We start from the raw sequence: 66,665 nt of genomic DNA, 5'->3' as shown, positions 1-66,665 counted from the left end.
GCTCTCCTCCTCCACCACCTACCCCTTCTCTAGCTCCTTCTTCTCTTTTGTTCTTTATTTTATTTTGTGTAGTGGTTACCACAGTCATTTATTATTAGTAAAATTAGGAATATATATTTGGGACAAAATCCTCTCTTGGCAAGGCTGTGTAGAGAGAATATTTCAAAATTAAAACTCTTGTCTACCTTGACCAAGTAATGAAGATTGATGTCACCAATAGTAATGCATATTTATATTAAGTACCCCCGATAGGATGTGATGAGAAGGGCATTCCACCTCTGTAATCGTCAACCCAAAAATGTATAACCCCAGTCCAATTATGAGAAAATATCAGCAAACACCAACTAAAGAATATTCTACAATATATCTGACTAGTACTCTTCAAAAGAGTCAAGATTATGAAAGACAAGGAAAGACTGAGGAACTGTCATAAAATATAGGAGACTAAGAAATTGTGGTGACAAAATGCAGTGTAGGACCCAGGATTGCACTCTGGAACAGAAAAAGGATTCTAGTGAAAAGTCTGGTGTTCAGTTAATAGTATTATAACAATGTTAATCTCCTGATTTTTATCGTTATACTATGATTATGTTAGATGTTAGCATTACAGGAAAGTGAACATAGGGCAATAAGAGACTCTCTGTTATCTTTGCAATTCATTTGTAAATCTAAAATTATTCAAAATAAAACATTTAAAAATGTTGTCTGATTGCTAATGTTTTGGTTTTTTGTGGGTTTTGCAGTTGTTCGTGTTGTTTATTTGGTTGGTTTTTGAGACAGAGTCCCATTCTGTTGCCCAGGTTGGAGTGCAGTGGCATAATCACAGCCGACTGCAGCCTCCACCTCCCAGGCCCAATTGGTCCTCACCTCAGCCTCCTAAGTAACTGAGACCACAAGTGTGTGCCACCACTTTTTTGTTTTTCTTTGTATTTTTTTAGAGATAGGGTCTCACTATGTTGCCCAGTCTGGTCTTGAATTCCTGGGCTCAAGCAATCCTCTCACCTCAACCTCTCAAAGTGTTAGGATTATGGAGTGAGCCACTGTGCCTGGCTTGATTCCTAAAGTTGATGAGCTATAACCAATTTTGATGACTTTATTGACTAAATAGTATTTCTTCATTTTCACAATTCATCGTACTTATACAAAGGCTTTAATTTTAATCCAAAACACTGCCCCATCTATTATCACCATACTTCTCTTTAATAACTTAGATTTTTTTTATCTCTTTAAAATGTATAAAGTGCCTTTATATACACTCTCTCACCTAATCTTACAACAACTGTTTCAGGTGGACAAAGCAAGAATCCTCACTGCCACATTAAGGATGAGAAAAACAGTGAAAAAGACAGTTTAAGAGATTTACTTTATGGTATATGAGTTAGTGACAATCTTAAGGAGAACATGGTTTGGTGCAATTCAATAATACTTTTTTAAAAAAGAGCAAAGAATCTGAATAGACAGTTCATCAAGAAAGATATACTATACAAATGGACAAAAGCACACAAAAGATGCTTGACTTCATTAGTTGTCAGGGAAATTAAGATCAAAACCACAAGAACACATCACTTTACACCCACCAGGATAGCTAGAATTAAAATAAAAAAAAAACAATATTGGTGAAGAGGTGAAGAAATCAGAACCATCATACACTTTGGGTGAGAAGATAAAGAGAAAAGTCACTTTTGAAAATTGTCGGCAGTTCTTCAAATGATTAATTGTCAAGTTACCATAGGATCCAGCAATTCTACTTACTATATATTCGAGAAAAATGAAAACATATGTCTACAACAAAAACTTATCCATGAATGTTTCTATCAGCATTATTTATAATAGCCAAAAGTTGAAAATAATCCTAATGTCTGCCAAGAAAAGGATGAGTAGACAAATGTGTTATAGCCATATAACGAAATATTATTTGGCCATGAAAAGTAAAGAAGTACTGATAGGTGCTATAAATGGATAGATCTTGAAAACATTATGCTAAGTAAAAGAAACCTATCACAAAAGACCTCATACTATTTGATTCCACTCATATGATAGTCCAGAATAGGGGACTCGATAGAGAAAGGGTAGATTTGTGGTTGCTTAGGGCTAGGAAAAGGGTGTAGGAATTGCTAAAGAATATGGGAGTTTTTTGAGGTGATGAAAATGTCTAAAATTGACTGTGGTAATAGTAAAGACATGGAATCAACCTAGATGCCCATAAATGGTGGACTGCATAAAGAAAATGTGGTACATATACATCATGAAATACCACATAGCCGTAAAAAGGAATAAAATCATGTCCTTTGCAGCAACATGGATGCAGCTGGAGGCCATTATCCTAAATGAATTAATACAGGAACCAAAAACCAAATACCACATGTTCTCACTTGTAAGTGGGAGCTAAATATTGAGTACACATGGATACAAAGAAGGGAACAATAGACACCAAGATCTGTTTGAGGGTGGAGGGTGGGAGGAGGGTGAGGACTGAAAAACTACCTATCAAGTACTATGCTGATTACCTGGGTGACAAAATTATTTGTACACCAAACCCCCATGACATGCAATTTATCCTTGTAAAAACCCTGAACATGTACCCCTTGAACCTAAAATAAATGTTGGGAAAAAAAAATAAGATGACAAATGGGCAAAATCTACAAACACATAATTCATAAAAGAAACACGGATGCCTAATAAATACATGAGAATTTTTTAAATGTACTGTGGTGATGCTTAAACATATCTGTGGATGTACCAAAAACCATTGAATTGTATGCTTCAAATAGGTGAATTGTACGGTGTGTGAATTATATCTCAATAAAGTTGTTTTGAAAAATGAAAATTAAAACATTATTTTCCATAATGAGTCAAGTCAGAAATAAAAATAAGTGAATAACTCATGATGCTCAAATCTAATAGATGAAGTAATTAATAATTGTGTAAAAACTATGGTCTAGACATTCTAATTCTTAAACCATGAATTTTTTTTACATGTAAGATAAATCATCAGCTGAGTAGTCAGGCAATTATCCCCATTTTCAAAGCAGGAAAGCAACATATATGCTCCATAGAAGATCCATTTATGTTATTTTGTTTGTTTTTTGTTTTGTTTTGTTTTGTTTTTGAGACGGGGTCTCGCTCTGTCGCCAGGCTGGAGTGCAGTGGCACAATCTCGGCTCACTGCAACCTCCACCTCCTGGGTTCAAGCGATTCTCCTGCCTCAGCCTCCTGAGTAGCTGTGACTACAGGCATGCACCACCACACCCAGCTAATTTGTGTGTTTTTCGTAGAGACGGGGCTTCACTGTGTTGGCCAGAATGGTCTTGATATCGTCTCCATCTCCTGACCACGTGATCCGCCCACCTCGGCCTCCCAAAGTGCTGGGATTACAGCCTTGAGCCACCACGCCTGGCCCATTTCTGCAGTTCAACAATACCAGACCAAGACGAAAGAAAAGAGAGAAGGAAACATTAGCCATGTACTTAATGAAACACTACCTTCAGCACAATCCTGATACTTTCAAGGCTCTGTTCATCCTTGCTACAGGTAAGATGTCTCATTCTGAAAATTCTGGAAGTGTAAATAGTGAAGAGTAACCCATAAAAAAGGGGATGCCTTTACAGAATGTAAACTCTAGCTCAACACTTACACGTTGTGATGATCATATTTGAAAACACTTTGTGCCTGATCTTTGGTTGATGGCATTTGTTCATTTAATATGCAAGTGGAGGTAAAGAGTGAATCTCTTTCCAGCAGATAAACTACATATATATGTGCATACTTATATATAATCATATATAATTACATTTAAATATGTAACATGTTATATATAATATACATATACACATATAACAGTCCCCAACAGAAAAAAAGATGTAGTTTCAATATTCTCAATTCTAAAAGTACATACATATATTTTTTCTCGGTCTACAAAGTTTGAAATTCATATAAATTTTAGGATTCTGTAATTAAGACTAAGTTTGGGACTATCTATTGACTATCTAAATGGAGACACACAAAGGTTCTCTATGATGTAGATCTCTCCTAGTTGAGAAAAAGAGTGCTCCAAGTAGAAAAGTTGATATCATCATTTGATAGTACTTTCCAAGTTAAAGTAAAATAAAAAAACTGTAAACAGAAAATAGTTTTAATTTTTTTTTTTTTTTTTTTTTTTTTTTTAAGAGACGTAGTCTCTCACTCTTTCTCCCAGGCCGGACTGCAGTGGCGCTATCTCGGCTCACTGCAAGCTCCGCCTCCCGGGTTCACGTCATTCCTGCCTCAGCCTCCTGAGTAGCTGGGATTACAGGCGCCCACCACCGCGCCCGGCTAATTTTTTGTATTTTTAGTAGAGACGGGGTTTCACCGTGTTAGCCAAGATGGTCTCAATCTCCTGACCTCGTGATCCGCGCGCCTCGGCCTCCCAAAGTGCTGGGATTACAGAAGTGAGCCACCGCGCCCGGCCAGTTCTAAAAGTTTTAATTCCCTTTTTATGTTTCAGAAGTTTCTTTGATATTGTCAGTACCTTGAGATCAGTGTGAGCATAAGTTATCTCACATGGAAAAACAGTATGGGGTATATGAGATATCTTGCTACAAGCAATTATGTAGCCATATAAATAGATAATAAATGGTTATAAAAAGAAAAACAATATGGTATAGCTGAAAGAAGTTAAATTTAGGAAATTGGGCAAACCTGTATTCATTATGGCTCTGCCATCTACCCGATGTGCAACTTTGAACGAGTTGCTGAAACTCTCTGAGCCTCAAGCTTATCATCTCTCTATAGAGTTCTCTTTTAACTTGGAGGAGTTAGTTTTGTTGTCTTTGCTAAAGATTACTTCAGAGGCGCTCTAGCTCTTCTTCTGCAAAGTTAATCACATGAAAGGTGAAAAATCAACTTGTCTAAAGAATACAGGGGCCTCCTGGGAAGATTTTAACTGATATTCTTCAACATCTCCCTGGAATTCAGAATTAACACAATTCACAGACATAAACTAATATGTCCGTGAGAATTACCAGGGGCAAGAAATGATAGGAAGCCTCCTGAGACTGAATAAAAAGAGAAATAAAGCTGTTGGCCATAGTTAAAACAGGCATTTTTAACCTGGAGTTCTATAAATATAATTCAGATGGTCCATATATTTAAATAGGGAAACAACAGTGCATTTAACTGAAATGTAACATTTTTTCTATTGTGAATGTAGAAAATAAACAACAGCATCATTAATAGTATTGGTAACTGCCACTAATAGAAATCACAAATAATTTTCTCTATTTTACTTTTTTCAGATATCTCAAAATATTATTTACACTCATTACTTCAACTTGGAAATTATGCTCATTATTAGACATGCCACAAGATTTATGTCATCCATTATAGAGAAGCACCTATATCAGACAGTTGGGTATAGGTGCTTATTTTATATTACAGTATTTTGATCGGTGTATTTCAATAGAACTGGTTTCCTTGGTAATCCTATGTATTTTATTTTGTGCATTTAAAATCTATTTTGATATGGGATTCAGAGGCTTGTGCCAAAAGTGTCCATAGCACAAAAATGTTAAGGGTCCCTAGCTTAAGGTAAGTTCCAAAGCCTTGGGCAGCTGCTTTGGAAATGCTGGTGCTGATTTCTCTGGTCCCGTAACCCTGCTCAATTCCAGTGTTCTGTGAAATAATGCTGAGTGCCACCAGGTAGCTGAAAAGAAAGCCCTAGGGGAGGGCACAGGGCCATCCACCATAGATCCGAGAAGTTGCAAAGAACCTTTATGGGAAGAAAGACCTTTTTTTACACCAGATCCCCTATGGCAGCAAGAAATGTTTGTGTCTGCTCCTCACTTGGGAAGAGAAGTTGGACTGGCCATCCTATTAGACTAAATAAAACCCATGGTCTCTTTTTGGAGGGAAAACATTAAAGAAGCACAAAAAGAGAGTCACTGGACCTCATACCAGTATGGCAGTTGGGTGCTTAAGTAGCTACACATATAAACCAATGGAGCAAGTTATGTTTGCAAAGTATAAAAATATATCAAATTGCAGGCCAGGCACAGTGGCTCACACCTGTAATCCCAGCACTTTGGGAGGCCAAGGTGGGTGGATCACCTGAGATCAGGAGTTTGAGACCAGCCTGCCCAACATGGTGAAACCCCGCCTCTACTGAAAATACAAATATTAGCTGGATGTGGTGGTGCACGCCTGTAATCCCAGCTACTCGGGAGGCTGAGGCAGGATAATCACTTGAACCTGGGAGGTGGAGTTTGCAGTGAGCCGAGATCGCGCCATTGCACTCCAGCCTGGGCAACAGAGCAAGACTCCGTCTCAAAAAAATAATAATAATATGTGTGTGTGTGTATAAAATTGCAGTGGGACTAAACAAGGTGGGTAAATAGCCACCTAACACAGTGTCCAGAACAGAAAATGCTAAAGGTATTTTAGTACCTTCATCTTCCTAAATACCTCCCACCCTCCCGCCACCATTACAAATACACAAAGGTAGAGAGAAAGAGACAGTTTAAAACAGTGGTGGTCCTGTTTCAATTATTCTTTGCTATTAAAAATAAGCAAACTCAAATTAAAATTCCAAATAATAACAATTAGCTACATTTTACATATATTCAGAAAATAAGACAAAGAAACTGTTTCTTTCCTAAAGTCACACAGCAAGTTGAGGATCAGTCTAAGATCCCGTGTAGCCCACTGGCTCCTGCATTAACCCAGGAATACTTCATTTGTATCTGTGTGTTTAGCTGGGAAGTTGAAGGTTCATTTGCTTGGTGTATGTTTTATTTTGTTTGGTTTGGTTTGCACGAGAACGTGGCTTACCCATTCATGATTCTTTCCGATTTTACCTCTTTTACTGAAGGCACTAGAAGAAAGCCATCCTGTAGTTTCATAGGCAGACAAGGCAACAGATAAATCATTTCCACTTTAGGACACCCACACCCTCAGCCTATTGTCTTTGTGATTCAGAACTGTCAGGAGAGAGATTTCTAAAAAGCTGTTGAAATCTTCAGGTTCACACTACCATGTGTTGGTCTGCCAGGAATTTGGCCCTCCCAAGCTTCATGGCTTGATCTTGATCCTCCCTTTTGTTCCAGGCGCAGAGAACCTGATGATAAGCCCTCACTGATTGAAATAATGAGAGAGTAGACAGCAGTATGAAAGCTACTGTCAGGATTCTAAATATTTATAATTTAAAATGAAATTTATTAGAGTAAAGCTGTTCCTCTCTCCCTTCCTCACACCGCTGACCTGCCTGCTGAGTGTTTCTCCCTTCAAGTCTGCCCTTAATTCAATTCACTCAAATGATGTTTATCAATTATATATTGTGCTAGACATGGTATTATTCATTCTAGATAACAAATGAGGTGCAAAAGAGACACAGCCCCTGTCCTGGAGCTAACAGGCCAGTAAGGGAAATGGCCATTCTTAAAAATTACATATAAATACAAACACTACATAAATACAGCACACACAGCCAACTGTACTAATTGCAAAGAAAAGACCACAATTCAATGAGAGATAATAGTGGAAACCTGGTTCAAGATGGGAGATCAATGAAGGCTTTTCTGAGGAAGTATCATTTTATCTGAAAACTGAAGAATGATGGATGGAGTATATAGGACAGGGAGCAGAGAATATGTGGGAAGATTTCCAGTTAGAAAGAGAAGCTTATGTGAAGAACTGAACAAGAGAAATAATTTCCCAGATGGTACACAATGCAGCTTATTTCAATACAAATGTCTACACTCAGAATAAGGCAAAAAATCTGAATTCCTCGAAGTTGAACAGGCTGAAGTCAAGTCCTGGCATAGTCCCATCACCTATATGAGTAGAATCCTCTACTCCCCATGTGTTGAGTGGTTGCTGAGCTGCTGGAAATGTCCCAGAGAAAGAGAGATGCCATCGGTCTTGGATTGTTTAATATACTGTGTCACTTTTTATTAAAGAGTTTAAAACCGCATTGATTTATGATATTGTTTAGATGTTCTTGCAATTTATTATTTGATACTTGGTTTTCACAAGTTTATGCATAGTTTATTAACATATACACTTTTCATTTAGGATTTGCTGGAGTTCTCATGAACACTCTTTAGGCTACTGCAAAACCAAAAATTAAAGTGTGAGATGTACACATGTATTTTCATATCTAAGCATGTGAACCCACTCCTCTTGTACTATGCTGTAATGAACAATGGAAATAGTCATTTTTCAAAGTATCTGTATATTTATAAAATTTCAAATATCACTTAGTCCTAACACATCATGTTCTACTGTGGAAAATCATACCAGAGAGACCAAAAAATCCTGCTGCTTTGTTTTATAAATATTTATTACAATGTATGTATCCTGGCAGTCAGTTGCACTCTCTCTCCAAATTCTGCACAGAATCTTTTGGAAATTGGGCTTCATGAAAGAAATTGTATTTAACTGGTAGCTCTTAGTTCTCAAAAACAGGTTTATTCTGCCATGAGAACAATTCCAAAGGGGAGACAAGAATTCCTCCACCTATATGGTAGTTTTGAATTGCTTAGCATCTTATTTACACTTGACTATCTATAAGGATGATAGATTAGTTATGTTCCTGTTCAAGTTTACTCTCTTCCTATTTAAGACTAAAAGATATATCACAACTCATTTGTGTATTTCCATATTTTCACTTGTGTAAATCAGAGTAAGGAGTCAAAAACTTCATAAATACATAAAACTGCTCCTTACAGTCCTATATATTCCCCATTGCTCATGGGATAATATTTAGCACCTAGCATCCTCGGTGCTGAATGTGAGGGTCTTTACAACACAGCCACCTCCATGACAACATTATCTCTGCCACTTCCTCCTTTTCTCTTCATCTCTTTTACATGGCAGCTTTGCTTGACTGATTGCTGTTTCCAAAACAAGCCATGTTCTTCCAAGATTTATATCGTTCCCTCTATCTGTTTTACTTGCAAAACCCTATTTATTTTTTAGTTCTCACATCCATATTGTTTTATATGCTAATGTTCTTGGCCTAAGGCAAAAAGTGTCTCTGCCTTATGTTTTATAATACTTTTATAACCACTATTATATCACATATTTGTTTTTATATAATCATTCACTTATATTTATGTTTTCCCAACTAGATTCTTAATTTTCTCAAGAAGTTAACAGACCAATTATATATATTGCTTTAGATTCATGCCTTCTACAAAGCCTACCACAATATTTGGTATACAATAAGCCCTCAAGAAATGTCTACTGAATTAAGTTAAACATGATTCTAGAGGCCTGTGCAATAGATTGTTGGCATCATCCAGGTTCTCACAATTTCATTGCATATTCTTCAAATCAACATTTAGAATGACAATTAGATTACAGAGCATAATTTTCCCCAATGGTTGGGGCATTTTAATCAGTCTTGCCCGTTTTTTTTTCTTGTGATGTCATTGGGGTGCCTTGAACATGCAGTCAAATTCCACACACAGAGCAGTCCTTTGTTCTTATCAACATCTCACAGCCTGTGAAGCTCTCAGTGTGCCTCTGTCCTTTGCCACAAACATGAGGTTCACATTCCCTCTCATGGCTATAGTCCTGGAAATTGCCATGATTGTTTTATTTGGATTATTTGTTGAGTATGAAACGGACCAGACTGTTCTCGAGCAGCTCAACATCACCACGCCAACAGACATGGGCACATTCTTTGAGTTATATCCTCGTGAGTAGGCAATTTACTACTTACTATACATTTTTCGGTTCTTCGGTTTCTCAGAATGTAAAACAATTGAATACTATAAACCCTTGAGCTCTTTGTAGAGTTATATGATGGTTATGAGTGCTAAGGATATTACATGTTTGTGATGTGACATCTGGTCTTCTTCTCTGTGATTAAGGTGCTTGGTTAGAACTTTTTCCTATTAAAATATCAAAACAAGAAGCTGAAAATTAAAATAATTGATGCCTTTTGTATTGCTTATCTACTGCTAAATGACCTTTTTCCTTCAGTTGGTCACTAGTTCTGCAAAGAAAATTATCACGCTTCCTTTGCATTCCCCACTGAAAGGGCCAAAGGTAACTTTGGAGGAGAGAGAGTTCTAGGAATGGAGTTATAAGAAGGGAACCCTAGATTTCATGTGAGGACCCTAAGGAATAAGAAGGGGTATTTAGTATGATGTAGGAAGTTAATGGAGTTTTAATCAAAAAGGTGTACTCAGAGTTTTACAATATTCTGAAAGGAAGTCGGTTTGTTACTTTGAGATGAAAAGAAATGTGTGAATACTTAACATATTTTAAAAACAAAATCCTTCCTTGGGAATGATGATTGAGCAAAGAGAGAAATTTAATTTCAAGTTTGGAAGGGTAGGCTGTAAAATAGTTAATATAACAATGATAACTACCATTTACTGAGTCCTTATTATAAACCAACACATCCATTACCTCATTAGCCAGGAAGGAAGACAGTAGTATGTCACTATTATATAGACTATTTGCTTTTCTTAAGTAAGGTTCAAATAATCTAAAAAATTTAAAAATTATTTAAAATAGTATAATGTTTATTATACTTCATAGCATATGTCTAAGCTTTTTAAAAAACAATTTGACACTCTTTTTTTTATTCCAATATTTTTTGAGGGAATTAATATGATGGGGGTATTCCCACATAGAAATAATGGCCTAGAGTTGCTAAGTGACATAGGAAAAATATAAAATTGAAAGTTAAGGACAGAGTTAGGGTAATAAGACAGAGAAAACTAGACTCCAAGTCTAGCTGTCTTTACACTGCATAGATGTCTGAGAGGGTTCTTGATTAAATAAGTTTTATAGTTTGCAAGTTAGAGAAAGAAACAGAAAAAATTCTGTTCAACTATGTATGCTTTTGTACATTTCATTCATTCATCCATTTATTCATTTAGTATATATTTTATTAAGCACTAAGCATGTGCTACAGCAAATTTATTCAAAAATAAAACAAATATGATTCTTTTATTCTAAGACTCCACTATCTGATACACTTGTAAACAAAGAGATGCAATACAATGTTAAAAATGCCAAAAATATGATCTAAGATTAATATGATTTAAATAAAGTTATCTTAAGACTTTAAGAGCTTAATAATTGTATCATTCAAGCTGAACTTTCTAAGTTCCAGCATCAAAGCTTCTAGGTAAAATTTCAATTCACAATTTGAGATCAACACCAGGTTGAAGGAAAGTCACTAAACATGGTCATTTTTCAGTAGCCTAACTATAGATGTATAATTTTTGGACATCTAGTGTGCAGCATAATGATGATAGTTAACAATACCATATGGATACTTGTAATTTGCTGAGCGGATATTGCTTCAATTTAATCTGATCACCCCTCGCCCCACCCCCCCGACACACACAGGTATACACACACACACACACACAGGTGTACACACACAATAATAACAATGTAGAGGTAATGAATGTGTTAACTAGCCTGATTGTAGTGATCATTTCACAAAGTATATGCATATCAAAATGTCAAGTTGTATACCTCAAATGTATATAATTGTATATGTCAATTATAGCTCAATAAATCTGTTTAAAAATATAGTTTAGTAGTCACATCGCTCTTCTACACTACTTGTAAAAACATGAAAATTTATTGATTTTATGATTCATGAAGAAAATATTTATTAAGCTACCAATTCTCGTAAGCAGTCTTCAACTCTCTCAAGCTTGTAGGCACTAGGCAGTGAATAAAACAAACAAAATGGGATTCCATTGTGTATATATGCCACATTTTTTTTTATCTATTCATCCACTGATGGATACTTAGGTTGATTACGTATCTTGGCTATTGTGAATCGTGCTGCAATAAACATAAGAGTGCAGATATCTCTTTCTCTTCAATATACTGATTTCATTTTCTTTGGAAATGTCCCTAGTAGTGAGATTGCTGGTTCATGTGATAGTTATATTATCAGTTTTTTGAGAAACGTCCTTATTGTTTACATTATAATTTATATTCCCACCAACAGTGTGTAAGAATTTCCTTTTCTCTGCATGGAGGTAGAGAGTAGAATGATGATTACTAGATATTGGGAAAGGTGTTGGAACAGGGAAAGTGATGAAGAAAGTTTGGTTAATGGCTACAAATATACAGTTAGATAAAAGGAAAAAGTTCTAGTGTTTGTCGTACAGTAAGGTGACTGTAGTTAGCAACAATATATTGTATATTTTGAGATAACTAGAAGAGAAGATTTGAAATGTTTCCTATACAAAGAAATGATAAATGTTCAAGGTGATGGATATCCTGAATAACATGATTTGCTTATTACAATTCATATGCATTTATCGAAATACCATCCACATGTATCCCATAAATGTGTATAAATATTATGTATCAATTTTAAACAGAAAAGAAAATGAAAAAAAGACAAAATGGGCAAAGTCCATGTCCTCAGGAAGTTTACATTCCACAGGGAAAGGCAGACAAGGAGATGTGTGACCAGACACATCTGAATGTCTAAATGTATACCATATATTTAGATGGTTAAAAAAAAAATGTCATGGCTGTAAACGAAGCAAGATTAGAGACATAAATACATTTGGACAAGAGATGTTTTTTCAGCCTCTCTCCACCAGGGTTATGTGAGAGAACAAAATCCTAATGACTCAAGGCATCCATTGCGTGCAATTAATTAACTTGTCTCCTATGCACCTAGAATGCCACAAAGTGAAATTTTACATGAAAGGTAGCCTTCATTCACTCAAAATGCTGTCCATAACCCCATCTATTCACAATTAAAAGTTCTCTCTTCAGGAAAGGTGGGTCTCAAGACTCAAAATTCTGGAAAATTCTCATCTTCCAGTTCAGTTATATTATTCCTGCTTAAAATTGTTTGTAGAATAGACTGAGAAAGTACATGACTGAGGTGTTATATACATATATATGCTATATGGATTTCCCTACATTTCAAATAATTGACTTACAGAAAGTTTATGTAATGGTATAAGTTAATGGAGAACAGATAGTTAATATTCATTAATTGAAAACAACGTTCAAGTCAAATGAGTAAACATTTTGGGTGCCTACCTAGTTCCATGCCCAGTGCCAGTGCAGGGATTCAAGCAAAGAAAAGGCTCGGTTCCTCCCCAGGAAGTTCACAGTACATTATGATAGTTCTCAATTGTAGTGTGGTAAAAGATTTGAGTATTTCAAAAATAAATGAAATTGTATATTAATCTACATTTTAAGTAAACTACAGAAAATACAAATTTATTCTCATCACTTGTATTCTGTCGTGCTTTTTTAAACAGTAGAGAAGGGAATTAGGTTACAGAACCCTTGGATTTGCACACAACCCTAAGCACAATCATGAAACTATGTTATGTACCTGAATATCATGTTTCATGCCATGAATAACCCCTGAGATACTCACTTGATAAACTAGCTATACTCCATGGTTTTTGGCTTCCATAGCACCTATCAAAGTGCTGGTCACCCTATTGAGTCAAATAATTTAACAAGCACTGAAGTTTGACTGTGTCTGTCAGCTAATCCTTGCTAACATGTAGACGGACTAGAGAAAATTAAGGTTAAAGAGAAGGCTCTGTGGGGACTGCTTACATTTTATTAGAGATTCCACAGATGCTAGGTATTTAATATCTAGGGGACATTAAAATCATATTAATGATTTTTTTATACTCTGTGGCATTAAAAATCCGTTAGTTTATCTTGTACTTTGATTGGCTCATTTACTCATGTGTCACACTGTAATACTGTTACATTGTCCATTTGAAAAATATTGATTCACTGACTTATACAGGTCTTCCAAATGTTGACATATTTCCATATATAACGTAAAAAAGAATATTCGTTAATATCATCAACAGACTCTCTAGAAAAGCCTTGCCAAGTATCAGGAAGTTGATAAGCTTGTGATAGCAGACACAAATTTTCTGAAATTCTAATTGTTTAAAAACTGAGAATATATCATAGCTATAAATACTGTCAGTTCTTTAAATTGAGATGATAGCCTCATTTCATGCATTTTTCAGAAAATATTTGCCAGACACTCAAGTCTGAGAAGCAACAATGTATGTGTCAGTCTTTCTTTCAAGCAACAATGGAATCTTATTAAAATGGTTCTTGTTCAATTAGCAACTCAATCAATCACAGAAGTGCTTTTTTTCTGAGATACCATCACATTTCAGTAGTGCTTTACATATATTTGTATTTCACCAGGCTGATTCATACGTATTAAAAAGACATGTCATACACAAAAGGCAAATACGATCCTAGAATTGTCATGAAAATAGTTTTAACTTCTCAGACTCCCTGAAAGTCAGTCTGCAGGACACCCAGATATCTGTGGATCACAGTTTGGGAACCACTGAAGATAGAGGTGAACTGGCAAAGGTTCTACACATCACTCGAAATCATTTCATGACTTAACACCAAAAGATTCAGCAAATCTTCATGTTACAAACAAAGGTAGCTGATTTGTACTGTGTAAACAATTCCTAGGAAATGGTTTGCTGCTGCATTGTTACCTGGAATTGTCATGATAACTGAATTAATATACTGTCTGTAATATATGACCTAACAATAAGATACTAGTCTCTAGCAGAACCGATGTGATGCCTTTGAATTGGACAGTTTTGCCTACTTAAAAGGTCTGCAAGCCATGGGCACAAATAGAACTAAGACCTTGGATTTGAAATATCATTCCCCACTCAGGGACTCATTGGAGAAATTGCTGGTTCCAGGTTGGGGCAAAGAAAGCACAAGGTAACCCAAGTGCTTAAAGACTAACAGGGCCATGTAAAAAGGACACAGGATCCTGCTTGAATGGGGCATCAACAGGCCAAATTAGGAATACATGGAGTGTTAAAATAATAATGACATAATGGTAATAGAAATTCAAATAAGGAAAAAGGGATTCAATAAGCCCATAGAAATATTGCATAAAAGAGAAAAAGAGGAGAAGGAGGAAGCTCTTCTTTATAGAAGAATACTAATTAATATAAAGGAGAATAGAGATAGAAAATTACAATTTTGAAATCACCAATGTAATAATTCATTTCAACAATGTTCATCATGGAAGCTAAAATCATTGGGTGAAAAGTTATTGGATAACATGGCATTCACATGTTCTGAAAGAGTCACCCAGAGATTACTTGATATTTACAGGGTCAAAGTTACATTTATAGTGGAGAGGTCTGGCAACACCAGTTTTAACCAAGTGGTCAAACCTACCATTATCAGTAATAGGAAAAACAAATTATGTGCTTCCTCGTGTGATCTAGTGGGAAGTACACAATACTATCTGTATAATATTCTTGCCAAAAATATTTAGTCTGATTCTAATCATGGTGAAACAATCAAACAAATCCAAATTGTAGGGCATTCTACATAAAAAATGAAATAATACCAGCAATGAAAAGCATGTAAGAGAACTGCTCTAAATCAAAGGCGTCTAAAGACACATGACAAAGAAAATGTATGAAACTTGAGTGAATAATTAATCCAGAAATTTTATAAAAAGACAGTCTGGGGATAGTTGGAGTAATCTGAATATAATTCTATGTTAGATCATATTATTATACCGATGTTGGCATTTCTTGGATGTGATGCTGATATTATGGTATTTAGAATTGTATGGTATTTTACTTAGGAGATGTACACACACACACAAACACAGAAAGCAAGTGTGAAAATATTAATAACTGATAAATCTGAGTGAATAGTATGTGTTTATTGTATTCTCTTTTCTAAATATTTGAAATATGTAACAATAATATATTTAGAGGGAGGAAGGAAGATACTGCCCTAAGGATACTATTCTCTCAAAAAAGATGAGTTTAGAATACAACCCCATTGGTTCAAAAGATTGCCAAAAAGTTATATGTATAGCAAACTACCTTGCCAGCCTTGAGCCACTAAAAAGCTGGCCCTCACCAGTAATCTATTTATTTGTGAATAACTCAGGCAGTTCCTAAAAAGCTACAGGTGGCAGACTTTCTGTTGAGTTCTCTGAGACAAGCCACCTAATGACTCCTATCTTCAGACTTGCATTCACTTTCTCCTGGAAAAGTGTCTAACTGGCAGTGTTCCATCAAGTCTATTTGAATAACTGACAAATGAGCACACAGAGCAACAAAACAGACAAACGAAATAAAACAAGAGGGATATGCACAACATGGGTAACACTCAGAGAATGATTCTTAAAAGGTATCTAGAAGATTTTCAGGTAAAGGAGTTTAGGGCTGGGCTCATACCTGTGAGAGGTGACAGCCTGCTGGCAGTCCTCACAGCCCTCGCTCGCTCTCGGCGCCTCCTCTGCCTAGGCTCCCACTTTGGCGGCACTTGAGGAGCCCTTCAGCCCACCGGGGCACTGTGGGAACCTCTTTCTGGGCTGGCCAAGGCCGGAGCCCACTCCCTCAGCTTGCAGGGAGGTGTGGAGGGAGAGGCGCGAGCGGGAACCGGGGCTGCGTGGGGCTCTTGCGGGCCAGCTGGAGTTCTGGGTGGGCATGGGCTTGGCGGGCCCCGCACTCGGAGCAGCCGGACGGCCCTGCCGGCCTCGGGCAATGAGGGACTTAGCACCAGGGCCAGCGGCTGCGGAGGGTGTACTGGGTCCCCCAGCAGTGCCAGCCCACCGGCGCTGCGCTCGATTTCTCACGGGGCCTTAGCTGCCTTCCCGCGGGGCAGGGCTCGGGACCTGCAGCCCGCCATGCCTGAGCCCCCCACCCCCTCCACGGGCTCCTGTGCGCCCGAGCCTCCCCGACGAACGCCACCCCCTGCTCCACGGCGCCCAGTCTCATCGACCACCCAAGGGCTGAGGAGTGCGGGTGCACAGCACCGAGACTGGCAGGCAGCTCCACCTGCATGCCTGGTGCGGGATCCACTGGGTGAAGCCAGCTGAGCTCCTGAGTCTGGTGGGGCCTTGGAGAACCTTTATGTCTAGCTCAGGGATTGTAAATACACCAACCGGCACTCCGTATCTAGCTCAAGGTTTGTAAACACACCAATCAGCACCTGTGTCTAGCTCAGGGTTTGTGAGTGCACCAATGGACACTCTGTATCTAGCTGCTCTGGTGGCGCCTTTGGAGAACCTTTATGTCTAGCTCAGGGATTGTAAATACACCAATCGGCACTCTGTATCTAGCTCAAGGTTTGTAAACACACCAATCAGCACCCTGTGTTTAGCTCAGGGTTTGTGAGTGCAGCCATCCACACCCTGTATCTAGCTGCTCTGGTGGGGCCTTGGAGAACCTTTATGTGGATACTCTGTATCTAACTAATCTGATGGGGATGTGGAGAACCTTTGTATCTAGCTCAGGGATTGTAAATGCACCAATCAGCGCCCTGTCAAAACAGACCACTTGGCTCTACCAATCATTAGGATGTGGGTGGGGCCAGAGAAGAGAATAAATGCAGGCGGCCGGAGCCAGCAGTGGCAACCCGCTTGGGCCCCCTTCCACAATGTGGAAGCTTTGTTCTTTTGCTTTTTGCAATAAGTCTTGCTACTGCTCACTGTTTGGGTCCACACTGCTTTTATGAGCTGGAACACTCACCGCGAAGGTCTGCAGCTTCACTCCTGAAGCCAGCGAGACCACGAGCCCACCGGGGGAAACGAACAACTCCAGACGCACCACCTTAAGAGCTGTAATACTCACCGCGAAGGTCTGCAGCTTCACTCCTGAGCCAGCGAGACCACGAACCCACCAGAAGGAAGAAACTCCAAACGCATCGGAACATCAGCAGAAACAAACTCCAGAGGCGCCACCTTAAGAGCTGTAACACTCACCGCGAGGGTCCGCGGCTTCATTATTGAAGTCAGTGAGACCAAGAACCCACCAATTCCGGACACACCTGCACTTTGGGAGGCTGAAGCAAGAAGATCACCGGGGCCCAGGAGTTTGAGATCAGCATGGAAAACATAGTGAGACCCTGTCGCTACAAAACAGAAAATAAAAAATTAGCTGAGTGTGGTAGTGTGCACCTGTAATCCCAGCTAATCAGGAGGAGGAGGCAGGAGCAGGTCAAGGCTGTAGTGAGTTATGTTCATGCCACTGCACTCCAGCCTGGGCAACAGAGCAAGACCCTGTCTCTCTCTCTCTCTCTCTCTCTCTCTCTGTGTGTGTGTGTGTGTGTGTGTCTCACACACACACACAAAGTGTTGGGTGTGAGGTGGAGCAGACATCATTCCAAGCAGCTGGCATATATACATATCTATATAGGAAATAGAGGAAAAGGAGAGTTTTGTTTCATTTTGTTTCTTTTGTGTGGTAGAGAGTGTTAGAATAATCAGTTACATTTTAACATGTTGAGTTATTAAGTGATATGGTTTGGCTGTGTCCCCAACCAAATCTCATCTTGAATTGTAGTTCCCATAATTTCCACGTCGTGGGAGGGACCCAGTGGGAGGTAATTGAATCATGAGGGCAAGTCTTTCCTGTGCTGTTCTTGTGATAGGAAGTCTCACAAGATCTGATGGTTTTATAAAGGGGAGTTCTCCTGCACCAGCTCTCTCAACTGCCACTATGTAAGACATGAGTTTGCTCCTCATTCGCCTTCCACCACGATTGTGAGGCCTCCCCAGCCATGTGGAACTGTGAGTCAATTAAACCTTTCCTTTATGAATTATGCAGTCTCAGGTATGTTTTCATTAGCAGTGTGAGAACAGATTAATGCAGTAAATTGGTACAGGTAGAGTGGGATGCTGCTGTGAAGATACCCGAAAATGTGAAAGCAACTTTGGAACTGGGTAACAAGCAGAGGTTGAAACAGTTTGGAGGGCTCAGAGGAAGACACGAAGGTGTGGGAAAGTTTGGAAGTTCTTGAGACTTGTTAGATGGCTTAGACCAAAATGGTGATAGTGAGATGGGGAACTTGTTGGGAACTGGAGTAAAGGTCACTCTTGCTATACAAAGAGGCTGGCATAGTTTTGCCCCTCCCCTGAAGATCTGCAGAACTTTGAACTTGAGAGAGATGATTTAGGGTATCCGGCAGAAGAAATTTCTTAGCAGCAAAGCATTCGAGAGGTGACAGAGCATAAAAGTTTAGAAAATTTTTGGCCTGATGATGCAGTAGAAAACAAAAACCCATTTCTTGGGGAGAAATTTAAGACAGCTGCAGAAATTTGCCTAAGTAACCAGGAGCCAAATGTTCCCTCATCACCAAGACAATGTGGAAAATGTCTCCAGGGCATGTCAGAGACCCTCATGGCCATCCCTCCCATTACAGGCCAGGAGGCCTAAGAGGGAAAAATGGCTTCATGGGCCAGGCCCAGGGCTTCCCTGCTCTATGCAACCTCACGACATGGTGCTCTGTATCCCAGCTGCTTTAGCTCCAGTCATGGCTAAAAGGGGTCAATGTACAGCTCTGGCTGTTTCTTCAGCGGGTGCAAGCCCCAAGTCCTGGCAGTTTACATGTGGTATTGGGACTGTGGGAGCACAGAAGTCAAGAATTGAGGTTTGGGAACTTCTGCCTACATTTCACAGGATGTATGGAAGTGCCTGGATATCCAGACAGAAACTTGCTGCAGGGGAAGAGCCGTCATGGAGAACCTCTGCTAGGGCAGTGCAGAAGGGAAATGTGGGGTGCAAGCCCAAACACAGAGTCACTACTAAAGCACTGTGTAGTGGAGCTGAGAAGAGGGCCACCATCCTCCAGACCCCAGAATGGTAGATCCACTGACAGCTTGCACCGTGCCCCTGGAAAAGCCACAGACACTCAACTCTAGCTGTGAAAGTAGCCTGGAAAGGGGGCTGTACCCTGAAAAGCCACAGAGGCAGAGCTGCCCAAGGCCATGGGAGCCCACCTCTTACATCAGTGTGACCTGGATGTGAGACATGGAAGCAAAGGAGTTCATTTTGGAAATTTAAGATTTAAGGACTGCCCATTGGATTTCAGGCTTGCATGGGGCCTGTAGCCACTTTGTTTTTGCCAATTTCTCCCATTTGGAATGGGAGTATTTACCCAATGCCTATAACCCCACTGTGTCTAGGAAGTAACTAATTTGTATTTCATTTTACAGACTCACAGGTGGAAGGGACTTGCCTTGTCTCAGATGAAACTGTGGACTTTTGAGTTAATTCTGTAATGAGTTAAGACTTTGGGGGACGGTTGGGAAGGCATGATTGGTTTTGAAATGCAAGAACATGAGGTTTTGGAGGGGCTGGAGCGAAATGAGATGGTTTGTCTGTGTTCCCACTCAAATCTCATCTTGAATTGTAGTTCTCATAATTCCCATGTGTTGTGGGAGGGAACCAGTGGGAGGTAATTGAAACATGGGGGCCAGTCTTTCCTGTGCTGTTCCCATGATAGTGAATAAGTCTCTTGAGAGCTGATGGTTTTATAAAGGGGAGTTGTCCTACACAAGCTCTGTTGCCTGCCGCCATGTAAGACATGACTTTGCTCCTCCTTTGCCTTTCACCATGATTGTGAGGCCTCCCCAGCCTTGTGGAACTGTGAGCCAATTAAACCTTTTTCCTCTACAGACTACCCAGTCCTGGGTATGTCTTTATTAGAACTGTGAGAACAGAGTAACACATTAGGGCTTGCAAGATATCCTATTGCAAGATATAAAAGTAGAATAGAACAAAATTAACAACATAAATTAAACTCTACTAATGAATGAGATGATGCTGAGGATGCTGCTGCTGCTGATGGTGGTGGTGATGGTGATGATGATGGTGAAATTGTATCCTGTCAGGTTCTGGTTACCAACCTCAAATCCAAATTTATTTTTAGCAGAAAAGTAGAACAAATTTTAAATTATAATAAAACCACTGATTATAATGATGCTTAATTTGTCATAGGCACTGTGTGAACTTATCGTGTATTTATTTTCTAATCCTCAAAACTACCCTTGGAATACACATGTTAAGAAGAAATACCTATGGTAAAGTTGAGGTTTAAAAAGATTAAGCAATTTGCCCAAGGTCAAATGTTTAGTAAATGAAAGAGCTTAGTCAGATTCCAACCCAGATTGTCTGCCTCCAAAACCTGTGTTTTAACCACTACATTCTATAGGCAGCATTGTTTATCAGGTAGGAATTTAGGCCACATTTGTCTACATGGATTGATTGTCTCCAACAGATTTGCCAAAATATTTCTTGGTCTTCACTAACATTAGTCAACTTTTAAAGGGTGAGAATATATTCTTTGTGGGAAAATGAGTTCACTCAGTGAAAACATCAGATGAGTGATCTTATATCCCTGTATTCTAAACAAAAATTGTAGAATTCAAAGCAATTGCTGATGTTTTCCAAGATAAGGCACTGTGAGCTTAAAATATATAAAGATATATACAGACAAACACATATTTACACATAGAGATAAAATTGTTTTTTACACAACTGATAATATGGGGGGTTTTATGCATGTCATCAACTAATAGCAAAGAAACAGGTTTGGCTATTTGAAAACGGCTAAATATTGTGGTCTCCCTGAAGATTGATCCTTCATGTGATAGTCCTTAATATACACAAATATCAAAACATAAAAGTGTGTTAGATGTTAGATGTACACCACAGTTTACATGTTTATTCTGGATATATTTCACATGCACTCTGTACCAGATACTGGAGACATGAGGAGGTAAATAAAACACATGCCCTCATGGAGCCTATGAAGTATTAGTCCCATTTTACAGATGAGGAAATCACTGGTTATCCAAAGACACACAGCTAGTAAACAATTAGAATGGAATATAAACTACTAGCTAGCATAGAGCTAACACAATGTCTTTGATCAGTGTGATGCCTCTCTAAATGTGAAAGATGCCAGGCACAGTGGCTCATGCCTGTAATCCCAGCACTTTGGGAGGCCGAGGCTGGTGGATCACCTGAGGTCAGGAGTTCGAGACCAACCTGGCCAACATGGTGAAACCCTGTCTGTACTGAAAATACAAAATTAACCAGGTGTGGTGGCACACGCCTGTAGTCCCAGCTACTCGGGAGGCTGAGACAGGAGAATCGCTTGAACCCAGGAGGCAGAGGCTGCAGTGAGCCGAGATTGAGCCACTGTACTCCAGCCTAGGCAAGACAGAGTGAGACTCCATCTCAAAATAAATAAATTAATTAATAAAAATAATAAGTAATAAATAAATAAATGTGAGAGACACAACTTATCACAGCCAGGAGGATGGGAACGCTAAGAACAGTGTAGGATTCTAATGCCTTGAGATTTCTTCGCTTTTATACTTTTCACTATTCTCTTTTATTTTCTGTTAACAACTTTCAGGAAAATGCTTGAAATAAAAACACTGAGTTGCTATGATTTCAGGGGGCAGCAAGGAATGGGAGAAGGGAGCAAGGAAAATGTAGGCACCTGGTTCCCTCCCCCCTGCTATCTTGGCCCAAAACAGAGTGCAAAATTTGCTGTGCTGCTGGGCAGAAATTTTTAAGTAAATCAAGCCAGCATTTTCTGTTTTGGTCTAAAACGTTTAAAGAAAATGAAAGTTTTACACTGCTTACTATGAATCCTTAAAAGCATAGTTGATTTAGATGAGGGTTTCTCCACAGCAGCACCCTTACCACTTTGAGCCCAATACTTCCTTGTGGGAAGCTGTCCTATTCACCACAGGAAGTTTGGCAGCATCCCTAGTCTGTACCCTCAGGACATCAGCGGCACCACTCTACCTCCTCAAGTTGCAACAACCACAAATGTCTCCAGACATTGTCAAATGTACTCTGGGGGTTAATATTACCTCTTGTTGAGAATCTCTGATTTAGACAAGACTTGACAATCCTTAAAACCTGTTGGAAGATTTCTCCAAAGTGCGAACCCCTAAAGAAATTCCTTTTCTTCTATAAAATGGGCACTGTATTCCTTTAGTGGCAGAGCCTTGCACCACACAACTATAGTTGTGGCCCTCTCCCTGGTCCCCACCCACAAACTCTTAAAGCAGGATAAATGATAATGCAATAATCCTAGTTGTTTATAAACCTTTTTATTCTTATATTTCACACGGAATCATTATCTGTCAAGAGCCTCCACAACCTTTAAGCTCTTATTAATTTAAATAATAAATGAGGTTCTTAAGCCCCCTTGTGGCGAAAAGCAGTAACAAGAATTACATCAGAAGAGGGAAAAATAGTGAAGCACAGTTAATATATGAAATTTCTTTACCCCAATATAAAATGTCTCAATGGCCGGGCGCGGTGGCTCACGCCTGTAGTCCCAGCACTTTGGGAGGCTGAGGCGGGCGGATCACGAGGTCAGGAGATCGAGACCATCCTGGCTAACACGGTGAAACCCCGTCTCTACTAAAAATACAAAAAAATTAGCCAGGCGTAGTGGCGGACGCCTGTAGTCCCAGCTACTCGGGTGGCTGAGGCAGGAGAATGGCGTGAACCCGGGAGGCGGAGCTTGCAGTGAGCCGAGATAGCGCCACTGCAGTCCGGCCTGGGCGACACAGCGAGACTCCGTCTCAAAAAAAAAAAAAAAAAAGTCTGGTTTTCCATCAAAGGGGAAGCGGGGTGAAATCTGCAGAATAATTGTTCCACTAACAGAAATTATGAAATTAGATAAAACAATTTCTTGAATTAGTTGGTGTATTAGTTCGTTTTCACACTGCTGATAAAAACGTACCCGAGACTGGCAATTTACGAACGAAAGAAGTTTATTTGACTTACAGTTCCACATGGCTGGGGAGGCCTCATAATCATGGTGGAAGGCAAGGAGGAGCAAGTCACCTCTTGGGTGTCATGGTGTGTCAGGAGGCAAAGAGAGAGCTTGTGCAGAGAAACTCCTGCTTTTAAAACCATCAGATTGCCAGGCGCGGTGGCTCACGCCTGTAATCCAGCACTTTAGGAAGCCAAGGAGGGTGGATCACAAGGTCAGGAGTTCGAGACCAGCCTGACCAACATGGTGAAACCCTGTCCCCACTAAAAGTACCAAGTCCGGCAATGGTGGCCCATACCTGTAACCCCAGCTACTTCAGAGGCTGAGACAGGAGAATCACTTGAGCCCGGGAGGCGGAGCTTGCAGTGAGCCAAGATCGCACAACTGCACTCCAGCCTGAGGGACAAGAATGAGACTCTGTCTAAAAAAAAAAAAAAAAAAAAAAAAAACCATCAGATCTTGTGACACCCACTCACTGTCAGAGAACAGCACGGGAAGGACCTGCCTGCATTATTCAGTCATCTCCTACCAGGTCCCTCCCACAACACATGGGAATTATGGGAGCTACAAGATGAGATTTGGGTGGAGACACAGAGCCAAACCATATCAGTTGGTAACTGCACAATTTAAAACCAATAAATTACAGGCAGAACCAGAGTGCTCTAAGAAAAAAAAAAAATGTTAGAAAAAACTTTGTGTCATTAAAAAAAAATGAACAAAATGAAAAAAACTGAGTCCTTATTTTTATTCTAGTTTGTGACTATAAACAAGTAACCTAACTTCTCTGTGTCTCAGTGTCCTGACCTAAATGCAAAATAAAATAAATTGTAGAGCTAAGACACTTTAGACATCATGTAATCCAAGTATTCCTTAAAAGATAACCGAGTCCCATAAAGGTTTACTAAAACCATACTAAGAATCATGCATATCCCCTAAGTTCCTGTCCAATTTATTCTATGATCTAGATCAAATTTTTACCTACAAAAATTAAATGGTGGGTGACAAATCAATGTGTAAAGAAAAATGAATACATGTGATTATCTCTACTTCAAAAAGCAAAAAGGGAAACAGGTTGATATTAATTGACAAATGCCCATCAGCGAGTCAGGTAAAATCTCAGTTCTAGGGTACCCTGGGTAGGTATGGGATGGGAATCAACACCTTAAGGATCAACACCTGAGGGAAAAGAATTTGGGCAGAGAAGGAGAAGGCCTCAGCTGACCCTGCAGGAGGCTCTGAAGCTAGGATTATCCAGTTTTAGGTGGTCCTTTTCTGAGACAAGCAGTTGCTCATGTGAATCAGTTATTGTGTCCAGACTACCCGAAGGAAGAGCTATGATCTTGAGCAAAAGAAGAGCATCTTCCAGAGAGAATTGAGAGCTTAGGGTTTCATCTGGCGGCACTCCTGACCGCCAGGGAAAATGAGAGGAATAAGTCTTTTGATCTGAAGGGGGCATCTGGGCAGCGCATCTCAGCATCCACTGCAGTAGACAAGCCTGAGTAGTGTACCACAGTCTCTTACCCTCAACATACTAGCCCCTGAGCCTGATGGCAGAACAGAAGTAGAGAGGAGCCAAGAAGCAGTAACGTCTCTGTGTGCCTCGGAAGCCAGAGCTCTGCTTCGGTTATTTTATACCCCTACAGTGCTCAATGAATGGAGAAATCAGGAAAGTCAGGTTGGAGTTCAAATCCTGACTTCATCCTTTGGGCAAATTAATGGACTTTTAATGTTGGTTTCTTCTGGGACATATTTTCCAGGCACATCCTCCCTCATACCTATTTCCACTTAAACCTCTGGCCACAATGGTGATGTTTAATTAAAAAGAGACTATGGGGCCGGGCATGGTGGGTCACACCTGTAATCCCAGCAATTTGGGAGGCCGAGGCGGGCAGATCACCTGAGGTCAGGAGTTTGAGACCAGCCTGGCCAACATGGTGAAATCTCATCTCTACAAAAATACAAAGATTAGCCGGGCATGGTGGCATGCACCCGTAATCCCAGCTACTTGGGAGGCTGAGGCAGGAGAATTGCTTGAACCTGGGAGGCGGAGGTTGCAGTGAGCCGAATTCATGCCACTGCACTCCATCCTGGGAGACAGAGCGAGACTCTGTCTCCCCCACAAAAAAAAAGAGAGAGAGAGAAACTATGGTACCCCATTCAGGTTTGTCCACTGTAGTGGATGCTGTTATGTACTGCCCAGATCCTTCCTTCAGATCGAAGGACTATTTCCAATGCAAAAATGTCAATCTCATATATGGTTTATCCATATATATGTCTTACCAACTTAACTGTTAGTTTCTTGAAGGAAGAGCTCATGTTTTCACTATCTTGCATTTGATCATATGTTTTATTGGCATAATACTTTACCGTATGCAAATCCTCCTACACAGGTGATCCCACTTGGATTATTCTGTGAAATAGGGCCTTTACAATGTTGCAGATGAAAACACTGAAGCTCATAGAGAGTAAGTGACTTGCCCAGGGTCACACAGTCATGTGATTGAACTCAGGTACCTGAGCCCATATCCCCAGACACCAAGTTGAATATTTGTTACTCAAGAGGATACAGCCTTTATGTTTATTAATGCTTCATGGTTCATAAAGTGCTAACAAAGAAATTATCCCATTTGACCCAAATAATGATCTGGTAAGATTTTCGTGGCTGGTGCTATTATACATATTTGATAAATGGAGACTCATCCATCAAAGAAACGTACTACTTCTTCTCTGACATGCAAGCTATTATGCCAAGTTAAAGAGAGCCAAGTATGAATGGTTCCAAACCCCTTCAATCAAGAAGTTCACAATCTAGTGCAGGAGATGGACACCTTATTGACTATTACAGTGTGACAAATGCTAAATAAATGCTGATATAGCATGACAATGATAAAGCTAAAGTATATACACAAAGCTATGTAAATGAAAACAGAAAATAATTCTGTTTCCTGAGAGTATTGGGAAAGTCTTCAAGAAGGGGTGATGCTTGCTCTGTGCTTTGTAAGGCTGTCCTCAGGTGGAAAACAATGTAGAATTCCTCAGGGACAGGATGAAAGACACACTGTTGTAATAGTGCATAGTCTTCCCAATAAAAAGCTCCAACACTGAATAACTTGCCAAAGTCTCTTGGTTAGTAAGTAGTCAAGCTGGCATTGGAACAAGACTTTTGCTTCCCAGTTAAATGCTGTCTTTTCCTAGTGTGTTATACAAAGGTGGTAGCACTTAATAAGTGGGGTATACTATGATGCAGTACTTTCTTCATGCTCTCCTAATGCAGATATTTTTTTCCTTTCCTCTTTTCCAGTGTTCCAAGACGTACATGTTATGATATTTGTTGGGTTTGGCTTCCTCATGACCTTCCTGAAGAAATATGGCTTCAGCAGTGTGGGTATCAACCTACTCATTGCTGCTTTGGGCCTCCAGTGGGGCACTATTGTACAGGGAATCCTGCAAAGCCAGGGACAGAAATTTAACATTGGAATCAAAAAGTGAGCATCCTTACTATGGGCTGAATGTTTGCATCCTCCAGAATTCATATATTACACTCTTAACCTCCAACATGATGATATTAAGAGGTGGGGGACTGGGGAGGTGACCAGGTCATGAAGGCAGAGCGTTTATGAATGGGATCAGTGTCCTTGTGAAAGAGGTCCACAGGAGACTCCTGACCCCTTCCACTGTGTGAGAACACAGCTGGAAGGCACCATCTACCAACCAGAAAGGGAGCCCTCATCAGACACCAAGTCTGTCAGCATCTTGATCTTGGGCTTCCCAGCCTCCAGAACCATAAGAAATAGATTTCGGTTATTTATAAGCAACCCAGTTTATGGTATTTTGTTATAGCAGTCCAAGCAGACTAAGACAATTCTTTATTTATCAGCCATTTCATTTTCAAATCAATCGTTTCTCTGGTAGTCCCCTGACATTTACTGTACTGGCTGGCAAATTGCCTCCCTTATGCAACAGAAAATTGTTTAAATTCAAAAATCTGAATCAATGCCTTCCTCTACTGAGCTGGATAATACATTCATGTCTGTAACCTCTCTGGTTTGGCTTTGAGGATATGAGAAACTCTCTTCCATAAAAGTATTATTCCTTCCATCTCAGCTACAGGGAGCAAAAATTTCCCATTAGTTATTTTTCAGATTGTTTCTAAAATGTAAACATGTATTCTTGTTGTGCAATAGTAAACACACACCCCAGGAAATAATTCACTTATTAGATCAACGAATATAAAGGAAAACCCTAAATGAGATAAAAGGTGAGTTAAAATATATACATTAGAGCAATTAAAGAGTGTCTGGTCAAAAAGAGGAGGAGTAAGGAAGTGGGAGATGATGAGTAAGCCTGGGAAGCACTGGATGTGCCTGGTGGGAGATGGGATTGCACTTTGGTCAGTTTTATGTTGGGTGTGCATTACTCTTCAATTTATTCTTGTTTCCCTTCAGCATGATAAATGCAGACTTCAGTGCAGCCACAGTTCTGATATCTTTTGGAGCTGTCCTGGGAAAAACGAGCCCCACCCAAATGCTGATCATGACAATTTTAGAAATTGTTTTCTTTGCCCACAATGAATACCTGGTTAGTGAAATATTTAAGGTAAGAGTTAGAAAATTTATACTTTCCTAGCTTTGGGCATCAGTTCTGGCTACAAAAAAACAATGGGTGTCTACGGTATATGGGAGCAAATCTTGGTGAGAGTGATACCGTAGCAAATAGTAACAATAACCATCATTTACTGAGTGCCTACTGTAAACTAGGAGTTTTGTAAACATTATCTTATTTCATCTTCACAACAACACTGCATTGTACGTATTATTTTTATTATCATGTATACACCATAAAAACTGATTATCACAGATGCTGAATGGCTTGTGAGAGTCTGAATTCACCTCCAGATTTTTCTAATTCCTCAACTCTTCTTTTGCCTATCAATGATGAATTCCTTTTTTATATTTTTACTACTAGGTGAATAGCCCCATATAAAACCTTGTAGTGGTTTTTGTTAAGGCCTCAGTCAAACTTTCTTCTCCACAAATATTTCATTGATTCCCCCCAGGAATAATAAATAAAGAAAGAACATTTAGGGGCACTCTAGTACTTTGTTACTTTGTTTATATTTCTATTAACATTAATTCAACTGCAAATATTTTTGATAACTTTCTAGATGTTGGGGACTCAATGACAAACAAAATATGAAAGTTCCTGTTTTTATAGAGCTTACACTCTAGTGGGAGAGACAGAAACCAAATAAAGAATTACACATTCATCCACCCACCCAAAGACACAAACACACAAATGTTATTATAAATTGCAATACATGCTATGAAAAATATGTAGGGTAGGTCTATGAGAAAGTGTAACTGGAAGATTAGATTGTAGAATCAAGGAGGGGTTCCCTGAGTAAGTGACAGTTACGCTGGACCTAAAAGATACCTAGAAGTTTTCAAGTAACTAATGGGGAGAAAAGTTCTTTAAGCCAAGGTAACAACAACCAGTCTTGAATTGGTGATGAGGAACTAAAAGAAAACTTCTAGAGTAAGGTGAAAGGACTTGAGCGATACCAGATGAAACCACCAAAGTAAGTGGGTCAGATTAATAAAGACTCTGTAAACTCTGTGTGCTAGCTGAATGAAGACTTATTTGATGGTTCCAAAGGGAAAAACAGAGAAGGTTATTTTGCCTACAAATATGTGAGCGTTTCAAGATAGGCACAGACTCACATGGTATTTGGAAAGTCCAAGCATGATTAATAGCCACCTCCCATCTTCCTGAAGCCACCTGGTGAAGCAAGGCAAGGTTTCCCAGCTGGGAAGGGACTAAGTGTTGCTGGGAGGCTAAAGATTGCTAGATAGATCATATATGCTGGGAAGATATTTGACTCATTACAACCAAGTGTGGATCTTCAAGGGGACTGGGTCTGTCTATGTCTAGTAAACAAAGGAACAACAACTAGGAGACCCTTTTTACTTAAATTTGAAAATCTTTCATAAATAGATGTGTGTCATCTTACTGTCTATAAGTACAATTTGACCCTTTGAGTATTCCCTCTAGAGGAAAGAAATGTAGAAAACTGGGTCAAATCCACATCATATCCTAAAGAGGAATCTAAATCTCTTGAAATGAATCTGGGACCTCAGCTGGTTTTCATGTCATCGTAGAGCAGAATTTAAAAAATATGGGTAAAAACTCTGGTTTTTTGAAGTTTCAAGTCTTGAGTTACAATTAAGTGAGCTTTAACTGCAATTTCAAGTGAACATATCATCTTCGTTTTGTATCGCAAGCAGTATCTTTTTTTTTTTTTTTTTTTTTTGGTTTGAGATTAGTTCTTGCTTTGTCACCTAGGCTGGAGTGCAATGTGACAATCATAGCTCACTGTAACCTCAAACTCCTAGGCTCAAGTCATTCTCCTGCCTCAGCCTCCCCAGTAGCTGGGACTACAAGAGGTGCACCACCACGCCAGGCTGAGCAATACATATTTCACTCAAAATCTCCATCACCTAGAGAAGTAACCTCACATGTCCTGTGTGCCCACCAGGGAACTAGCACTTTAGAAATATGTTCTTATCTAAGTCTCACCACAAACTCTGTTGAGAGTGGGTAATATTTCCCCATTTTACAGAACTCTTAGATCAGAGATGTTTAATAATTTGTCTAACATTGCAAGGAAGTAACTGACCTAGGATTGAAAGTCAGTTCTGTATGGCTCCAAATTCTGTGCTATTTCTGTTTCACTCCCTGTTTTACCCCCCATTCTCTGACACAATCTTTCTGTCCCTCTTTAATTTTTTTAAGTTGTTTAACCAACAATGCAATTCTTTCATGGACTTGCCTCCCATAAATGAGTCTCAGGTTCACCTCTATTTATATGAATGCTATTTTGTCCCTCAGGCCTCTGACATTGGAGCATCAATGACGATCCATGCCTTTGGGGCCTACTTTGGCTTGGCTGTAGCAGGCATCTTGTATCGATCTGGACTGAGAAAGGGGCATGAAAATGAAGAGTCTGCATACTACTCAGACTTGTTTGCAATGATTGGTGAGTGTGGATAAAGTTGCTTGAATCTTATCTATTTGAAAAGGCACCAGAGAAGGTTAACTTCAACACGGGTGTGAGATGCTCAAAAAGAACATCCAAGCCAGGCATGGTAGTGAACGACTGTAGCCTCAGCTACTCAGGAGGCTGAGGTGGGATTACTTGAGCCCAGGAGTTTGAGTCCAGCCTGGGTAACATAGTGAGACTCCATCTCTAAAAAATAATAATAATAATAATAAATTCAATTAAATTTTGAAAAAATTTAATTTTGCATACTACTTTATGCTGGCTCAATTCTCCTCTTTTCTCTTAACTGTAGATAATCAAGACTAAACAGAGACATTGTCAGTGGCCAAAGGAAACTACATCCTCCAGGCTGGGCGTGGTGGCTCACGCCTGTAATCCCAGCACTTTGGGAGGCCGAGGCGGGTGGATCACAAGGTCAGGAGTTCGAGACCAGCCTGACCAACATGCTGAAACCCCGTCTCTACTAAAAATACAAAAAAAAAAATTAGGTGGGCATGGTAGCCCGCACCTGTAATCCCAGCTACTCAGGAGGCTGAAGCAGAAGAATTGCTTGAACCTGGGAGGTGGAAGTTGCAGTGGGCAGAGATCAAGCCACTGCACTCCAGCCTGGGCGACAGAGGGACACTCCATCTCAAAAATAAATAAATAAATAAATAAATAAATAAATAAAGCAAACTGCATCCTCTGGACTGTCTTCCATATTCAGAACTAATATCCCCTCTTTTGGTTCACTACAGGGACTCTCTTTCTGTGGATGTTTTGGCCCAGCTTTAACTCGGCCATTGCTGAACCTGGAGAAAAACAGGGCAGGGCCATTGTAAACACATACTTCTCTCTCGCTGCCTGTGTGCTCACAGCCTTTGCCTTCTCCAGCCTAGTGGAGCACCGAGGCAAGCTCAACATGGTAAGTGCTGCCTTAGCCCTCATGGAAATTTTGCATCACAACACTGACAATTGCTCAGATAAGTAGTAGGTAATTTCTGCATCACTGCTGAACTCTCAAGACAAATCAGAAGCAGACCTTGTACAATGTTTTAAAAACAGCAACATTTATTCATTAATTCACTTATTCGTCAAATCTGTACCCTGGGCTGGGCGCAGTGGCTCATGCCTGTAATCCCAGCACTTTGGGAGGCCTAGACAGGGGGATTACCTGAGGTCAAGAGTTCAAGACAAGCCTGGCCAACATGGAGAAACCCTGTGACTACTAAAAATACAAAAAAAAAAAAAAAATTAGCCAGGCGTGGTGGCAGACACCTGTCATCCCAGCTACTCGGGAGGCTGAGGCAGGAGAATCACTTGAACCTGGGAGGTGGAGGTTGCAGTGAGCCGAGATTATGCCATTGCACTCCAGACTAGGCAACAAGAGTGAAACTCCATCTCACAAAGAAAGAAAAAAGAAAAAAAAATTTTTATCCTGGAAGATTAAAAAATGTTCTCAAGGAATTTACAGTCTAGTAGAGAATGAAGGTAGTCTTGTAAAAATCTTTGATTTGAGGTATATTTCTTTAATAATAGAGTTAACTGCTCCCAAGTTCTGAGAAAAGATTTCTTAGAAACAAGATTTATCAAACAGCAGAAAAAGAGAGTGGGATGATGCACACTGATTCTATTCTCCCAACTGCAAACATTCCTCTCAAAGAAATAACAACTAAATGCAATGTGGGATCTTCAATAGGATACTAGAAAAAATTTCAGTAGGAATAATGGTGAAATTCAAATGTCTTTAATAGTATTTTATCAATGCTAATTTCGATTCCATGGTTATGTAAGATTAATATCTTATTTGAGAAACTGGATGAGGGACATATGGAAACATTCTGTAGCATTTTTACAACTTTTATGTGTCTGCAATTAGTTCAAAATAAAATATTTTTAAAATTCCCCCAAATTGGTCTCTTGAGTTTCTTGCCTATGAGCTAGAGAAACACCAGTAAAGGAGTAACCCTCAGATCAGCCAGTCTACCCTTCTAGCTGGGTGGGGCAGGTGGGGTGGAGTGGGGAGGAAAATGCTATTGTAATTTATTTTTTAAGCATAGCTGAGGACATATATCTTATTTCTCCACAAATTGTCTCATGAGACGTCATTAAAAACAATGAAAAGGAAAAATCGCACAGTTCAGTGTTTCTCTTTTAAAAGTACTGATGACCTCTGCTTCTCAGACAGAACAGCCAGACTGCAATTTTTCTGAGAAATTCTGCTAAACAAAAATTGATTCCTGTCCGGGCACAGTGGTTCATGCCTGTAATCCCAGTGCTTTGGGAGGCCAAGGTGGGTGGATCACCTGAGGTCAGGCATTCCAGAACAGCCTGGCCAACATGGCGAAACCCCATCTCTACTAAAAATGCAAAAATTAGCTGGACATGGTGGCGTGCACCTGTAATCCCAGCTACTAGAGAGGCTGAGGCAGGAGAATCACTTGAACCCAGGAGGTGGAGGTTGCAGTGAGCCAAGATCGCGCCACTGCACTCCAGCCTGGGAGACAGAGCAAGACTCCATCTCGGAAAAAAAAAAAAAAAATCAATTCCTCTTTCCTTCATCCTCAAATGTCCTCAATCCAGTGACGTTTGCAAAAACTATTGTCTTTCATATGTAATGTGTACATTTCAATGTCTCTACATTTCCTCTTTGAATATTAGAATATCATAGACTACAAAACACACGGTGGCCATAGTCATCTTTTGGTTCATGATAACCACAAACGTGTTCCGAAAACTGCATAAATAGACAAAACATTGCGAGAATATTTGCTCTAAACACTCCTACCCTCCCACTACAACATCTTTTGATTTTCTCAAATGCCTTCCACCACTGGCCTTAAAGAGTTAAGCTGATTACTCATTCACTACCAAGGGACCGGCAAGAAAGCTACCAAATGTCAACTTCTTGAAAGAAAGGCCTTCTATAAATCCAAACAACCCTCTTTTTAAAAAAGAACCAATAGCCCTTTCAACTGAAGAATGTGATGTGGGTCTCTTGAACTCTAGAATCCTCTGATCCTTCTGAATTCTCCATCATCCAGCTCACCTCATTTATGTTTCTGCCGCTCACACAGGTTCACATTCAGAATGCCACCCTTGCTGGAGGAGTTGCTGTGGGCACTTGTGCGGATATGGCAATTCACCCATTTGGTTCTATGATTATTGGGAGCATTGCAGGAATGGTCTCTGTGCTTGGATACAAGTTCCTGACTGTAAGTACAGCAGATATTCTGAGTCAAACTCTGAATCTGCACCATTTTTCTCACATGTCCCACCAGCAGAAAAAAGCTACTAAGTTTTATTTTATAAACATTATTATTTGGAGGCCATTTGCCTTCTTTTTGGAAATACCACTCCCATTTCAGTGGTTCAGTGGTTCTACTGTACCCTGACTTCTGTGTAACAGGAAAGAATCCAGTATCAATTATTTATAATTTAGTTTGAATTAAATGTTAAGTACATGGGCATTACTTTCCTTTGGGACTGTTACATTGAAGTTGTTGTTATTATTTGTCTTATGTAATTAAGGACTCTGCTCTTTTAAGAGATTTAGGATGTCGGCCAACCATGGTGGCTCACAGCTATAATCCCAGCACTTTGGGAGGCTGAGGCAGGCAGATCACCTGAGGTCAGGAGTTCGAGACCAGCCTGGACAACATGGTGAAACCCCCGTCTCTACTAAAAAAAAAAAAATACAAAAATTAGCTGGGCATGGTGGCGGGTACCTGTAATCCCAGCTACTGGGGAGGCTAAGGCAGGAGAATCACTTGAACCTGGGAGGCGGAGGTTGCAGTGAGCCGAGATGGCACCATTACCCTCCAGCCTGGGCAATGGAGTGAGACTCCATCTCAAAACAAAAAAAAAAAGAGAGAGAGATTTAGGATGTCATCAGTAGGTGAGAAGGAGTAGGATGTGAAATGACTCCCTTCAAACCCATCCACTAAAGACTGAAATGGGCAGTTTTGCCACAACTATATATTCAAATCCTTTAACTTTAAGTGGACTTCAGATATGGATGGAGAACTGTGCTTGCTCTACATAAAATTTCTTCTGGGTGGAGAAGGAAATGGGGAGATGTAGTTCAGAGAATGCAAAGTAGCAGAAATACAGGAGGAATATGCCTAGAGCGCTAATGCACAGCATGAGCATTATAGGTAGTAAAATTGTACTGCCTATCTGTACATAGAATTTATTCTAAATGAGGAGATTTTTAGCTACTCTCACCAGAAAAAAAACAAAAAAAAAGTAACTATGTAAGATGTTGGAGACGTGAATATTCTTCACTATAGTGACCTTTTTCTCTCTATATATATCTCATAACATCATGTTGTATACCTTAAATATACATAAAAAATTATTTATAAAATACTTCTTCTCCATGGAAGAATAGAGCCCAGCTATAGCTCTGTTTCAGTTCTAGAGTTCTATATGTTTAACTAAATAATAAACCTTCCTCCTTTTATAATTTTAGCCACTTTTTACTACTAAACTGAGGATCCATGATACATGTGGGGTCCATAACCTCCACGGCTTACCTGGTGTAGTGGGAGGCCTTGCAGGCATTGTGGCAGTAGCAATGGGCGCCTCCAACACGTGAGTAAAAGAATGGGTTTTTCAGCCCCTGTGGTCCCATGTTTTCTCTCACTCTGAGAAATGGGAGAGTTTTCATTTTAGCTGTTCTGGCCATGGTTTGTATTGTCTTTACTGGAGCCAAAGAGACGCACGTGAGAGAAGATCATTAGAATAAAATTATATTGGAAGAGGCATCTTAACTGAAATTGTTAATTTTAAAACATTAACAATGTTATTTTAAATGTCTTTACCAGAAACAACTGTCTCCTAGCAGACAGGGAAATTTGATAATCACAGTCAGATTATAGAAGGCTTAGTCTTTTTCTTGATCTCTCCAAAATGGAGGAGGAGGCACATATGATGAGCTGAACAGTCAGTTCCATCCAATCCACACAAAGAAGGATGAGTTGGAGTAATACAGAAAGCAGTTGGTTCTGCAGAATCAACAACACTGGTATATGGCCCCAACTCTGCTACTAACTAGTTATGTGACCTCTGAGGTATCACTCAGCATTTCTGGTTTTCAGTCTTCTCCTCTGTAAAATAAGAAGATTGGAGTGTTTATTCTCCAAAATCCCTTCTAGTTCTATCAGACGTAGATTCTTCCCTAAGTTGGGTATAAATGTTTACTTAAATGACAAGAGGAAAAACAACTATCAAGCAAACCCCAGAGAATGGAAGGGATGCCACAATATTGGAACAATTTGGTATGAATGTCATCCATGTGAAAAAGCTGAGAAGATCATAGAGTCCAGATCACGCAGAGTAAATAAAGAGAAATCAGAATGCTTAATTTTTTTAAATTGTGTGTACTTTAAGTTCTGGGTACATGTGCAGAATGTGCAGGTTTATTACATAGGTATACATGTATCTTGGTGGTTTGCTGCACCCATCAGCCAGTCATCTAGGTTTTAAGCCCCGTGTGCATTAGGTATTTGTCCTAATGCTCTCCCTCCCCTTGTACCCCACCCCACAACAGGTCCGGCTGTGTGATGTTCTCCTCCCTGTGTCCATGTGTTCTCACTGTTCAACTCCCACTTATAAGTGAGAACATGCGGTGTTTGGTTTTCTGTTCCTGTGTTAGTGTGCTGAGAATGATGGTTTCCAGCTTCATCCATGTCCCTGGAAAGGACATTAACTCATTTTTTTTTTATGGCTGCATAGCAGAATGCTCAATTTTTAAATCCAATTGAAAGCATGAAGAAGAGGGAAATGTGTCTCTAGAAATGTCTGAATGACGACTAACTAGAGGTGCATAATTTAAAAAGAAAAATCTTATCTTCAGTTTTAGCAGATTAAAATTTAACCCTGTTGAGATCAATAGTAATAAATACTTGAAAAATGCATTTAATCATATTTCCTACTAAGTAGTTTGCTTCCTTCTTCATGTGTACAGTTGACACATTTCTTCTGTATTTTTTAACCCTTTTTGCAAATTTAGAAGACAGCTCCAGAATATGCACATCTTTTTCAGTTCCTGAGACTGTAGAGATCAAACACTAAAATATTTTAATGCAAATTAAGCATGATAAAAGCATGTGTGAATGAGCTCAACTCCTCAGTGTTGGAGTGTGCATACACTGTGCAAACACCCTAAGAGGTGCCTATGATTAAGAATTCTTGAGCATCATGCTAGACCAGTTTCACAGATGCAATAAAACAAGTCTATCTGGCTCTTAAAGGGGAGGCCTCATTGGTTGGTCAGACATTGGTTAAGTCTCATGGTTGAGGGTCTGGTCCTTGGGAATGCAGGTTTAGAAACATCTCAATTTATTCTTTGGTGGGGGTAGGAGGCAGAGGAATATCAGAAGAGGGGAAGGGGGGCAAGCCTTGAAGGTGCATTCATTTCGGTAAAATTTACATATCTCACACCAAATAAAATACTGCCTGAGAACCAAACTACTTACATGTGTCTATTCAGAATATTAAAATGCAAATTAGGTTTTTGGTAAGCATAGAACAAGGAAAAGTTAATATTCTTAAGGGATGTTTTTGCAAATTATAGCAGCATAACTCTAGTAATGCTGTTAATTTTGTATAAGTCAGTGTTTTCCAAGTTTATTTGATCACAGAACACTTGTTATCAAAAATATCTTTTAAGACCTTGTAAAAGATCTTGGCAAATTCCTGTAAAATTAACAGGAAATTTACAAAAGAATAAAATCAAATAAGTATATATAAAATACTCAACTTCACTCATAATCAAAGAAATGCAAATTAAAACAAGCTACCAGTTTTTCACTTATCAAAGTGATAAAGCATGAATGAATTAATAATAATAATAATACTGAATAATGGCTAAAGTAAAAAATTGGAATATAAATTGTACAATTTTCTATTTGGAAAAGTTCTTAAGAAGTATATAGACCAGACACGGTGGCTCAAGCCTGTAATCCTAGCACTTTGGGAGGCCGAGGCAGGTGGATCATCTGAGGTCAGGAGTTTGAGACCAGCCTGGACAATATGGTGAAACCCCATCTCTACTAAAAACACAAAAAGTACCCAGCATGGTGGTGGGTGCCTATAATCCCAGCTACTTGCGAGGCTGAGTCAGGAGAATTGCTTGAACGCGGGGAGGAGATAGCAGTGAGCTGAGATCACCTCACTTCACTCTAGCCTGGCAACAGAGCGAGACTCCGTCTCAAAAAAAAGAGGTATATGTAGCCTTTTGCTAATATTCTCATTTCTAGATAGGTTTTATATTAGGAAAATAATCAGACAAGTTCATAAGCATGTTCAGAGGAGATGTTCTCACAGCATTTTTAAAAATATGAAACACTGGAAGCAACCAATACTTTGCACAATTCAAACTATGGTCCAGATCTACACTGACTCACATAAATGGATCCCTAAAACATATTTAATGTGAAAATAAGTAATATAGTAAGATTGCATTTTTATAAAAATTCATGTTTTTAATTTACATTTTTATTCTGATACAATCTGAGGGATATTAAACTTTTCTGCTTCTTTTTATCTGCAGTTTCTAATGCTTTCACAATGATATGTTACTTGTGCAGTTTTTTTATATATTAAAATATGTAAACCCTTCATTTAAGGAGAAAAAAAAAGGAATCGGAGTTTAGTGCATCCTCTCCCTTGGATGATGAGACTGGAAGACCAAAAAACTGTCATTTTCCAATTGTTTTATTCATTGGAGTCACTCATTCAGTCTTTCAACAACTCTTTATTGTCTGCTATGAGTAAGCTGCTGTGCTAAGAAGATCCCCACATTCCTAGGTCATTTGTCATTCATATAACACCTTTATGCACTTCAATGGCCTTTTATCACATTCTTTCATTCTCAAAATTACAAAGTATTTTTTACTAATTTCAGTTTAAGGCAATGACTTCTAAGATGACATATAGAGATATACTTGAATATCTTCAATGAGCTCTCTCTACAATATATGCTGAAATTAGCTTTAGTAGCTCATGTTGTTTTATGTATTACTCTATCCTCTGTTCCTAGAAAAGAAACTGACAGAGAGTGGATACTCAATATTTATTAAATGAATCAGATCAGGTATCAATTTTTTGAGAGTGCTAAACCCTCCCTAAGGAAAGTCTTATTTCCAAAGTTTACATTAAAAGATGATTCTCTTCTTTAAGGTGTATCTCAGAATTTTCTAACACTGCTCAAGAGTTTCAAAGAAAATAAGAATATGAAAGAAAAATTGTAACAAATGCTTAATTTGCTGCTGTGTAATGTTACACTCTGGCCTGAAGATGGCAGTCATCCACACCCTCAGTGAGCGAGACTCTTTGGCTGAGATCCAGGAAAGACACTGATTCTTTTTTGTTTGCTTCCTTAGGTCTATGGCCATGCAGGCAGCTGCACTGGGTTCCTCTATCGGAACAGCAGTTGTTGGAGGTCTGATGACAGGTCAGCATAAAAAGTGAACACTTCCCTGTATCTTATGCTCTCAGATTATTTACAATAGATAATTAATGAGCAAGTCAATTGCTAAATTCAAAAATGTTCTAAACTTCTGGCAGTAAAGTAATTATGTCATTTAAAGGGGATGATTTTATAATAGTATATAAACTACTATGCAAGTAGATTTTCCTCTTCAGCGTCACAACATGACTCATTTTCCCTCTACCGTCACAGGTTTAATTCTAAAGTTGCCTCTCTGGGGACAGCCATCTGACCAGAACTGCTATGATGATTCTGTTTATTGGAAGGTACTGTACAGTATTCTAAACAAGAATGTGAACGATGACTCCATTAGTGAAAGCTTTACTCACTTCAAGCCTAGATATTTGTGTGCATAGGTGTGATGAAATTGAGTTAGCCTGGCATGGTAGGTAGCTCACACATGTAATCTCAGCACTTTGGGAGGCTGAGGCTGGAGGATTGTTTGATGCCAGGAGTTTGGGTCCAGCCTGGGCAACTCTCTACAAAAATTATAAATAATAAATTTAAAATTTTTCTTTCAATGGGATGTCAAGTGTAAAAGAAAAAATAAATAAATGAAAAGAAACTGAATGAACTACCTATTTATAGAGAGAAATTGAGATGATGTGCCCAGCCAGATAAAATCAGAAGTTATGGTATTTTCTAAAGCAGAAGGAAAGAGAAAGAAAGAAAGACAGACAGAAAGACAGAAAGAAAGAAAGAAAAGAATTTAGTTAGTAAATGTTGTTTCACTCCTCTGAGAGCCATAAAAAGCTATTCGTAAAAATAATATGAATTCTCAGAAATAGTGTGAGATTTTATACCATATATAGTCCACAGGTTTATTTGGTTAAAAACAAAAAACAAAAGAAATTTAACATAATTTTAAACTATGCTATAGGTAAAAGTAGTCAAAAGCAAGTGAAATATATAAGGTTGAAGAATTTGAGTGAGTACACATCAAGAGGTCCTATGAATAACAAAACATCAGCCTCTTTCTATCCTCCAGTTTCTCTTTACTCTATTGATACTTTTTCCCAAATTATTTCCTGCAAAGCTTGAGAGGGATAGATGTTTGGGTGTTTTCAGCAAAATTTCAGAGAGAATGAGTTTGGAAAAGCGGGAATGTAGTCAGGGTGGGTGAGATAAATGTTTTATTCTTTTATTTTTCTTCAACTCAAACAATTTTTATTCCCAGTTCTTTCCAAGCTTGAATAATAATTACCAAAAATATTTTTGTTTCAATACTAATTTCTGACAAGAACAGTGAAATAAACTATTAACTGCCCTCAAACTTGTTTTTTTAAAGGTCCCTAAGGCGAGATAACTTGACAATCAGTTCCATGGACATGGTGACCACAGCCAGCTGGAACCTGAAGTCTAAACACCATTCCTGCTCTCCAGCTTCCTTTCCCATTATCCAGAATCAAGTCCAAATAAACAAAAAGGGAGTAACCAAAGAGAGTATGGACCAGAGTGAATAGATCCTAAGTCCCAAATGGCCAGTGTAAAAATGTCCTTATGTCTGATGCTGTCTCTTGCTCTTCAATGATTAATTGGGGGGATGTAACTCATAAAACAGATAATCAAATAGATCTTCTCCAGGATTCCCAAAATACTTTTGGCAGTGAGTAAATACAGAGTAAACATGTCAGTTTCTTAATGTAGACACTATGTCTTCAATCCCAAAAATTATAAAACTGAAACCCATGAAGCAAGAATAGATGTGAGAAATCTATTTAAAAAAATAATTAAAGAAATGCATGTGTGTAAAGTAGTAATATGATGATTTTAGGTAGTGCTTTTTATTTTAAAAATAGTCTAGTTAGTAATGTTGTATCCTTGCGTGAATATTATTCTTAATTCCTTTTGCATGTTGACTATTTGCAACGAGCTCAAATGCTATCTGATCAAAGTCTATTTTGCATAAAATGTCCAATAATTAAATATTGTTATAAAATAAAACACCAGTCATTGACTCTCCTTTCTTTGGTAGTTGGAATTCATGTCAGTAACAAGCACACACGTGCACACACACACACTTCATATTTAGTCCACACTCAATTTAAATATTTATCATGTATTTGCTATTTTTAAAAAATCAAGTTAATGTCTCATTATAGAATGTTGTAAAAAGTTAAATTTTAGAAAAGATAACTGACATCGTCAAAAAATCATTTTTAAGAAAATCAAATAACTTATTTTTTCTATCTGGAAGCTTTTAAAGATTTTTCTTCTAGCCTTGGAGTCCTGAAATTGTCCCAAGATGTATCTAGGTATCAACAAGGAAATCAGCCCTACCATAATTAACAGAACACCAGCTTCTGAATGAACTTAAAAATTATAACTGAGTGGATTATTTAATATTTTATTCCTTGAAAAAAATTATATAATTTATATGTTATTCATGTATATTACTTGACATAGTTGACTTCTTTTATTTTATTTTATTTCATATATATAATTCTTATTATACTTTAAGTTCTAGGGTACATGTGCACAACGTGCAGGTTTGTTACATATGTACACATGTGACTTGTTGGTGTGCTGCACCCATTAACTCGTCATTTACATTAGGTATATCTCCTAATGCTATCCCTCCCCCCTCCCCCCACCAAACAACAGGCCCCAGTGTGTGATGTTCCCCTTCCTGTGTCCAAGTGTTCTCATTGTTCAATTCCCAACTATGAGTGAGAACATGCGATGTTTGGTGTTTTGTCCTTGCAATAGTTTGCTGAGAATGATGGTTTCCAGCTTCATCCATGTCCCTACAAAGGACATGAACTCATCCATTTTTATGGCTGCATAGTATTCCACGGTATATATGTGCCACATTTTCTTAATCCAGTCTATCATTGATGGACATTTGGGTTGGTTCCAAGTCTTTGCTATTGTCAATAGTGGTGCAGTAAACATACATGTGCATGTGTCTTTATAGCAGCATGATTTACAATCCTTTGGGCATATACCCAGTAATAGGATGGCTGGGTCAAATGGTATTTCTAGTTCTAGATCCCTGAGGAATCGCCACACTGTCTTCCACAACGGTTGAACTAGTTTACAGTCCCACCAACAGTGTAAAAGTGTTCCTATTTCTCCACATCCTCTCCAGCACCTGTTCTTCCCTGACTTTTTAATGATCACCATTCTAACTGGTGTGAGATGGTATCTCACTGTGGTTTTGATTTGCCTTTCTCTGATGACCAGTGATGATGAGCATTTTTTCATGGGTCTGTTGGCTGCATAAATGTCTTCTTTTGAGAAGTGTCTGTTCATATCCTTTGCCCACTTGTTGATGGGGTTATTTGTTTTTTTCTTGTAAATTTGTTTAAGTTCTTTGTAGATTCTGGATATTAGCCCTTTGTCAGATGAGTAGATTGCAAAAATTTTCTCCCATTCTGTAGGTTGCCTGTTCATTCTGATGGTAGTTTCTTTTGCTGTGCAGAAGCTCTTTAGTTTAGTTAGATCCCATTTGTCAATTTTGGCTTTTGTTGCCATTGCTTTTGGTGTTTTAGACATGAAGTGCTTGCCCATGCCTATGTCCTGAATGGTATTGCCTAGGTTTTCTTCTAGGGTTTTTATGGTTTTAGGTCTAACATTTAAGTCTTTAATCCATCTTGAATTAATTTTTGTGTAAGGTGTAAGGAAGGGATCAAGTTTCAGCTTTCTACATATGGCTAGCCAGTTTTCCCAGCACCATTTATTAAATAGGGAATCCTTTCCCCATTTCTTGCTTTTGTCAGGTTTGTCAAAGATCAGATGGTTGTAGATGTGTGGTATTATTTCTGAGGGCTCTTTTCTGTTCCGTTGGTCTATATCTCTGTTTTGGTACAAGTACCATGCTGTTTTGGTTACTATAGCCTTGTAGTATAGTTTGAAGTCAGGTAGTGTGATGCCTCCAGCTTTGTTCTTTTTGCTTATGATTGACTTGGCAATAGGGGCTCCTTTTGGTTCCATATGAACTTCAAAGTGTTTTTTTCGAGTTCTGTGAAGAAAGTCATTGGTAGCTTGATGGGGATGGCATTGAATCTAAAAATCACCTTGGGCAGTATGGGATTTTCACGATATTGATTATTCCTACCCATGAGCGTGGAATGTTCTTCCGTTTGTTTGTATCCTCTTTTATTTCTCTGAGCAGTGGTTTGTAGTTCTCCTTGAAGAGGTCCTTCACATCCCTTGTAAGTTGGATTCCTAGGTATTTCATTCTCTCTGTAGCAATTGTGAATGGGAGTTCACTCATGATTTGGCTCTCTGTTTGTCTGTTATTGGTGTATAAGAATGCTTTTGATTTTTGCACATTGATTTTGTATCCTGAGACTTTGCTGAAGTTGCTTGTCAGCTTAAGGAGATTTTCGGCTGAGACGATGGGGTATTCTAGATATACAATCATGTCATCTGCAAACAGGGACAATTTGACTTCCTCTTTTCCTAATTGAATACCCTTTATTTCTTTCTCCTGCCTGATTGACCTGGCCAGAACTTCCAACACTATTTTGAATAGGAGTGGTGAGAGAGGGCATCCCTGTCTTGTGCCAGTTTTCAGAGGGAATGCTTCCAGTTTTTGTCCATTCAGTATGATATTGGCTGTGGGTTTGTCATAAATAGCTCCTATTATTTTTAGATATGTCCCATCAATACCTAATTTATTGAGAGTTTTTAGCATGAAAGGCTGTTGAATTTTGTCAAAGGCCTTTTCTTCATCTACTGAGATAATCATGTGGTTTTTGTCGTAGGTTCTGTTTACATGCTGGATTACGTTTACTGATTTGCATATGTTGAACCAGCCTTGCATCCCAGGGATGAAGCCCACTTAATCATGGTGGATAAGCTTTTTGATATGCTGCTGGACTGGATTTGCCAGTATTTTATTGAGGATTTTTGCATCAATGTTCATCAGGGATATTGGTCTAAAATTCTCTTTTTTTGTTGTGTCTCTGCCAGGCTTTGGTATCAGGTTGATGCTAGCCTCATAAAATGAGTTAGGGAGGATTCCCTCTTTTTCTATTGATTGGAATAGTTTCAGAAGGAATGGTACCAGTTCCTCCTTGTACCTCTGGTAGAATTCGGCTGTGAATCCATCTGGTCCTGGACTTTTTTTGGTTGGTAAGCTATCAATTATTGCCTCAATTTCAGAGCCTGTTATTTGTCTATTCAGAGATTCAACTTCTTCCTGGTGTAGTCTTGGGATGGTGTATGTGTCAAGGAATTTATCCATTTCTTCTAGATTTTCTAGTTTATTTGCATAGAGGTGTTTATAGTATTCTCTGATGGTAGTTTGTATTTCTGTGGGATTGGTGGTGATATCCCCTTTATCATTTTTTATTGCATCTATTTGATTCTTCTCTCTTTTCTTCTTTATTAGTCTTGCTAGCGGTCTATCAATTTTGTTGATCTTGTCGAAAAACCAGCTCCTGGATTCATTGATTTTTTGAAGGACTTTTCATGTCTCATCTCCTTCAGTTCTGCTCTGATCTTAGTTATTTCTTGCCTTCTGCTAACTTTTGAATGTGTTTGCTCTTGCTTCTCTAGTTCTTTAAATTGTGATGTTAGTGTGTCAATTTTAGATCTTTCCTGCTTTCTCTTGTGGGCATTTAGTGCTATAAATTTCCCTCTACATACTGCTTTAAATGTGTCCCAGAGATTCTGGTATGTTGTGTCTTTGTTCTCATTGGTTTCAAAGAACATCTTTATTTCTGCCTTCATTTTGTTATGTACCCATGCAGGAGTCACGCAGGAGCAGGTTGTTCAGTTTCCATGTATTTGTGCAATTTTGAGTGAGTTTCTTAATCCTGAGTTCTAGTTTGATTGCACTGTGGTCTGAGAGACAGTTTGTTGTGATTTCTGTTCTTTTACATTTGCTGAGGAGTGCTTTACTTCCAACTATGTTGTCAATTTTGGAATAGTTGTGCTGTGGTGCTGAGAAGAATGTATATTCTGTTGATTTGGGGTGGAGAGTTCTGTAGATGTCTATTAGGTCCACTTGGTGCAGAGCTGAGTTCAATTCCTGGATATCCTTGTTAACTTTCTGTCTCGTTGATCTGTCTAATGTTGACAGTGGGGTGTTAAAGTCTCCCATTATTAATGTGTGGGAGTCTAAGTCTCTTTGTAGGTCTCTAAGGACTTGCTTTATGAATCTGGGTGCTCCTGTATTGGGTGCATATATATGTAGGATAGTTAGATCTTCTTGTTGAATTAATCTCTTTACCATTATGTAATGGCCTTCTTTGTCTCTTTTGATCTTTGTTGGTTTGAAGTCTGTTTTATCAGAGACTAGGATTGCAACCCCTGCCTTTTTTTGTTTTCCATTTGCTTGGTAGATCTTTCTTCATCGCTTTATTTTGAGCCTATTTGTGTCTCTGCACATGAGATGGGTTTCCTGAATAGAGCACACTGATGGGTATTGACTCTTTATCCAATTTGCCAGTCTGTGTCTTTTAATTGGAGTATTTAACCCACTTACATTTAAGGTTAATATTGTTATGTGTGAATTCGATCCTGTCATTATGATGTTAGCTGGTTGTTTTGCTCATTAGTTGATGCAGTTTCTTCCTAGCATTGATGGTCTTTACAATTTGGCACGGTTTTGCAGTGGCTTGTACCAGTTGTTCTTTTCCATGTTTAGTGCTTCCTTCAGGAGCTCTTTTAGGGCAGGCCTGGTGGTGACAAAATCTCCCAGCGTTTGTTCGTCTGTAAAGGATTTTATTTCTCTTTCACTTATGAGGCTTAATTTGGCTGGATATGAAATTCTGGGTTGAAAATTCTTTTCTTTAAGAATGTTGAATATTGGCCCGCACTCTCTTCTGGCAGTTTCTGCCAAGAGATCTGCTGTTAGTCTGATGGTCTTCCCTTTGTGGGTAACCCGGCCTTTCTCTCTGCCTGCCCTTAACGTTTTTTCCTTCATTTCAACTTTGGTGAATCTGACAATTATGTGTCTTGGAGTTGCTCTTTTCGAGGAGTATCTTTGTGGAGTTCTCTGTATTTCCCGAATTTGAATGTTGGCCTGCCTTGCTAGGTTGGGGAAGTTCTCCTGGATAATATCCTGCAGAGTGTTTTCCAACTTGGTTCCATTCTCCCCGTCACTTTCAGGTACACCAATCAGACGTAGATTTGGTCTTTTCACATAGTCCCATATTTCTTGGAGGCTTTGTTCATTTCTTTTTACTCTTTTTTCTCTAAACTTCTCTTCTTACTTCATTTCATTCATTTGATCTTCAATCACTGATACCCTTTCTTCCAGTTGATCGAATCGGCTACTGAAGCCTGTGCATTCGTCACATAGTTCTCATGCCATGGTTTTCAGCTCCATCAGGTCCCTTAAGGACTTCTCTGCATTGGTTATTATAGTTAGCCATTCGTCTAATCTTTTTTCAAGGTTTTTAGTTTCTTTGAGATGGGTTCAAACTTCCTCCTTTAGCTCAGAGAAGTTTGATCGTCTGAAGCCTTCTCTCAACTCGTCAAAGTTATTCTCCATCCAGCTTTGTTCCGTTGCTGGTGAGGAACTGCGTTCCTTTGGAGGAGGAGAGGCACTCTGATTTATAGAATTTTCTGTTTTTCTGTTCTGTTTTTTCCCCATCTTTGTGGTTTTATCTACCTTTGGTCTTTGATGATGGTGACGTACAGATGGGGTTTTGGTGTGGATGTCCTTTCTGTTTGTTAGTTTTCCTTCTAACAGTCAGGACTTTGAGCTGCAGGTCTGTTGGAGTTTGCTGAAGGTCCACTCCAGACCCTGTTTTCCTGGGTATCAGCAGCGGAGGCTGCAGAACAGTGAATACTGCTGAACAGCAAATGTTGCTGCCTGATCATTCCTCTGGAAGTTTTGTCCCAGAGGGCTACCCGGCCGTGTGGGTGTCAGTCTGCCCCTACTGGGGAGTGCCTCCCAGTTAGGCTACTTGGGGGTCAGGGACACACTTCAGGAGGCAGTCTGTCCCTTCTCAGATCTCAAACTCCATTCTGGGAGAACCACTACTCTTTTCAAAACTATCAGGCAGGGACATTTAAGTCTGCAGAGGTTTCTGCTGCCTTTTATTCAGCTATGACCTGCCCCCAGAGGTGGAGTCTACAGAGGGAGGCAGGCCTCCTTGAGCTGCAGTGGGCTCCTCCCAGTTCGAGCTTCCTGGCCACTTTGTTTACCTACTCAAGCCTCAGCAATGGCGGGTGCCCCTCCCCCAGCCTCACTGCCTCCTTGCAGTTCAATCTCCTACTGCTGTGCTAGCAATGAGCGAGGCTCCATGGGCATAGGACCCTCTGAGCCAGGTGCACAATATAATCTCCTGGTGTGCCGTTTGCTAAGACCATTGGAAAAGCACAGTATTAGGGTGGGAGTGACCTGATTTTCCAGGTGCCATCTGACACAGCTTTGCTTGGCTAGGAAACGGAAATCCCTGACGCTTTGCACTTCCCAGGTGAGGCGATGCCTCACCCTGCTTCAGCTCATACTTGGTGCACTGCACCCAGTGTCCTGCACCCACTGTCGAACAAGCCCCAGTGAGATGAACCCGGTACCTCAGTTGGAAATGCAGAAATCACCCGTCTTCTGCATTGCTCATGCTGGGAGCTGTAGACTGGAGCTGTTCCTATTCGGCCATCTTGGAACTGCCCCCTAGTTGACTTCTTTTAAACACACATCAGAACTTCTTTCAAACAGGTGTTTTGGAGTGTGCTCATTTATAAAGTCCACTCTTCTCTCCCTTCTGATCCTTAAAAAGAATCATTTTCATTACCAGGGTAATGAGACCCCCTCCCCTCACTGCTGATCATAAAGCAAATCTTGGAGGGTCTTGGGTATACTCAGGAATATAAGTAAGTCTATCATTTTGATGTGCCAAGGAACTGGCTCATGATCATCATCACTCCCTGGCTTGTAAACACTCTCTCCTGCCTTCCTGCAAGGCAGTTCTTATAAGTAATAAAGCCTTATTTTTCAAATTCTGAGATAGTGGTCTTCTTTTCACAGTAGAATAATATGTTTTTTATCTATCTTGCCTGGAATTTAGTGAAGCATTTTAATTGTAATACTTGAGTCTTCTGTTCAGTTACATTTTTTTCTACTATTTAGTAGCTTTGTCTTCTTCAACTGTTAATTTTTTCTTTTTCTGGCACTCTTGTTATTCATATGGAAAGTCTGCTCGGTCTCTTATCCAAGATCTTCCCGATCTTTATTTCATTGGTTCCATTCATCTATTTCTTCAATTTATTTTTGTTTGTTTCATTGTTGTAAATCATGGTCCATTTTTGTAGGTCCAGCAAATCTGTGTGTGTGTGTTCACACGTGCATGCACGTACATGTGCTATGCTTGAATTTCCTTACTTTTATAATTTTGTTTATTGGAGATGGGTGCTATTTTTGTTCAAGTTCAAAATCTGTCTGCAAAACTTAAATAACTTCATACTTTATCTCTTCACACACACACACACACACACACACACACACACACAAACATCTAGGATTTTAACTAATACTCTATTTATGATAATTGGTTGATTTGATTAGAAATCTCGAGTTGTACTTACATGATCAATTCCAGGAAGTTTTTGTTATTCTTTGTTGTTATCCAAATCTGAAAGATTGACTCATAATTACTAACTGCAATTTCAGACAGTTTGGTGAAAGCTGAAATCTTCAGGCTTCCCCAACCCTTTTTTCCATAGTCTGTAACCCATTTCTTGCACAAGACAAGAGAACTCTGCTGAGGAAAATTGTGGGCAGACTTTTCTAGTAGCTGCATTTTGTTAGAAGCCACTTACTTTGTGTGTTTTCTTGATTCTCTTCACTTTGAGTGCTGGAAGCATTAGGTGGATTGTCCTTTTACTTTTTGTTTATTCACTGAGGGTTAAATTCCAGCTGCTGAGATACCTTGGGTGACAAAAATCTTAAAAATGAAGGAAGAGACAGTAATCTCTGGCTGAATGGATTAAAGTTTTGCCAGATGCCAAAATAGAACTTCCCTGGATTGGCACCCAAAGGAAATCTCTTTGTTCATTTGTTTTTTCAGCTGCTAAAGCTTTGCATTATCTTAGAATCAGGGCTAAAAGTAGCTCAATGTATCTGCTAAGCCCTCCTGCCACCTATGGGGTACCAGAAAGACCCACTGTCATTTCAGGAACACTCAACTGAGAAGCTACATCATGATCCACTGGGAATTCACAAATCTCTGCAAACCAGCCGTACCCACATCCTTAGCCCATGACTCTACAACTGCCTCCAGACTTTCCTCCAACATACAGGAGGGAAGTTCTCTGTAGGTTTTGTCGTTGGTGTCTTCCCAGAATCTAAAGGTTTCACATCCTTCAGTCCTGGTTAATGCTCAGCTCAGGAGAGGTCCTATACTTTAATTGTGGACAAGGTTAAGAGGGACACATTGAAGCTCCCATCTCCCCACTTAAATAAGCTATAAAGATGTCACTCCATGTATTTTACAACTCGATAATGTTACATGTTTCATTTAAAGTCTGCTCTTTTAAGAGCAGACACAATTCATTTATTTCTTTGTAACCCTCACCTCTTCAATAGAGCACATGTTTTAGGGAAGCTTGTTTAGTGGATGAATTGATAAGTAATTGAATGACTTGAACAAACCAAGGCAATCAGCCTCAAAGAAGCAAAGGGACCCTTTTTAAAATTTATCTGGTTACTCATTTATTCAATAATGATTCATTGAGCACTGGCTAAGTTTGACTTTATAAATACAAAGTCATATAAGATAAAGCTCTTGATATATCCTAGATATATACATATATCCTAGATATATATATATCCTAGATATACATATATCCTAGATATATATATATCCTAGATATACATATATCCAGGATATATATATATCCTAGATATATATATATATCCTAGATATATATATATCCTAGATATATATATATATCCTAGATATATATATATCCTAGATATATGTCCTAGATATATATATATCTAGGATATATATATGTCTAGGATATATATATATATCTTAGAGAGATATATATATATAGATATATATATATCCTAGATATATATATATATCCTAGAATATATATATATTCCAAGAGATATATATATATCCTAGATATATATATATCCAAGATATATATATATATCAAAGATATATATATATATCCTAGATATATATATCCAAGAGAGATATATATATATCCTAGATATATATATATCCAAGATATATATATATCTCCTAGATATATATATATATCCAGGATATATATCCTAGAGATATATATATATCTCCTAGATATATATATATATCCAAGAGATATATATATATCTCCTAGATATATATATATATCCAAGAGATATATATATATCCTAGATATATATATATCCAAGATATATATATATCCGAGATATATATATATCCGAGATATATATATATATATCCGAGATATATATATCCGAGATATATATATATATATCCGAGATATATATATATATATATATATATCCGAGATATATATCTCTAGGATATATATCAAGAGCTTTATCTTATATGGGTTTGTATTTATAGAGTCAAACTTAGCCAGTGCTCAATGAATTATTATTGAATAAATGAGATATATATATAGATAGATATAGATATAGATATAGACACCCTAGAATATAGCTGGTGTATCAGTGACATACTAAAGTGTCTATACTGACAGGTTCTATTATGGTAGCAAACACAGAGTAGTATACATAGGAGGAGACAAGAACCTAAATCAAATTCAGCCACTCAAGGAAAACTTGCCAGAAAAAAATTCAAAATGACATAAAGAAAGCATACAGCTAAGCAGAGACTGGATTAATAACGAATTCTACTGAAAATAAAACCGATACTCTTTTCCCTGGAGACCACCCTGCTCATGAAATGAAAGATTGAAAGTCTGCTCAATCAATTTCTTCTTCTCTTTTTGAAGGTAGAAGTTATTTGTGTGTGAGTGTGAGTGCTAACGTGGAGTAGGTCAGTTGGGGAGATTAGCAAATGGGAGGAGTTAGCAACCCCATGAACTATCAGATCTCTCCACTCTTCACTTTACTTCCTGAGCCACCTACCTCTATCCCTGTCCAACTCCAGACCTAAGTTCCCTTCTATTTTAGGAGTATAAAATCTAGTCTTTTCTAACTAATAATTTTGGCTTTTATATTGGCCTTATTTTGATGTGTGTCCATTGAAAATCTCTCAGAATAGTATGTATTCCAGCTTCATCTAACATAAATGAGAGCAGTTATAGTGCACCCTAGCTTTGTTAACCAGACAGACACTTTCAAGAATTAATTTGATAGAAAGTATAATTCCATCAAGCTGGGCTCAGTGGCTCACACCTGTAATCCCAGCACTTTGGGAGGCCGAGGCGGGCAGATCACCTGAGGTCAGCAGTTCGAGACCAGCCTGGCCAACATGGTAATACCCCTCCTCTACCAAAAATACAAAAATTAGCCAGGCGTGGTGCCATGCACCTGTAATCCCAGCTACTCAGGAGGCTGAGGCAGGATAATCACATGAATCCAGGAGGCAGAGATTGCAGTGAGCCGAGATCATGCCATTGCACTCCACCCTGGGCAACAGAGCAAGACTCCATCTCAAAAATATATATATATATATATATATTTAATGATATAATTTATATATATATAAATTATATCAAATCTTCTTTTGAACAAAGTCATTCTCCCTTCTTTTGGCCTTGAATTTAATCCCTTCTTAATCTTTTACTATTTAAGTATCTTTAGACAAAATACTTTCTCTCTGAGCCTCTTTATTCAGTTATAAAAAAGATAATACCTACTCTGCAGAGTTATTTTGAGGATGGGGTGGGACACACAATTCAGTCTATAACAACCATCGGATCCTGATATCCCATTCAAGTTTTGCCAAATGTTTTCATGATTTCCATTATAGCAAAATGATCTAGTTCAGGATTCCACTTTATACCTAGTTTCTTGCCTCTTTAGTCCTTCAGTCTGGAACAGTTCCTTGGTGTTTCTCTGACTTTCATGACCTTGACACTTTTGAAGAGTGTAGGCAGTTATTTCATAGAAGGTCTCCACTCTGGGTTTTGCTGATGTTTCCCCATGATTAGATTTAGGTTATACAACTTTAAGAGCAATATCACAAAAGTGAGCCTATATACTGAATTGCATCCTACCAGGTGGAATTCTTTTTGAACTTGTTCCATTATTAATGATTATTCACTTCAATCATTGATGGAGAGCGTGTTTCTCCGCTTTAAAGTTTCTTGTTTTTATCTTTATAATTCTTTTATTTTGTGTGAAAGCAATATGAAATCTTCCACATCCCTATGTCAATGTCCCATTCCTCCTTAATCTTTCAATGCATTCATTTATTAACTTATATCCCTATAGATTCATGATTTTTTAATTTTATTAAATTATTTACAATACATTATAAAAACATTTGTTGTGACGGTGAAATTGTCCCAGATTTGCCAGTGCAAGTCTATTCATGCTGGTTCCTATGTCTTTCTGAGATGTGCTCATCTTATCCTTTTCCTGTTCTAGCTCTTTTCTCAATTCCTAATTTCTTTGTTTGTTTGTTTGTTTGTTTGTTTGTTTGTTCTTTGTTTGTTTTTGAGACAAAATTTTGCTCTTGTTGCCCAGGCTGGAATGCAATGGTGCAATCTCGGCTCACTGCAACCTCTACCTCCCGGGTTCAAGCGATTCCCCTGTCTCAGCCTGCCGAGTACTTGCGATTACAGGCACCTGCCACCAAGCCTGGCTAATTTTTTGTATTTAGTAGAGACAGGATTTCACCATGTTTGTCAGGCTGGTCTCGAACTCCTGATCTCAGATGATCCACCTGTCTCAGCCTCCCAAAGTGCTGGGATTACAGCCATGAGCCACCGCACCTGGCCTCTGATTTCTTTTAGTTGTATTTACAGTCTGAGATCTGCAAGCTAGGTGTGCTCATTGCTATTGGGATGTTGCCTTTCTCCAGCCTTCTCAGTTGGAGAGATAGGGAATGTAAATGTCTCTGAAGGCATATATGTGCATCTACAATTATTTCTATATCTATCTATATATTTTAATATTCAATGAGTTCTGCTATAATGCTTGTTTTGAAAATGTGAATCTGTTTCAGTACAATTGACATATTAAGGAACAAATTAAGCATAGCATATATTTTGTGTTTGCTTATGCATTATTTTGTTTACAAGAAACACAAGATGAAAACAGAAAACTGCATCCAGCTGAACCAAGCCTGGACACAAAATATGCACATACACACATGCACAAATCTCTATATTACCTCAGTTCATCTCATGTGCTATGAGCTATACCCGTCTCATCTAATGTCACAGCTTTCTGTCTGATTTAAAGTAAACCTCTTCCACCATTGCATAAGTTGCAATTCTTCTGTTCCCCACTTCCACAATCAAACTTCAGGTCCTTTTCAAGGTAAAATGACATATTTAGTATAATATTTATGTACTTCTTACCCACTTCACATGTGTAAACTGTACTATCATTTTTAAGTTTCAATCTTTTGTGTGTGTGCCAGTAATGAAGTATTTGAGTTTTGTGCTTGAATATTATTTTATCATAAGCCCTGTGGGTTTTATTGTATAATTCTGCATGGCACAACAATTTTAAGTAATCAGCATGTCATGTTATAAAAGAACTGATTCTATCCAAAATCATAGGTTTGTTGCCCTGCATGGTGGCTCACACCTGTAATCCTAATACTTTGGGAGGCCAAGACAGGAGGATTGCTTGAGCTCAGCCTGGGCAACATGACAAGACCCCATCTCTACAAAAATAAATGAATTAGCCAAGCATGGTGGGGTGTGGCTGTGGTCCCAGCTGCTCAGGAGGCTGAAGTGGGAGGATCTCTGGATTCTGAGAGTTTGAGGCTGCAGTGAGCCATGTTCATGCCACTGTACAACAGGCCAGATTACAGAGCAAGACCTTGTCTCAAAAAAAAAAAAAACAAAAACAAAAAAACAAAACCTATAATTTTGCACAAAATGTCTAATTCTAACCCAACACTCAAAGATTCATTCTGGTTTTCTCATTTTCTGTATTTGGAGCTCCTTTCTCCAACAGTGACAAATCAGATTCCTATCATCCTTACTATAATTACTTAATTGATCAAGCTCCTGTATGTAGCCAATCTCTTATCGCTACTGTTGCCCCATTCTCCATGCAGATGGCTTCCACACCACCCACAATCAGGCTCCATAACCAGGGTTTCCCCTGTGTGTATGCCACTTCACCCTGCACAAGGCTATGACAATGCACACCAGACCACTCTTCCCTGTGGTCACCCTTCTCACGCCTCTTGGCTCTTATTCTCCCCAAGGAGCAGCCCTTTTACATGCACACAATCCTCACACTGCTCAGGCTCCAACATGTCGTGATCTCAACATCACATCCCCTCATCACCAGGTGTGGACACCTACCTTGTTCTACCCAACTCAATGGCTATGTAACTGAATGTTCATTAAAAGAAAAAATGAGAGAAGAAGAGCAAGAAAGAGAGTTGCCATTTTGGGCAGAGGAATAAGAGTGAACTATCACTCTGGGAGAATTCTATTTCCTGGACTTGCATTACGGAATTAGCTCTATTTTACTTTGGAAGAGTCTTTTACTCTTCTTGAAGGAGTGAGCTGGGGACAAATTCCTAGCCATCTTTCTTCCAAAATTCCAGTGGAATATACACAAAATGGGGCATAAAATGACTAAAAAGTATTGCTCCATAAAGTGGTGGTTTAATAATTGTGGATGTTTAATGTGTTATGCGTTAAGGAAATTCATTTTATCCTTGATTTCAAGCAGAAAGTGATTTTTCAGTTCAAAGTGAGTTCTGCATGTCCATGATAAAAACATATAGAACATACTTCTTTTACAGATAAAATGCTGCCAAGGAGGGAGGAAAAGTATGTAGGGACCAGAGCACATAAGCAGTGAGCTGTTATGATGCTCCACTACATCCTGGTTGTCTGTTTGTTGACTTCACCAGCAAACAGTCAGGATTTAGTTTATAATAGAGAAAAACAAAACACACATTCATTGATGCACACCTCTCCACTATTCTTTGAATAAGTGAATTAAATTATTTATTTAATTAATGAAGACTAAATTTAAAATCTCAGGGCAAAATATCCTAAAGCAAAATAGTGTAAGAAGAAACAATTGGGAGACATAGGAGGATCTCTAGGATCCGACCTACAAAGAATCTAGTTCAATCCAAAACTAGTCTCCTAGAAACACTTTGTTTGTTTGTTTGTTTGTTTAAAATCACTAGTTTTTTAGTGAGCTAGGAATGAGAACTTAGGCCGGACACAGCGGCTCACGCCCATAATCCCAACACTTTGGGAGGCCTAGGTGGGTGGATCACAAAGTCAGGAGTTTGAGACCAGCCTGCCCAACATGGTGAAACCCTGTCTCTACTAAAAATATAAAAATTAGCCAGGCCTGTAATCCCAGCTACTCCGGAGGCTGAGGCAGCAGAATCGCTTGAACCCAGGAGGCGGAGGTTGCAGTGACCTGAGATTGCGCCATTGCACTCCAGCCTGGGTGACATAGCAAGATTCTGCCCACAGTCCCCCCACCACCAAAAAAAAAGAAAGAAAGAAAAAAAAAAAGAAATAAGAATTTATATCAGATCACAAAATGCATTCCTTTTAGTGTATTGACCATTCATGCACATAATGAATTGTAAAATTTTGCATTATGATTTGTAGGTTCAGTCACTCTGTTCAAGCCCATTAGACATCTTCAAAAATCCAGGGTAATATATTCCCTTCAGATATCATCATATGTTTATACACAATGATATTAAAAATTCATGTGTCTGAAGTGAGCAAAATCAGGCAAAATGGTCTTATCATTTTTTTAACCAGCACACAAAAGTTTTTTGTTTTTTTTACTGACATGCATTTTACTAAACTCCTGGAATTAAGCCAAGCTGTCTATCCCGTGGTAAAACACACCAAGATGTCTTATAATACAAGGTTTTTGAATAAATGCATATGTGTGGATCTTTGTTCACTAAATCCTTTTTCCCATTTTAAACAAGTTTTTCAATTAACACTCCAAATACTAAATAGCGGAGATTTGACACTGTTTAATTTACCTGAGCCTTGTGCTCTTAGAAAATGGTGAAGGTTAAAGGGATTCCCTCTGCCACCATACACACACCCTTTTGTGTTCCAGAAAATGGCTTACTGCAAGAAAGCACCCTTCCCTACATGACTCAGACAAGACTCACAGATACCCCCTTGTTTACCTATGACAAGGCCAAGCACAGACCCTCCAAATTTCTATGCTTTACTGCATAAATGCTTAGCTGAACTACTTGTTTTTACTTATCAATTGAACAAAAATGCACGTTAACCAAATTGGTTAAGCTTCTTTCCTCCCCACAGGCTGCTGAACTTTGGCTCACCCTCAGCCTAACCAGCATAGAACCTCTCCTGAGAATATACTGCCCCATAGTGAAATATTCTCTGATCTTCTCTCCAATCATGCCACTCTTTTATGCCGCTTCTCCAAAGCCAGTTCTTTCTGGCCTTGTTTATACCTCTCCAAACCCTTAAGACAATAATAGACCTATGGTCTTAGCATTTTCCATATTTCAAGAGTCTCTCCTACTCTGTTGCAATAGTCCCTTTTCCTCCCTGCCAATAATCCTTTGGAGTTAAAGCCTCTCCTTACTATGTTGGATTTATTTTTTATCTGACAGATTCTACTGAATGTTGAAGCTATATAGATTATGGGGCATATTTATATATAAATTAATTTAAGTTAATATTCACACTAAAGAAGAATGTGGCAAGAAAAATATGGTAAAATTCAAAAACGAATGTGAAGATCCAGACATACTCCCACCCATTTGTTTGAAAGACTCTGGGGTGATTTTAGGATGAATGTGTGTATGTATGTGTGGCGAATATTCATGAACCTAAAGATACCATATATGTGTGTGGATGCCAAGGCCCTTGGCTCTCTAAAAGCCTGCTAAAAAAATAATCACTGACATGGAACAGATTAATTAATAGGAGAAAAGGCATACAAATTTGTTGAACATGTATACACTGGAGCCCTCAGAATGAAGACCCAACATTCTAAAAGAATGTGGCCTTTGACACTAAAAAGATCTGAATTTGAATTCAAGTTCGCACCTTTTATTATGTTGCTGGTGGCAAGCTACAGGGGAAATTTCCATTTTTATGCTTAGGTTTAACAAAGTATTGACGGCCATGAAGAAATATGATTGGACAAAAAAGGCATGATCTAATGCTTACAGACTAAGTGGGAAAACCCAGTGTGTTAGTCTGTTCTTGCATCACCATAAAGAAATAACTGAGACTGGGTAATTTATCAATAAAGGAGGTTTAATTGATTTGTGGTTCTGCAGGCTCACAATCATGGCACCGGCATCTGCTCAGCTTCTTGTGAGGCCTGGGGGGGTTTTACTCCTGGCAGAAGGTGAAAGGGGAGCAGACACATCATATGGTGAGAACAGGAGCAAGAGGGAGAGGGGGGAGGGACCACACAGTTTTAAACAACCAGATCTCACAAGTATCATAGGATAGCACCAAGCTATTCATGACGGATCTGCCCCCAAGACCCAAACACCTCCCACCAGGCCTCATCTCCAACATTGGGGATTATATTTCAACATGAGACCTGGGGAACAAACGTCCAAACGGTATCACCCATCAAGGCCTGTCCGTCTAGATTTTTCTTGGTTTCTCTATGTAGCGTTCCTTTCTTCTGAGTATGAGGCAGGACCCTTTCTGAAATGGAGGTCTTATGACCTACAGTCAAACAAGGTAGGTCAGATAATTTCATTATGGCTAGTTTTTACACGGAATAATTTTAGGTTTTATGGCTGGCATTCGGGAAAAGGCGTTCTTGTTTCTTTGGGGAAGAGAGATTGGGACTCCACTAGAATCTCAGAGGAGTCCCAATCTCAGAGGAGAATGGGACTGAGAGGCAGGAGGCCTGGAGAACTTCAGAGAAAAACTATTGTTTCTGAGGCTGCTGCTGTAGTCTTCATTTTAGGGTATTTGTTTCTGAGCCCCGACATATGGTATGGCTATCTGTGAATACAGAACTTTCTTTATGTCTTTTCTCATTTTTTCCTTTTTATCCTATTTATTTATTTATTTGAGACAGGGTCTCCTTCTGTCACCCCGGCCCAGGCTCAAGACGTGTTCCCACCTCAACTTCCCAAGTAGCTGGGACTACAGACACCACCAAGCCTGGCCAATTTGTAAAGTTGTTTTTTGGGGTTTTTTGTTGTTGTTGTTTTGTTTTTTAATCAGGTCTCATTATGTTGCATGGGCTGGTCTCAAACTCCTGGGCTTGAGTGATCCTCCTGCCTCAATCTCACAAAGTACTGGAATTACAGGCATGAGCCACCACACTCAACCTCATTTTTTTTTTTAACATTCTTCTTTTCTCTCTTCTTTTTCCTCTTTCATTGCACTAGAAAGCATCTCTTTCTTTCATTTCTACTTCTTCTTTTTTTTCTTCTTTGTTATTGCCCAGCTGTCAGGAAAATACTGTCTCCCCTTACTCCCATCTTACTCTTTCCACACCCTTGTAATCTCAGGCCTGAGCATAGAACATCAAGCCTCTCTTCCTGAGGAAGAACCCTGAGGCCTAAGTCAACTAGCAGGCCCTCTAAGAATGTTTTTGGCATGTTTGTGCCTTACCTATTCTAAAGTCATTTAAGGCAATAATATTTACATTGATTGGATGATCTGGTTAAAAATTTTAAACTCAACTCAGAGAATGACCTATTTCTTAACATTTTTGTCATTTTTGATTTAAATTTAAATCTGAGTGATTAGTTTATAATTATTGACTGTAATTACAGATAGTGGTGTGAAAACTGATTTGTTTTCAGGCTGTTAGATATAAGTTCTGAATTTCTTTTCAAAGAATCAGTATGTCAGCATGTTCAATTCTTTGCCTTCTACTTTTAAACTTAACTTCCTCGTAAAGCAACCTTTTTTGATTACCTGCTCCATCCTGACTCATTCCGATTACCTACTCAACCCTGACTCATTCCGATTACCTGTTCTGTCATAACAATTTTTCCCGCCAAAACACTCACCCTGTCATTCTCTTTAAATTAGCCAATTGGAATTAGTTTAGCCTGTGCAGTCTAACCCTAGCCAATAGGGGAACGACACAGCAGCAGGGGCCATGTTGCGTCAGGGATAAGAACCCCTTCCCCTCCCTTGTCCTAGTGTGGCTCACCATTGCTCCATCTGTAAGGGCACACCTTTCTATAGAAGTAACTTGCCTTGCTGAGAACTAAAAAGAAAATTTTATATTCAAGTACTATTTCTTTTGCAGCACCGAAACTTTATTTATAACAAGGCTTTACCTGTCTTTGTTTCTAAGAACAACTTTAAGCTATGTATTATACAATTTAAGAGAGTATGCTGAAAAGAAAAAAAAGAAGAAGTTTTTTCTCTGTTCTCACACCACACCAATCAATACAGAAGAGTCCTGTGACCTCTGGTCATCAAGAAGTGTGTGAGGATTTCTCCCCACCAGCAACCACTCAATTCTGCAACAGAGATCAATTGGGTTTACTCTAATTCAGTTCAATTCTGGCACTGTCAACATGGAGATAGTGTTATGTCCAGATTGAAGGCTCAGTTCCATAAGACTGCCCTCCATTCCAGTGCCAATCACAAGCCCCAGGTTGTTTTACCTTTGCTTTTGACCACAAATTGAGGTTCCCATGACCTCATCCTTGGGTTTGATTACTTTGTTAGAGTAGCTCACAGCACTCAGGGAAACACTCACTTATGTTTACTGGGTCATTATAAAGGATATTACAAGGACACAGATGCAGAGATGCATAAGGCAAGGTATGGGAGAAGGGGAGCAAATCTTCCACACATTCTTGGGCATGCCACCCTCCAGGAGCCTCCACGTGTTCAGCTATCTGGAAGCTAAGTCCAATTCAAGGCCAGGCACACTGGTTCACATCTGTAATGCAGCACTTTAGGAGGCTGAAGCAGGAGGATTGTTCGAGCCTAGGAGTTTGGGACAAGCCTGGGCAACAAAGTGAGACTCCCATCTCCACAAAATAATAAATACAAAATTGGCCAACTGTGGTGGTGTGCGCTTGTAGTCCCAGCTACTTAGGAGGCTGAGGCAGGAGGATCACTTGAGCCCAGCAGGTTGAGGTTGCAGTGGGCCATGATTGCCTGGACAACAGAGCAAGACCCTGTCTCAAAAACAAAACAAACAAACAGCCCAGTTGGTTTCTGTTTTTACGCAAGCTTCATTATATAGGCAAAATTGATTAAGTATTGGCCATTTGTGATCAGCTTAACCTTCAGCCCTTCTCCCTCCATGGAGGTTGTGAGGTGGAGTTGAAAGTTCCAACCCTTTAGTCATAGCCTTGGTCTTTCCTGTGACCATACCTCCTTCTGAAGCTACCCAGGGACTGCCAGCCACCAGTCAATTCATTAACATACAAAAGGACACTGATTACTTTGGAAATTCCAAGGGATTTAGGAGTTGTATACCAGGAGATAGGGATGAAGACCAAATAAATATTTCACAAAATCACATCTGCCTATGCAGGAGATGATGTGAGACTATACTTTACTCATCTAGGGGTTTTATCAGAGTTAAATAAAATATACAGGAGTCAAGATCACCAATTTGGGGAATAATGGGCATATTTTTCTGTATTTACAGATAACTTTATAACCCAGATTCCAATTATATGTAACCCCCAAGAAATATGCTTGAGAAAGTTTGGTATTCTGGTGTCCAATAGATGGTATACTGAAGTTACTTCTTAAGTAAAACAATTACAGAATCATGGCTGATACTCTTGGATGTAGTGAGAAAGAGATTAATAATAATAATAGCACATTTTATAAAGAACCAAATATTGGAGGGGTATGGAGGCTCACACCTGTATTCCCAGCACTTTGGGACACTGAGGTGGGCAGATCACTTGAGGTGAGAAGTTCAAGACCAGCCTGACCAACACGGTGAAACCCCACCTCTACTAAAAATACTAAAATTAGCCAGGCGTGGTGGCGAGTGCCTATAATCCCAGCTACTTGGGAGGCTGAGACAGGAGAATAGCTTGAACCTGGGAGGCGGAGGTTTCAGTGAGCTAAGATGGCACCACTGCACTCCAGCTTGGGTGACAGAATGAGACTCTGATTAAAAGAGAGAGAGAGAGAGAGGGAGAATCAACTATTTACCTAATAATTTCTATCCGCAAATCTACCAAAGTAGGTCAAATTTTGGAGATCAAATTGCCCAGCTTTTAAGTTGGAATTTTGGTCATCTAATGCCCTATAATTACAGAAAACATGCCCAATCATTAACAAATATGGACAACTGGCCAAGAAATCAGATATATATATATATATATAAACATGTATTTACGTAAGTATTGATAAATTCCCTAGATGAGTAATACTACATATTGAGTCATATAGAGTTTAAGTAGCTTGCTACAAGCAACATAATAAAAGGGGCAAAATTGAATTCCAATTCAGATCTTTTTGGTGCCAAAGGCCACATTGTTTTAGTTATGATGCTGAATCAGGCCCTTCCTAGGTCTAGATATTAATTACCATGGTGTAATATTTTGGGATTAAGGGAAAAAAATTTGGGATCATACTTCAAGAATCCAGGCAGTAGGTTATGTTTGTAACATCTAAGGTTGCAGAAGCAGTTGTGATTGATATATGTCTATAATCAAGCACTGCATATATTAATATAAATCAAAATTGTGTAATTAGTATTAAGGCATAGTTTTAAAATATGAAAAGAAAGTGCAAACAGAATTTTGAGATCACTTTCACATACCTTTCTATGAGGAAAAAAGTATGAAAAAGGCCAATTAGAATAATAAACCATCTTCTTTCTCAACTTCAGCCCAAAAAATGTTGGCTCAGTGGTTGGTGCCCAAACAGGTTTGTGACCTCCATCATTCTCTACCTGCCTGCCTTAATTTTCAGTAACCATCCTGTTATGAGCTGAATTGCATTCCCCCAAAATTCATATACTGACATCTTAACACCTAGTACTCAGAATATTCCTGTAATTGTATTTGGGGACAGAGTCTTTAAAAGGTAATTAAGGTTATATGTGGTCATATGTCTGGGTCCTAACCTGATATGACTGATATCCTTACAAGAAGAGACAATTAGGATAGAAGCACACACAGAAAAATGACCCGTTTGATGACATGGAGAAGGGGACCATGGATAAGCCAAGAAGAGAGGGCTTCAGAAGAATCCAACAATGTGGACATCTCAACCTTGAACTTCTCGCCTGCAGACTTAAGATAAAACAAATTTCTGTTGTTTAAGCCAGTCAATCTGTAGCACTTCGTTTTGACAGACTCAGTAAACTAATGTATACTCTGTCTGACCTAAGGAATTCTCCAGGCTCTCCCAACTGCCTCCTGTTTCCAATCTTGCATGTTACCAGGTTTATGTATATTTAGCCTATTGCTTCTTGCTTTAATTTCCCCTGCCTATTTAGAAACTTATATAATGGTGCCATGGTTACCAGGCCCTAGAATAGTTTTAAAATCCATTTTTGCCTGCAGAATCAGTCTCTTGGGTTGGACCTTCAGACACTGAAGTTCATGGCCAGTTACTGCTCATTTTACATCCTGACATTGCAGCCAATTCTAGTCATAGCACCTTAAGTGATTATCACTTAAATTCAAGATAAAATGGTTGTCATGAAGGACACTTAAACAACTATGAAAAGAGTAAAATGTTGTGATCAAAGTGTAGATTCTGGAGGCAGGCTGCCTAGATTGGATCCCAACTCTGTCTTTTACTTGTTATGTAACCTTAGAAAGTTTACTTATTTCCATTTTCTCACCAAGGATGATGGTAACAATGCCTAATCTCATAGGCTTATTGTGTTTATTCTGTACATACACAGAAGTACTTATAATAAGCAAGTATGTGATAAACTCATAAGTAGTATGTTAATATAAACAATAAAATTGTATGTTATCAAAACTATATGTCTCAAGGATTACTCTCCATGCTCCATTAATTTGCAGGCATGACAAATTAAACTTCTCCCCAGAATTAACACCCCACCCCTGACCTGCCATATTTCACAGTCACACACACATACACACACACACAAACACAAGCAAGTTCTTAACTTAGCATGAACTAGAAACAAAAAACAAACAAGTTTTCTTCACAGCTTCCTTAACTCTGAGATGATTTTTTTAATTTCCAATTGTTTAAATTATGAAAATAATACACATATATGGCAAGTATATGGCAAAAATTCTAATAGTATTAATTATTTTTCAAAATGACAAGTGATAGCTTCCCTTTCCTTTACCACCAGACTGATGCCCTTTTCTTCCCTAACAGATGTTGCTACGACTACAGTTTAGTTAGATCCTTAAAAAGTATACATAAACCAACAAATGTTTGATTTCCTTTGTGTAATTGAGATCAAACTATACACTCTTTTGCCTATCATTTATATTTTCACGTAATATATTTTACAGGCCTTCCAACTTCCACATCTGGCTAAAATGTATTTGTAGGAACCAAACTTACCCTCCCACTTGAACCAAACCAACAAACAAAAATAGGAAAATAATATATGGCAAGACATTGGATATCAGGTAACAAAGCACAGTTATCCATGAAAGATGTGAAACAAATGAGGTAAGGTCTACTATTTTCTCAACTTACTGCCTTATGAGAGTTTTTAGGTTGTGGTGCAGGAAGTGGCAGCCCAGCAGATTCCTGAGCTGAGAATGCATTACTTTGAATCCAGGGAGACAGTACAGTTGAAGTGTGCAAAACAGATAACCAGAGAGAACTGTACACAGAAAGAACCCTTCTGACCCTTATGAATAAGAGTCCCTCAAGTATTCAGCAAAATGCTAATTAGTGTATGCATGTGGAAAGAACTACCTGAGGCCAGGGAAAGCACTACCAAAAAGAATTAGAGGGATTAGTGCCTGATATTTAACAGGGCAGGAAATAATAGTGCCTGTAACCACCACCCAGATGAAAAATTCATAATTCATGGGGTATTGTGTAAAATACTCAGAAAGGTCTTGTCTCAGAGGTGAAAAATAGCCCAAGATGGCCAAGCATGGTGGCTCATGCCTGTAATCCCAACACTTTGGGAGGTTGAGGTGGGAGGATCGCTTGAGGCTAGGAATTTGAGACCATCCTAGGCAACATAGTGACACCTCATCTCTGCAATAGATTTTAAAATTAGCCGAGCATGGTGGCACATGCCTATAGTCTCAGCTACTCACGAGGCTGAGGTAGGAGGATTGTTTGAGCACCGAAGGTCAAGGTTGCAGTAAGCAGTGATGGTGCCTGTGCACTCCAGCCTGTGAAACAGAGGAAGACTCTGCGTCTCAAAAAAAAAAAAAAAAATTAGCCCAAGACTAAGACATTTCTGAACATGACTACCAAATCATAAAAAACAAGACCCAAATTAAACTGTTTCCAAATAATTTAATGTCATTGTAGAATAAAGTGCCAGAATAGTTATATAAATATAAAAATACTCAGTACCTGACAAAGTTTAATTCACAATGTCTGATGGCAAATCAAAGATTACCAGGTATGCAAAGAAGTATAAAATACAACCAATAATGAGGATAATCAAAAAATCTTAAATATATTGAGGGCTTCTTCGCCAATATTTAAAAGAAGTTCAAATCTTCATGATACTAAACTAATGTTCTCCGTGATTACATGAATATTTTATTCTCTGAAAGATAGTGACTTCTGTGGGCCCTTAATGTCCTAATACTGTATTCTAAAATGTAAAATTTTAAATATAAAGATGAGATAGTCTGAAGAGTTACATATTTGTTATGAATGAGTTTTATGTAATACATGATTCACAGAGTAATACTATACTAATCTAATAATTCAGTGAGAGCAGAACCTAATCCTTCATTGGTATCCTTTCAAAGTAAGGCCTGACCTGACATGAGGTGGCAACAGCAACTCTGGAGTTTCTATTCCTTCATGTTGAGACCATATTATCCCATTTCTAACACCTAAGTTGCCTTAGTCTATTCTAGTTTTCTATTTCTGGTTACCAATCAAATTTAAAACATCCTCCCATGTCTTTTGTAACTCTATAGAAAAATGTGGGAAAATGCAAATGAAAGAAGATCTGGGGTTAGGACTAACACAGAAGGAATAATGTCACTTTCACCACAAATTTCATCATGAAAATATGTTAACAACCTTAGCAACACTCTCTTTCCTTATTTTTCTATAAAGTGTTAGCATCTGCTCTAACTTTTCTGAGAAACTTTGCTTGAGTGATCATTTTTATTTCCTTTAACTATGCACAGATTCACATATCTGTTAATTCAATAAATATTTATTGAGCATCTATGTGCTATAACAATGTTTCTCTAGATATTAGTATGTATAGCACTGATGTAGAAATTTGACTATACTTCTTGGTAATTATTTATTTCTAAGTTTTTACTTGGGTAATCTTATATCTGCTAGACTGCATTTTTCCCTGGCAAAAATTACTTTCTTTGCTATTGTTCATCAACTGATTAACTGCAACTAGCACAATATAAGCATATAGCAGGTAATCAAGAATTTTTTATCGAATGTGTTGAGAAAATGTAAATAAAAACAAAATCTTCTCCCAACCCAGAAATCTTCTCCACAAGAGTAATACAGAGAGAAAACACTTTCATTATTGAAGAAGCACTAAACCAGAATAATGTATATCACTATCCACTAAAAGACTGCAAAAACACAAAGAAATCTCACCCTTTCATATAGCCAATCAGATGCAACCCATTAGATACATGTTCTCAAGATAAACAAAAACTAGTCCTTAAATAAGAGGACTTGACCGCACTATTTGTCACACCATTTATTCTAGATTCACCTGGCAATTGGGATGATCATTTATGTTAATTGGCTTTATAAAAAGGAAAAATAAATTTATCATCTCTTTGTGACAAGAGGTAGTTTTGCAACTTGAGGAAGTACCCACTGAAGTTAGGCTCCTAACCTCACATGGAAACTGAGAGATAGGGTGCTATCTCCTTTGATGTTTATATTTCAAAAAGATTGTCCCCAAGTCCCTGAGAAAGGCATTCTTGGGTCATAAAGCTGATAAAAAAACTATCTTGTTTTCAAAAGGATTTATGAACATTTCAAAGAGAAGAGAAAGTACTTGCAAAGTTTCTTAAAGTAAAATCTCTAAGTAAAGAAAGGAGAGAGGGAGAAGTTTCTTCTTTCATTTTCAACAGGGAGAATCTACCTCTTATTTTTAATTTTTACTTGTACTTAAAAATTAAATTTTAAAAAGCTTAGAAGTAATAATTTAAGGACATTTCCTTCATTATAAGGAATTACCTTCTCTCATGGGGAAACCTGGAAAACTATGAGACGGTTCAGCTTGACCACCTTACGAAATTTTGGAATGGGTGAGTGGATCATAGAAGACACGATTATAGAGGAATGACAGAATCTCATACAGAACTTTGAGTTTCACAGAGGTGTGTAGGGTAAATAAAACCATGTCTTATTTTTCATCAGAAAGAAGTCAACAAAAGATATATTTAATTGTTT

General features: G+C 38.7%; 1 protein-coding gene across 1 annotated transcript; it reads left to right on the top strand.

The window, feature by feature from the left end:
- The first annotated feature begins 9,492 nt into the window (after positions 1–9,492).
- On the top strand, positions 9,493–40,470 carry RHAG (Rh associated glycoprotein). Its single transcript, NM_001009033.1, is given in 10 exon segments — positions 9,493–9,676; positions 26,867–27,050; positions 28,011–28,161; positions 30,454–30,601; positions 31,363–31,529; positions 33,682–33,819; positions 35,079–35,200; positions 38,995–39,065; positions 39,294–39,367; positions 40,390–40,470. Coding segments are annotated over 10 exon segments (1,230 nt in total). The 5' UTR covers positions 9,493–9,519; the 3' UTR covers positions 40,408–40,470.
- Positions 40,471–66,665: the final 26,195 nt, after the last annotated feature.

The sequence above is a fragment of the Pan troglodytes genome, chromosome 5, assembly GCF_028858775.2.
Source record: "Pan troglodytes isolate AG18354 chromosome 5, NHGRI_mPanTro3-v2.0_pri, whole genome shotgun sequence".
Lineage (NCBI taxonomy): Eukaryota > Metazoa > Chordata > Mammalia > Primates > Hominidae > Pan > Pan troglodytes.
This window is presented reverse-complemented; position numbering and strand designations above follow the sequence as displayed.